General features: G+C 35.0%; 1 protein-coding gene across 1 annotated transcript; it reads left to right on the forward strand.

Moving 5' to 3' along the window:
- Positions 1 to 3688: 3688 nt before the first annotated feature.
- On the forward strand, positions 3689 to 59657 carry LOC136033246 (uncharacterized). The gene is made up of 8 exons (XM_065713965.1): positions 3689 to 3719; positions 9861 to 10846; positions 14179 to 14370; positions 34443 to 34650; positions 43162 to 43297; positions 47389 to 47589; positions 52512 to 52628; positions 56439 to 59657. The coding sequence occupies exons 2-8, from the start codon at positions 9882 to 9884 to the stop codon at positions 58634 to 58636; spliced, it is 4017 nt and encodes a 1338-aa protein (XP_065570037.1). The 5' UTR covers positions 3689 to 3719; positions 9861 to 9881; the 3' UTR covers positions 58637 to 59657.
- The last annotated feature ends 1291 nt before the right edge of the window (positions 59658 to 60948 follow it).

Below are 60948 nucleotides of genomic sequence, written 5' to 3' on the forward strand. Positions count from 1 at the left end.
CCATAAAATAACATAAAGTACCATGCGTAAAATAACAGCGATCCTTTTTTACTCTGGAACTTCCTTGGAAAATGCAAGAAAGGTGTGGATGATTTTTTGTTCCCAGGTGTGACACGAATAATGAATTTTACGTTCCCAATTGTGAGACGAATGATCAATTCTTTATAGCTCTTCCACATTCGAGTGCATCAGCTGAGAGACAGATCTCCTTGCTGAGGTTAATTAAATCACCTGTGAGAAACACAATGGAAGAAGAAACATTCTCTTCATTAATGCATGTAACTCGATATTTCAAAGATCCCTTAGAATGAGAAATTCATCGGGCTCTTGTGATTTCTGCAAAAAAGTAGAAACAGGATGTGCAAGACGAAAATATGACAACAATATAAACTTTGTGAGAGCCTGCCTTAATTGTATATGAATGTAGTTTTTTACCAATGATATTTCTAAATGAATTAATATATAATTGAAAACCATGTTGTTTTACAGCAACGTAAATTCAGGTGAGGAGCCCAGGCTCTCTTATACCTTAAGCAATAGAATGTACAATTACTACCAATAAACAAAACATATATGAGAGAAAAAAGATTATCTTTGAATCTTTTTTTATCAAAGAAGCCATATCAAATTTTATCGAAACTTGGGAAGAATGGAACAAATTTTTTCCATTAAAATATGAAAAATTCATTTTAAAAATTGTCACTGGTGTTCCAGTAATTACACTAGCTCAACTAGAATAAAAATAAAATAGTTTATATATTTTTAGGAAAAAACTAGGATTTTCAATCGATAAGAAAAAACAATATTAAAAAGCATGTTTGTTTTGCAATTGCAGACTTTGTAATTTTTGAGCTAGACTTTTGTTTAAATTGGTTTTCCCTGCTTTAATTTTACGAGTTTTTATCCTTTGACTTTTTTATTGATTGCAAGTTTATGATTGTATGACATTGGCCATTTTAAAAATTTTGCTATTATTTTTCTTTGTAATGACACTAAAGTGCGAATTTGGCCCTTTTGGGCTTACGATAGCCGAACTTACAAACCGTTTCACGGCGTTGCAAGATAATGACCGAGAATTTAAGACCAATCAAGCAATTTCTGAGACCGAGACAAGTGCCATGACCGAACAAGATAATTTTAACCCATCACTAAATATAGAAAAGCGCTGGATCAAGTTCCGAAATCAAGTGAAAGAGGCAGCTACAGAAATTCTCGGAGTAAGGGACAAAAAATCCAAAAGATGGATTTCTCAGAAGACAATAGAACTCTCTGTAAGGAAGAAACAAATGACTGATAAACACTCTGCTTCTTTTAAAGCACTCCGCCAAGAATGTCACAAATCTGCTAAGGCAGACAAACAAACATATTGGTCTAATGTAGCCTGTGAAATGGAAAAAGCTGCTGCACGCAATGATTCACGGAAACTCTACCAGCTCCTAGGAGAATCAACCGGGAAAAAGAAGCAAAGATCTACCCCCACGCTACTTAGTAAGGACAACAAGCTTCTCACGAGCAAAGAAGATCGCATCGAACGATGGCGTGCTCACTTCCAGGAGCTTCTTCACCCATCAGAAAATGACCACAGCCAACCCATTCCATCCCACAGCAGTTCTGAGTCACCATTCGTGTATAAGGATTGCAATATCGCCCCTCCAAGCAGAGAAGAAATTATTCATGCCGTAAAACTATTAAAAAATAATAAAAGCCCTGGCATTGACGAATTACCAGCTGAACTTCTCAAGGCCCTTCCAGAAGCGGCTATCGACGAGCTCCACAACTTACTCACGGATGTCTGGGTCAACGAATACATTCCTGAAGAGTGGAGGACCTCTATAATAATTCCTGTATTTAAGAAAGGGGATCGAGCCGATTGTAAAAATTATAGAGGAATTTCCCTGATACCCATTTCTGCAAAAGTTTTCACAATAATAGTATTAAATAGGTTCAGAAATATTAGAAATGATCGGACGAGGCCAAATCAAGCAGGATTCAGACCTGGTATGGGATGTTGCGATCATATTTTTAGCCTGAGACAGATCCTGGAACACCGCCTTATACACCAGCAGGAAACAATACAAGTCTTTATCGACTTTGTAACGGCTTTTGACTCGGTAAAGAGAATTGCCATCTGGGATGCAATGAGGGATGATGGAGTACCCGAAAAGATAGTCCGTTTAATTAAGGCGTATTACGTGGGAACGAGGGCATTTATAAGAGCTGACGGAGAAATCTCAAAAGAAATATCAATTGACAAAGGAGTGCGACAGGGTTGTGCCTTATCGCCTATTTTATTTAACTTTGTCATTGACCAGATCATGAAGACTCTTGACAAATACAAAGGTGTGACAATCAGTCCAGCACTATCAATAACAGACCTTGATTACGCTGATGATGTGGATATCTTGACTGACTCGATAATAGAAGCACAGCTCATGATAGACGACATTGCTGCTAGATCCCTTGCTACTGGACTAAAGATCAGCCAATCGAAAACAAAATCGATGCGCACCTCTGGGCTAGATGAAACTCCAATCACATTGAATGGCATCCCAATCGAGGACGTCCAGAATTTCAAATATCTAGGCTCCCTAATAAATCCCAAGGGCGAAGCTCTAAGCGAAATACAAAGCCGCATCTCCGTAGCCTGGGCAGCATTCATCCAGCTTCGGAAGTGCCTCTGGCTACGAAATGAAATTTCCCTTCGAACAAAGCTCCAGATATATAACGCTTTGGTCCTCTCTGTGCTTCTTTATGGTTGCGAAACGTGGCCCCTCAGAGCTGGGGAAGCTAATAACCTGAATGTCTTCCACCACAAGTGTCTTCACTGTATTCTTGGCCTGCGTCTCTCTGACCGCGTCTGTAACGATGTCATCAGAAGAAGAAGTGGTGATATACCACTTGTCTCTGATGTTGTCAAAGCGAGACGTCTACGATGGTTCGGGCATACACTGCGCCGACCGGATGACTCGTTCAGCAAACAGTGCTTGAAATGCCAACCCCTTGCGCACTGGAAAAGGAAGCCTGGAGGACAAAAAAAGACATGGTTATCAACAGTTAGAGCCGACCTCGAGCCAATGGGAGGTTTCAAGAAGCACGGGCACCGATGGAATAGACAATGGATCCAGTTGATCGAGCCAATCGCACTTGAAAGAGAGCAATGGAGAGAGGCATGTCGACAAATTCTGGATGCCACGATGGGCCTGGACAAAGCTCGAACGTGACCCAAGTACAAGTAAGTAAGTACGATAGCCGCTTTGTTGAAATAAAATATTATCTTATGTATAGAACATTGTTCGCAATTAAATTGGTTCGCGTATCATCTTGATTATAACGCTCTGGGGTCTACTGTCTATATCTGATACGGAAATATGGTGGGAAATCGGAAGTTTCAAAGGCAGTATATTTGCATAAATGCTAATGTGGAACATATTAGGAACTGTGGTGAATAACTATTTTACGTTCTTCTTGTACGGTTTATTCGATTGAATCATGAATCTACGCGCTATGTCGTGGAAAATCATTAGTTTTAGAGCAAAAATCATTATAGGTCACAAGACAGAAGAAAATCACTAGAACCAGTGATAAATAACTATGGTTGGCAATCCTCATGTTGCCCCATCTTCAAAAATGAAATATCAATATAGTGTCATCTAGCCATAAGGTGTCCGTATTATGGAAAGTCCTAAAAGCTGATAGAAAATTTCCTACTTCTGATAGCGGCAAGTGCTTCTTGATTAAATTTTGAATTTCTTGGTTTTCACTGTATTTTCGTGTAATTTTTCTTTACTTCGCTAATCAAACATTCAAAACTTAATGCATAAATATAGAAAAGATTCCATTACTGTCGAAGGGTCAACATACTAGGCTAATTGATGTTTTTATTAGGCCTAGGGCATTAAACCAGTAGACTGACTGTTGGAACAATGTTCTGTTTATTAATCAACACAAAAACTACAAAAAAACTGACCAATATATGATTTACACATCACCAGAAAGCTCTTCCACTGCTTGTTTTTACACACATTGCAATTGAGGCTATGCTTAAAGCAGCATTGCTAGGCTAATAGCCTATATTAAAGTACTTTTCCACCACCCATAACATTGAATAAGCACATGACATGCAAAAATAGTTTTCCAACACATGTTTTCATTCACATACTCCACTGTGTCAACCTTAAAATTGGAAACATAGGCATAACTGCAATGTAAAGCTTTTTAAAAATAATAAAAGGCTTTAGCACAAAGAGTGAAGTGTAGGAGAGGAGGCCACTCCCTTCATATATGTAATAATTTTGGTTTGTTTTAAGTTTTAATGTTGCTATTTACTTTCAGTTGAACAAACTTGTTTTTTATTTAATTTTTGACTGTTTTTCAACTAATGTATAGAAACCTGGCTCCACCTTGACAGAAAAATCCCCCCCCCCCTTCATTGAAATATCCTCTAGACTGTTTAGTTGCAGTTAAAGTTTACCCTGGACAATTATGCTTACCTTTTCTACACATAAAATTGAGTTGGCAAAGGAAAGGCAAGACATAAAAATAATTTCATATAGCCTACAAGTTCTGGAAAATTTACCCAGTGTAAAGTTTCTCCTGAAAATTTTATCCCCTGGAATTTTTCAGTGACAAATTCTCTCTATGGAAGACCCCCTGCCCCCTCTTCATCTGTAAAATGTATACAATGGAATGTATGTACTATATGTAAACAATGGGCAAAATTATAACTAAAAGACCTTTTGGCCTGTGGGGGTGGGATTATGTTACCTTCAAATGTATAGCTATTGGACCTTTCAACTATGCTAAACAAAATCTTGATTGGACAATTTTAAAAGAAGTATAGGAGGGAGTCTAGTTTCCTTCCTATCTTTTGAGTCACTTAAAAAGGGCACTAGGATGTTTAATTTCTATTCATTTGGGCCCTCTCTCCATATTCTTTGACAACTAGGTCAATACAATTAGCCTACCACTAGAAAAAAAAATACTTGCATCCATGATCATTCTAGAGAAGACAAAATCTTTAACAGTTCATTTGCCCACTACATTGTACAGTCATCACACAGACATACTAATTATTGATAAAAAAAAGAGCTGGTAAAAATGGCCAGCCAGTTGGTAAAATCTCTTGCTCCCCTGTTCCTAAATATCATGGCTAGTAATGCCCCTGAACCTAAGTATAACAGGTTTGCAGGTTAAGAAACAAGGTATCAATAGTTGCAAAACAACATAGAAATGTATGATTAGGGTGGTAAATTGTAGAACATCTAGAATAGAAAGAGAGACATTTTATATTACTAATTTTATGCTCTTTGTTATGGTTAAAGTTGTGTTTATGACAGTTCATCCCCAGCCCCCATGGTGGTCCAATATAAAGCCCTAGGATGTATTGGCAATCAAATAAAAAAGAAGAAGGAGATTCTTAGTTTCCTAATGCACACCATGTTTATACTAATCAGATTATTATGGTCCTTACCTTAAATTATAGTTAGGAGCAGCTGAAGAATTCCTTCTATAAATACTCACATTTCTAACTCTTTTGAAATAGTATATTTTGTCTACTATTCAGCACAAACACTCAGACTAAACTTGATATCTTGAGTCTGCAAAGAGTAACTAGTTTTTGCAACAGATCAATAAATAGAAAGATGAAAGAATAACAATCAATTATATTATTAGGGCTATGTACCTGCCCATCAAGGGAGAGAGGGCTGCATTGTCAGAGTACCAACTATTATGTTAAAAAGTGGCAGAAAATAATTAATCTAATGGTACCATTTTTGTTTTCTGTTATGTGTATAGATTAGGGTTATATAGAGGGGTTGGGTGATGACAAATTGTCACATATGCACCTTTAACTATAAAAAAATCTTAAAATTAGCAATCTAAAAATGTATTCCTTTTGTTCTAGTATGTCTCATTCTGTAGAGTCACTATTCTGCAAATTTACAATTAGGGCCATAAAAAGGGCAATAGCATTTGCAAGTTATTTGTAGTTGTGTATTTGCCTTCTCCCTATGTCAGTAATGTAATCCTGTATGTATGTACCCTAAATGCTATTATTGTTTACTAAACTTAATGCTATGATCTAGCAATGATAAAAGCAAAGAGTTGTCAGCTCCAAATGGTGTCTCTGGTTAAATAAATTAATGCAATTTTCCTGGTAGAAAGTTATGGTTCAAGCATTTATGCATTGAGCTTATATGTGGATTTAGATTGGGCCATCCTATTTATTATCCATAAATAATGTTCTGTTTTTGTTTGAAGACCAAAATATGGATAAATTAATCAAGATACTAAATGATGAATTCTTGATTTTCTTAATTAATTTGCTATCAATAAGAAGAACATCATGCCCTTTTTAATGCTGGTTCCATATATACTAATCACTATCTTGTAAATGCACCCCATCCATTCCCCCTGTGTAGACTTAGGGTAATTACCAACTTTGCTGATTTTTTTTTTCAGATTGGCTTTATTCAGCATAATGAACCAGGGGCTTATGAAAAATAAGCACAAACAATCAACAAAATTAGTAATTTTTTGGAAAAAGACAAGGAATAACTGGTTCCATTAGGGAGGACTAGGGCATATTTGCAAGGGTAGCAAAAGTTCCCTCTGACTTAAGACCAATCAGAAACCTTGATTTGCTCTAAAATTTTGAAAGTTTTATTCACAATTTCCTCTTTGATGACATCAAGATAAAATCAAGCCAAATCAGTTTGGCTTTAGGCTGAATCATAGCACCATGCATTGCTTAATTTATATACTTGACACTGTTTTCAAATATCTTGAGTTAAATAGTTTCAATGCCAAGTGAGTTAAATACTTTCAATGACTGTTTTTGCTGATATTAGCAAAGCCTTTGGCAACTTGGACCATCAGACAGTTATTGATAATGCAAGGGGTTTAGGTATCAGAGATTTTGTTTTATGTGTGGTAGCTAATTTTTTGTCTTGTCATGAGCAATGTGTAGTACTCCCTAACAGAGATTCATCAGGTTCTACTTCAATTTCCTGTGGAGCACCACAAGGGACTAAATTAGGTTCTTCAGCATTTTTAATTGTTTTTAACAATGTTTTACCAAATTTTGACAATGCTTTTAAGTTTGCAGATGATTTGACATTATTTAACCTTTGTCAAACCTCAAAGACTTGGGTTGTTAAACTTGACTCACTCATTAACAACTTAAAGAATGATCTTGACAATGTTAAACTCAACCTAAGCATATCAAAAATCAGTTTAATGTGTTTCTTCTTTTAAAAAAATATACCCCCAATCAATAATTACCTTTGCATACCAAATTTAAATAAAGTTAAACTGCTTGAGTACAGTTGGACAATGACCTTAAGTGGAAGTCCCACACTTTTCACTCATTTAAATCAGGTAGTTTTTTCCTTAAATCTTTCTCCCTTCTCAAACAGTTCTCCATATTAGTCCAGAACCTTAAAATAATTTATTGTTCTTATATAAGACCCTGTCTTGAATATGCTTTGCCTGTCTGGTACCCTGGGTTGACCAATGTCCAATGTTCTAAAATTGAAAGAATTCAAAAAAGAGCAATAAAAATTGTACTGGGGATTTCCTATACTTCTTACAATGAAGGTTTGGCTAGACTTGAACTTGCTACATTGGAATCACAATATCACATCCTTACAATGAACTTTGGCACAAGTGCCTTAGTCCTGACTATCATCAACATCTTTTTCCCCCCTTCAAAGAAAATCCCCCAATCCTTCCTAATACAAGACTTAATCCTTGTAGAGCTCCAAATACCCAACTTGACTTGTGTCCCCAAATGTTGATGATGAGGTACAAAAATTCTTTTGTTTCCTATTTTGTTTTGCATTTTAATAATTGATTTAACTTTGTGGTTAGGTTTATCCCTTAACATCTGTAATATCATTGATATTGTTCTGACGTGCTTGTGCTAGCTTGTGTGCTATTTTCGCCAATAAATATATTCTATTCTATTAATTAGTACATTTTAAATCAGTATTGAAAGATGCATTGGGTGGCATGTTGATCTTTTAGCTGATGAAATAATCAAGAAAAATAAACCTGTAAAATATGTGAAATTGTTTATGGTATTGTGTAATCATGATAAATTAATGTTATTTAAAATATTTGATATTATGTTATATTTGATATTGATATTATATTTCTGAATATATGATATTGTGTCATAAAATTCATATTATGTAAAATTCAACATTTACCTACTAAATTTCTCTGAATAGAAGAGGTTGCACATTGCCTGTCATAAAAGTTCATTGTTAATCATTCCTTGAGCTTGATTATAATATTGGGGTCTTAAATGCACAAAAACTGAGTTATTGTTTAGTCTCTCTACTTATGTACTGGGAATACCTGGGAAACGAGGAATATGTACTGAGAGGAATAATTGGGAATCCCTTTCATTGCTATCCACATTCATGAACTCTTTAAGTAAATTGTTACTATCCACCAGATCTGGAATTCATTTACAATTTTTTATGATCATCTCACAAGTAGTCTAAAAATTTTTTTCGTCTGTATGTTGTAATGTAAACTTTAACAACTTGGTCAGACAAATTCCAGTAAAATAACAACTGTAGAGACAATCAATTTCTATAAGCACTTCATTCAAAACACATTTTCTACAATGAATTACTATTTCCTGAGTGTTCTGTTTATAGCCACATGTCCACCTATGAAGCTGGGGGAGAGGGGATGATAGGGTTTTTGCCCCAGTGCCCATTTCTTATGTAACCAAAATTAATGCCAAATTCAACAAGGTTGATTAACTACATGGCTCTTAAATATGTCTGTGATACCTTAATTAGTAGTAGTAGTAGTAGTAGACAAGTTTAATAGCAAAAACTTGGCAGCTATTGCTGATTTGCGTTTCTTTACAACATATTCAAAATCAAACTGAACTTGTAAATGTAAATTAAACTATAAACATTAACTCTTATTGTAAATAGATGTTTCTTATTTGTATAATATTGGGCTATGGGGCTTTTGAGCATTATGCCACTACAAAAGGCATATTCCTAGGGCATTCCAACATTATTGATCAAACAATCATAATTGATGTACATATAACTTAACTTATCTAACCTAAGGGCATCATTTGCAAGCTAGAATTTAGAGCTAGCTTAGCCTTCTATTTGTATTGGAAATCTATCAGATTTTTTTTTTATGAGGAGACTAGAATTAGCCAGACTAGGAAAACAAATCCTGGCTCTTGGTGGAAATTATTTCTGGCAAGTAGTTCTTACCACTAAATTCAAATTATTAAGCCCATGACTTTAATAAATCTTTTTATTCTAACTTTTTCTTTATTTTGTAATCACAGACTTCAAGAAATTGTCTGTATTTTTGAAACCTTGTATAATCATGGATGACACTTTCAATTCTGATCACAATCTTCAAATAATTTCATTTATCTCTTATTATTCATAATCAGGGTTGTATCCAGGATTTTTTTTGGGGGGAGGGGGCGGGTGTCTCACAAAAAAATTTAAAAATGCATCAAAAAATTAGTTATATTAATTTTTGTTACGTTTTTACTATTTCGACAACCAGTTTTTTTAGATGAGGGGGGGGGGGCTTGTTCACAATAATTTGTACTACACATTTCGCACTTATAAAGCCAGCTTTTCTTTTCATTGGTTGTATGCAACTGGCACTTTTTGCCATGAAGACATGGCTTGTTGCAAATGACCACTTCTGTTTGATACCATGCAAGATTTATTTTTCATTTTCCTCTGATTAGCTTATATCTTTTTTCTAGGAATGTTGAACTATCTTTCCCACTAAATGCTATCCTATTTTGTGCGTGTAAAGAAGTAAATATTATAATAATGTGTTGTTTTTTTAAGGTTTTGATTCATGCAAACACAATGCTTAAAAGATTGACTATAAAGCCAAAACTTGGACCTTCAGTTAAAAAAGTAGGATCTATTTCAAGTAATGGAACATCAGGGAAAAGTACTACAGTTAAAATTGAAAAAGAAGACGTTTCAAAAGACAATGAGAGAAAGGTATTAGAAAACAGTGACGCCCTATCTACTGAAATCAGAGCCACAGTTATTACATGTCCAAGTGCTTTGGAAAATGTAGCTAGTAATGGACAACCTAAACCACAAGGGGGCAATATGGAAGTTAATGTGAACTCAAAAGTCAAACAAGAACGCTTTGAGTACTTTGAAAGGGGTAGTTTCAACCTCTCTGAAACAGGCGAAAGCACAACAAATATTACTAGGAATAAGAATGCAGATGAGCTGGCCACCGAAGCAACAATAGATGTCAAGCAGATTGATACTTTAAACATACTGAGCAAAGCAAACCTAATTAATGACGAGGCTATGCCAGTAGGAGACTCTTCAAAAACAGTTCTGAAAACTTTGGAAGTGAAACCTATAAGTATCTCTCAAAGTAATAGCAAGAACGTATGTAAACCCTCCTTAGCTAAATATGGGCCAAAGAAAATGCTCAATCAACTGTCTCTCAAGCCAAAGTTGCCTAAATATGCAACTGAAAAGCTTAAAGAAATAAGGAAAAAAGAGGAGAAACATAAAAAAGCAGAAAGTAAACAAGATGTAAATGAAGCTCTGGCTGAACTAGCAGCACAAATCAGGTCTGAAGCAGAAATTCTTCCAGAAACTGGTGTTAGACAATTGCCTAGGACAGTAGCAGAAGAAAAAAAATCTTCAGATTTACCCCCAGCAGCTTCTACACTGCAAAGTGTAAGAAAAGATGAATTTGCATTCCATAAACTCAAGGAGAGTAGAGTTGTCAATAGAGGAATAGACTCTCACTCAACCTGTTCTGACTCAATAGATGGATCTGACATAGATGCCAGGAGGTAAGATATGTTTATTCTATATATCCAGTGCTACTACTACTACCAACAAGAACTCACTGCAGCCGCAAGCCGCCTGAGGCCAATACAGCTACACATGCTCCTTCTACATCCCAATCTATTCAAAGCTTCCCTCTATACACCCTCCCAGGAAGTTCCCATTCCCTTTAAATCTTTTTATGACATTCTCCCATCCCAGCCACACATGTTCTGCTTTCTGTTTAGCCCTAGAAAGTTGGCCAAAAAGAACAATCTTTGGCAATCTGTCATTCTTTATGTGCAGAACGTGCCCTAATCATCTCAATCTTTCTCTCATTATAGCCCTAGAAAGCAGGATTGAAGCACACTTTATGTATGGCCTACTCTTTGAAATACAGTTATTCAGCTGGGTACCCAGAACAATTTGTAGCTAATTTCTCTGAATTTTTTCCATGATCTCGCCTTGATCCTTTTGATATTGGTTAATACTATTACTACTAACTACTAACCACAGCACCAAGCCGCCTGAGGCCAACACTGCACACTCCTCCTCCATCCTCTCTATTCAAAGCCTCCCTCTTTACACCCTCCCAGGATGTTCCCATTTACTATAAATCTTTCTTTATTATGTCCTCCCACTTCAACTTTGGATGACCTGCTTTCTGTTTTAGCCCTTTTTGGCTGGCCAAATTGGACAATCTTTGGCAATCTATCATCCTTCATCTACAGAATGTGCCCTAGCCATCTCAACCTTTTTCTCATTATAGCCTAGAAAGCAGGATTGAGGCACACTTTATGTACGGCCTACTCTTTGAAATACAGTTATTCAGCAGGGTACCTAGAACAATTTGTTGACAATTTCTCTGGAAAACATCTTCACCTGCTTTTTGGAGCACCCATGCTTTAGAGCCATATTTGACCACTGTCATCACTGTTGCTTCCAATATTCTAATCTTGGTTTGTAGACATATCTTCCTATTCTTCCTAACTTTTTTAACTGTGAAAAAAACACCCTAGGCCTTGGCTATTCTACTTTTCTTGGCTATTCTTGGTGGGAACATCTTCAATGCTCCCACTGTCTTTACTAATAATGCTACCAAGGTAAGTGAAGCTGTCCACCTGATCAATCTTTTCATTACCCAACTTCACCTTTTCACCTGCACTTATTCCTAGCCTCAGTGACTTAGTCTTTTTAATATTTATTTTCAAACGTATTCTAGCACCTTGAACTTGCAAAACCTCTAAAAGTTCATTCATGCATTGAGTTGACTGATCATTTGAGTTGAAATAAGGGATGAGACACAGGATTCTTCATGGAAGGGAAGTTGACAGCTTAAAAAAATGCCTCCTTTTTTTCCTTTAAAAGGTTTCAATTTCAGAGGAATAATCTTGGTTGGGGGAATTCACCACAATCCCTCCTTTGTACTGGTATGGTTAAGAAGCAGTGTACTAAAAATCTTAAAATTTTGGTTATAAAATGAAACTAAAAAAAACCTTAAGTGTTTAAGTATTTTACCATTTACTTTTGAAGCTGATAAAACTGAGTATTTGAAAGATAATATTTTTGCCCTGATTGTCAATAGTAATTTATGTGTCTTCAGGTTTAACTGCAGGAAAGGTATTACACAGATGAAGCATTTGGGTAGGATAAGATACCACGTAACTGTGGACAAAGCTATACTGTCTCTACGAATCAAAATATAAACCAGAGAATATAAATCGATGCAAAGATAACATAAATTTGATCCTAGAAATAGTTTAAATATCAAGGAGCTTTTGTTTATGGACTTGTTTTTTTTTTAAACATAAAACCCCTATAATCTGACATTGCACAAAATAAGGATTGTTTTTTTTTTTTTTTGCGACAGGACAAAAAAGTGACAAAAAGTGCCAGTCACAAAAAACCAATGGAAAGCAAAGCAAATAATGGAAATAAATTATTGAAAGCTTAGCCAACTTCGCTTTCCAGCTAGCAAAAAAGGCCTATAAAGAGAAGCTTCAGATTCTTTGTTAAGTAGCAAATTCTCTTTTACTTATCTACAAGAATAATATTAAATTGGCATCAGTTGGGAAGATCTATGATTATAAAGTATTTCGTCATCTTAAAACCGTAAAAATAGGGCTGTTTTGAGAATACAAAAAGCGTAACAATTTCCTAAAGGGGTAGTTACGTAAAATGAGTGGGGCTAAGAGGCAAAAAAGAAACAGCCAGAAAGTTACTATTACTAATTTGAAAGCACCATAGCTACTAGATTTAAGAAAATTGACTTGCGTTGTCCTAGGCACGTTTTGGAAATAAATAACTGTAAACTGAATGGGCTAAGTTAATCTGTCGAGAAATATTTAATTATTTGTCGAAATTTTTATTTAAGTTGAAGCCTGTTATTTTATGAAGATGTGTAAGACCAAAGATGGTAAATTTTCTCCTCCCCCGGTTGACTGGTGTGCAGATTTTAGTAAAAATCAGGAAAGCGAACTGAGGTGGTCAATTTGGAGAAACGTAGAAATAAAAAAAAGTCTAGCTTTATACTGTAGGTATTCCACATTAGATGGGTTTGATGCAGAAATTATAAAATTTAGCTCATTTTTTAAAGCACCACAATTTTAGCATGATTCAGATTTTTTAAAGCACCACAATTTAGCTCATTTTTTAAAGCACCACAATTTTAGCATGATTCGGATTTTTTAAAGCACCACAATTTTAGCATGATTCATATTTTTTAAAGCACCACAATTTAGCGCATTTTTTAAAGCACCACAATTTTAGCATGATTCGGATTTTTTAAAGCACCACAATTTTAGCATGATTCTGTAAGGCACATTTAAATATGTGTAATTTAAATTTAAACATTTAATGATATTCATATTTCAATGCACCACAATTTTAGCATGATTCTGTAAGACACGTTTAAATATGTGTAATTTAAATTTAAACATTTAATGATAGTCATATTGTCATTTTTCTATATCAGATTTATTGTGATGCTGCAATTAGTATACAAAAAGCTATTAGGTGATAAATATTCTTGGAAGTGAGTATGCGGTAGGCCCTTTGAACAGATTTTTCTTATTTAATTGTCCCTAGCACTCTTAGATTTTGATTTTTTTTATCTTTTTTTTGAAAAAAGACATTCTGCCTTTAGCGGCCATTAGCTGCCTTCAAAAGCAGATTTATCAACTGAACTCTTCCCTATTTCTTTTCATAAGGCCACAATAGTAGAAAGTTGTATAATTTAGCCCATGATATAGAATCACATCATGATTCGAAATAGTATTCTCAGTGTAGAAGATCTGTTTCTCTCATTTGTTAATTTTGTTTTTGTAAAAAATAGATTGATTTAGTTGTATTTTTGTAGTGTTGCTGAAATGCAAAAGCCTGCTCAGAAAAAGATGATAAAGTTAAAGAGAAGTAAGGCTGCCGAATTTGAATATTTTTACAACATCAGAGACAAATTTGTAGAAAAATTGGCAAAGGAGGGAGAAGAACAAATTGATCCATCGGAGTTGAGCATTTCTGAGCTTTGTTTCTACTCAAAAGAATTCTTTAGGTAAGGAATTTTTTCTACGCCACTTACTGTATTAAAAACAAGAGCCAAGTGCTAATATGGTACTTGTGGCGAGGTCAGAAGAGTCAAGAGCTTGTTCTACAATTAGCCATACTTGATGCCCACAGCTATTCCATTTCAGTTTTCCCTCTAGAAGGTGTTGAAATTTGCCTACATGACAGGTCTATACCTTTTGAAATTTTGACAAAACAATTTTTTACCTTAGTTTTCAGTTATCATTCTCCTTTTCTCTGGCTTTAGTTCTGAAATTGCAATTCTAGGAAATGTATTTGCACATCTTTCAAGCCTTATAAATCGGGATTGACCAAAGTTGTTAAGCTGAAAACAATTTTGTTGTACTTCATTTAAGCAGAAGTGTACTTCATTATATATATTTGTTGTACTTCATTATATATATATATATATATATATATATATATATATATATATATATATATATATATATATATATATATATATATATTTGCAGTGGGGAAACTCAGTTGTGTCAAGATAAATTTGAATCAAAACTGGGATAAACACATGAATTGTAGCTCCCCACCCGTGCCCAGTTCGTGCCCAGTCCCACCAGATGCCAAAAGGTAATTACTGATTCCTATATGGCAATGATTTTTGAAAAAGAGGAAGACGAAATCCAACTTTTTCGCAGGGTATTTGGCTCCTTTTGATTGTCTTGTTGGTTACGGTAATTTTCATGGTATATATAAATGCTCTGAAGTTTTACCTGTTAAGTTGGTAATGACGGTGCCGACAATGATGACTATATTCACTGAGACTAACAATCTTTATGGGCCTGGTTAATATTAAATGAAAAAAAACAAGTTTTTCCAGCTAAGAGTAAAGAGTAACATTAAAACTTAAACCGGACAGATTTTAATACGTATACGAGGGGGTCGCCTCCTCCTCAAAAACTCGCCCTTTACGCTAAACTTTTTTAGTACTCTCAAAAAAGTTTATTGTTCTAATCAAAAGAGCCTTGTGTATCAGGAGTCGTTCTTAAGGAATAAGGACAAAATTCAAGCTTTAGCGTAAAGATCGAGGTATTGAAGTGGGGACAACCCCCCTCATATATGTAATAATTTCTGTTCATTTTTAGTTCTAATGTTACTCCTTACTTTCAGTTGAAAAAGCTTGTTTTTTAGTTTAACACACATAATCAATGGATAGAAAAATCTCCCCTGGAAATGTCTGTATACTTCCCAATAACCAATACTGTATGTAATCAAAGGACAAAGTTCATAACTTGCCGCTCCTTCCCTGGGGACTATAGGGTGTTAAGTCATCCTCAAAGACGTTGTTATTATATTTTTCGACTATGTTGAACAAAATGGCTATCTCAAAATTTTGATCAGGTAACCAGGAAAAAATGAGCGTGGGGGTGGGGCTAACCATAGATATGCAATTTGCCCATTATGCTTAAAAATTAAATGAAAAACACGATGTGTGTATGCTAGTTGCCAATAAGACATCTCTGCAATATCCCAAGGACGACTGAGGATATTAAGTTTAAACTTTCGAGGGTACTTCTATTACTACTTCTGCTGTTAAAATCTCACTAAATGTAACTAAAAGAGTGCCTCAAATAGCGACCTCTCTAGGGGGCTTAATTATCAAGATCAATCAAGAATCTGGGGGTTAACAAGTAAGAAAAGTTGACATTTGCTAATGAATGAGTGAAAGCACCTTTGTTTTTACGAATGCATCGCATCTTGACGGACGAAAAAAAAGTTCAAGAGAAGGACTTCTGATTGTACTGGTAATTTTATCAAATGAGCGAAATTTTATACACAAGGATATTTCTTCGAGGGGTAAACGTCTAAGGAGGGAATCGTCCGGAGGGGGGCATTAGCCAGATAAGTGTGAATGCACAAACAACTACGAAAAATTATTGAAAGCCGAATTCAAAGTATTTTTTTTGGGTAGGGGAGCGGGGATTTAATTCGGCACTATAAATACATAAACAACTTGAAGATTTTTGTTGAAAGTCAAATTCGAAACTGCGTTTTTTTTCTCTGGATTTACTTGTAATAATCATTCTAAGATTTTTAATTACGTTTGAAAAATAGAGCGGGGTATTAGCTGGGACACCAAAAGTATATAAACGTGTCAAATGGATAGTAAGTTTGAAAGAAACCAGGGGCGTACTTTGCTTTGGGGAATGGGGGGGGGGGGGAAACGGCCTCTCCCAGACCTTGGTTTACCTCCCCTAGACCTCAGTTTGACCCTCCCCCAGCTTAAATTTAGTTTCTTCCAAAATCTTGTCAAAACTAAGATAAACCTGCATAACTCAAGCATCAACAGAAGCAGGTCAGTATTTTAGTACATATTTGCCTTTACAGTACTATAAGTTACCTTTATGTAGAACTATAAAGTACCTTTATAGTATGATTAAAGTACTAAATAGTATAATTCAGCTAGAAACTAACCTAGCTAACCCTATCTGAATATGTGAGGGTTTTATTTATCCGGCGACTTGCCCAGGAATGGCTCGCGGATCGCCATTTTGCGTGGCACTCTTCCGTCCACAATTTCAGGTAACAAAGCTTCCGTATAAAATTTATAGAGCTTCGGAAACATTTTGTGCTGCCAGAAATTTTTGTCGCGATTGATTTTTTCAACGTGGATATCTCCTTTGCCGAAGTACACAACGAAAAAACCCAGGCCGAGGTGGCAACGTTCCAGCTGCATCTGAACTTAATACAAATATTTATGGTTCCCCTTTAAATGGATGCTATTTTTATTGTCATTAATTTCAAATTTAAATTTTATCCAAGTTTAAACCTGGCTATTCAATCTATAAGTTTAAGCCAATTTTTTTATGTTGAATTTACGATATAATGAGCACATACAAATAAGAGCTGGAGTTTTGTCAAATCCAACAAAACTCCTTATTTAATATCCTTTTTTGTCCGGTCGGGAACCTCGAAAGTTACGACTATAAACTTATGTGTGCTGGATGACCTTTGTCTCGTAATTCTTAAAGAGATATGGAATATCCACAAACCAGTGGGAACTCCTCAGCTCCTTGTCATCCAGGTTTCTCCCAGATGGTATGATTTTCAGTTCAAGTAGATGCAGCATTTTCAGCTTGTATCTCATTCCTTAGACTTGGTCACGCAGGGGCAGCACGTAAATGGTTCGGTAAGGCTGGTCTTCCCTGGGAAATATATTTCTCTATTTTCTTCAACTTCAACTATTCAAATAGCACTTCAACTATTTTAGAATTCTACTAAGTAACAACTTTGTGATTCAAAAGATAGGAATGATGGTAATAATCAAATAATAGTATCCATTCGAGTCCAATAAATTGAATCCGATTTATGCTCATGGATCGTAATTAAAAGTAATAGACTATCTATGACCTAAGACCTAACTTTGACCGAATCAAACAGTTCGTGGTAACGAACTGTAGTAAGGAGTGACCCGGCTCAAAAGTAACCAAAACTCTAAAAAATGGAATTTTTATACCAATAGCTACGTCAAAAGAATCGCATTTTAATGCTGATTTTAAATATATAAGTTTCATCAAGTTTAGTCTTACCCATCGAAAGTTACGAGCCTTAGAAAATTTGCCTTATTTTAGAAAATAGGGGGAAACACCCCCTAAAAGTCATAGAATCTTAACGAAAATCACACCATCAGATTCAGCGTATCAGAGAACCCTATTGTAGAAGTTCCAAGCTGATATCTACAAAAATGTGGAATTTTGTATTTTTTGCCAGAAGGCAGATCACGGATGCGTGTTTATTTGTTTGTTTATTTTTTTGTTTTTTTCCCCAGGGGTGATTGTATCGACCCTCTTGTCCTAGAATGTTGCAAGACGGCTCATTCTAACGGAAATGAAAAGTTCTAGTGCCCTTTTTAAGTGACCAAAAAAATTGGTGGGCACCTAGGCCCCCTCCCACGCTAATTATTTTTCCAAAGTCAACGGATAAAAATTCTGAGATAGCCGTTGTATTCAGCGTAGTCGAAAAACCTTATAACTATGTCTTTGGGGACGACTTACTCCCCCACAGTCCCCGTGGAAGGGGCTACAAGTTACAAACTTTGACCAGTGCTTAATATAGTAATGGTTATTGGGAAGTGTACAGACGTTTTCAGGGGGATTTTCCGGTTGGGGGAGGGGTTGAGAAAAGGGGGACATGTTGGGGGAACTTTCCATGGAGGAATTTGTCATGGGGGAAGAAAATTTCCATGAAGGGAGCGCAGGATTTTCTAGCATAATTAAAAAAAAGAACAATGATAAAATAAATATGAAAAAGTTTTCAACTGGAAATAAGGAGCAGCATTAAAACTTAAAACAAACAGAAATTATTACGCATATGAGGGGCTTACCTCCTCCTAATACCTCGCTCTTTAAGCTTAAGTATTTTTAGTATTTTCAACTATTTATTCTACGGCTTTTGTGATTCAAAGGTACTGACGTGGGGGTGAACCCCTCATCTATCTATCTTCTATATATATAAAAACTAGCTCTTGGGGTGGCGCTTCGCGCCCCCAAGCCCCCCCCCCCGCGTTCGTAAGTCGTTACGCGCCATTGTAGTTGTGTCCCTGTGTCCCACCTATATATATATATATATATATATATATATATATATATATATATATATATATATATATATATATATATATATATACATGTTTTTAACTACGTAGTCATGCTTGTTTGTCGACTGACGTCATTATAAGGATTGAGCATTATGCCGTCATGAAGTTGTTTGTCGACTCACGTCATGTTTGTCGACTGACGAAATTACAGACCGGGACACAAATGACGACCGGGACACAGAGAATATAAATGACGACTGGGGCACGCAAAGAGAAATTACAGACTGGGATACCGGGGCACAAATAACGACCAGGACACAGGGAATATAAATGACGACCGGGACACAGGGACACAACTACAACGGGGACGCCGGGGGGCACAGGGGGATATATAAATGACGACCGGGACACAGGGAATGTTCGATTAGCAATCACCATCAACAAAGCTCAAGGGCAATCGACTTACGCGCGGGGGGGGGCGAATCGGCCCTCGCGCGACCCAACAGCTAGTATCTATATATATATAAATAAGTTGTTTGTGTACTGATGTCATGTTTGTCGAGTCTACTGACGTCATTATAAGGATTGAGCATTATGCCGCCATAGAGTTGTTTTCGACTCATGTCATGTTTGTCGACTGACGAAATTACAGACCGGGACACCGAGACACAAATGACGACCGGGACACAGGGAATATAATGACGACCAGGACACTCAAAGAGAAATTACAGACTGGGACACAGGGACACAAATAACGACCAGGATAAAGGGAATATAAATGACGACCGGGACACAGGGATACAACTGCAACGGGGACACGGGGGGGGGGGTACAGGGGGGATATATAAATGACGACCGGGACACAGGGAATGTCCGATTAGCAATCACCATCAACAAAGCTCAAGGGCAATCATTAAAATAATGAGGTATAGATCTGAATACGGATTGTTTTTCCCATGGACAATTATATATTGCATGTTCAAGAGTCGGTAAACCTGACAATCTATTTATATGCACAGACAATGGGACAGCGAAGAATGTTGTATATTCGCAAGATATAAGTATATAAGGCTTTGTATATGACGTCAGTATAAGATGACACTACAGACCGGGACACAAATGACGACCGGGACACAGGGATACAACTACAACGGGGACGCCGGGGGGCACAGGAGGGATATATAAATGACGACGGGGACACAAGGAATGTTCGATTGGCAATCACCATCAACAAAGCTCAAGGGCAATCATTAGAATAATGAGGTATAGATCTGAATACGGATTGTTTTTCCCATGGACAATTATATGTTGCTTGTTCAAGAGTCGGTAAACCTGACAATATATTTATATGCACAGACAATGAGACAGCATAGAATGTTGTATATTCGCAAGTTTTACGTAGTTAAAAACATATATATATCTATCTATATTCACAGGTGGGACACAGGGACACAACTACAATGGCGCGTAACGAGTTACGCGCGCAGGGGGGCTTGAGGGGGGGCGCGAAGCGCCACCCCAACAGCTAGTATGTAATAAAAACATGAGAATACAAAAGTTTGTTACGTAAGCTAATTTATAAGTTACGTATATCTTTTGCTAATAAAAACAGTCGTAAAAAATTAGTTTAAATAAAAAATTAGTCGTAAGTGCTAGTTGCCCTTTTAAGTAACCAAAAAATCGGAGGGCAACTAGGCTTCCTCCCCCACTCCTTTTTTTCTCAAAATCATTCTATCATAACTATGAGAAAGCCATTTAGCAAAAATAAAAAATAAATATGCAAATTTCGTTTTAATTATTCCTCTGCGGAGAGCCAAAATCAAAACATGCATTGATTCAATAACGTTCAAAAATTAAATAAAAAAACAAGTTTTTTTAACTGAAAGTAAGGAGCGACATTAAAACTTAAAACGAACCGAAATTACTTCGTATATGAAAGGGGCTGCTTCCTCATCAACGCCCCGCTCTTTACGCTAAAGGTTTTACTGTTTTAAAAGAAGAGTTGAGAGAAAGAGTCAAACTTTAGCCTAAAGAGTGGGGCGTTGATGAGGAAGCAGTCCCTTTCATATACGAAGTAATTTCGGTTCGTTTTAAGTTTTAATGTCGCTCCTTACTTTCAGTTAAAAAAACTTGTTTTTTTTTTTTTTTAATTACTTATATAAGATTCTGAAATGTAGTTACCTTTTCTCGGCTAGTCTGTCAATCAAGGCGGGTAACTGCACAGAAATTCCCAAAGCGGTAAGATCAGTCAAATAATAATTCCTTGGAACAGATTTTCATTATTTTTCAAACAGGCAGACTAAAATAATTTTAGGGACTGACATTTCCTGTACTTAAATTGGGCAATTCTGGTCCGATTAATAGAAAAAAAAAGAATTTATACTTCCTGATGATGTAAGTCTCATCAAAACTGAATATCTCTATATCAGGCCCAAATCGAAAATCCAAATCAGCCTTCAGAAATCTGGATCTGAAGGTTCGGAAACCTGGGTCTGTAAAATCAAAAAGAATTTATGCTTCCTGATGATGTAAGTCTCATCGAAACTGAATATCTCTATATCAGGCACAATTTGAAAATCCATATCAGCATTCAGAAACCTGGGTCTGAAGGTTCGGAAACCTGGGTCTGTAAAATCAAAAAGAATTTAGGCTTCCTGATGATGTAAGTCTCGTTAAAACTGAATATCTCTATATCAGGCCCAGATTGAAAATTCATATCAGCCTTCAGAAACCTGGATCTGAAGGTACTCTCAGGCCCAAATTAAATTTGGGCCTGAGAGAACCTTCAGACCCAAACTAATTTTTTTCTAAGATATCTGGAAATTCGGTGTCAGCTTGTATTTTTGTCTAGTTTATTTAAATGTATTATATAATTTCTGCAAGTTGTATCAAGGCCGCAAACATAATTCTAAATTGTTTGACCACATAAATTAAACACGTTTCTAATGGGCGAGATAGGACAAGTCTTCAATCTTTAGTCTTTAATCATCCCCCGAAGTTTTGTTTTACAGGTCAACTAGAGGAGGTATAAAACTAACGCTGGAAAATAAAAATGAATTTGTATTGTCAGTTAGATCTACATATGCTGATATTGATTCCTTAATATCTTAATAATTGTTGATTTGTTAGTTATAAAAGTGGTGACATTTAATCTTTTTTTCAATAAAGTGCAAATTATGTTCGGGCCTTGAGAACGCATATGGGCTTTGAGCCCCACTTATGTTAATTTTTGCTCATTTTGAGTCTGACTCAGTTGACTCGGTGTTTTATTGTAACTTCTTTTTGTTTTGGGTTTTATTTATTTATTGATGCTGATTTGTGTTAGTTTTACGCTTGGTAGGCTCTTTGCTTTTCTTCGATAATTTTTTGTTTTTTTTTGCGGAAAAAGTTTTTTTTTTGATTAATTGCACTAAGAATCAACGGAGCCCCACTTTTGTTCAAGTATTATTTGGCCTCTCCCCCAATATTTCCTTAAAGTGTTAGCTTTTTCCGCAACTGTCTATTTATACTCTTAGCCATACCTGAGATATTACTGATATGCCTTATTGACAATATGGATGCATATAATGTTTTTGATTCAGTTTAACATCGTCCTCAATACTCTTTGGGTCTAGTCCAGCATCCCCTGAATATTTAGAATTAATAGCCTATAGCTGTTCCTGAGGTATTGCAGACAAAACCCTTAGCCATTCTGGATATATTTTAGATCTGCCTTTTTGTTAAACTGAGTGCAACAATTCTCCCCGTGGAAAATCTCTCCTCAGAAACTCCTCCACCAAAAAAAAAAAATAACTTCATATATTTGCCAATAACAAATACTAAATGCTGAACAATAAGCAAATTGTGTAATATATAGCACTTTATTCATGTTTTTGATTTAGTTTAACATCGTCCTCAATACTCTTTGGGTCTAGTCCAGCATCCCCTGAATATTTAGAATTAATAGCCTATAGCTGTTCCTGAGGTATTGCAGACAAAACCCTTAGCCATTCTGGATATATTTTAGATCTGCCTTTTTGTCAAACTGAGTGTAACAATTCTCCCCGTGGAAAATCTCTCCTCAGAAATTCCTCCACCAAAAAAAAAATAAATAACTTCATATATTTGCCAATAACAAATACTAAATGCTGAACAATAAGCAAATTGTGTAATATATAGCACTTTCTCCATGGACTATGGGGGCCATGTCGTTCCCAAAGGCATAGCTATTGGACCTTTCAACTATGTTGGATCAAATGGCTATCTCAAAATTTTGATTGGATGCCTTTGGGAACAAAATGAGTGTTTGGGGGAGGCTATTTTCCCTCCAGTACTTTTGGCCACTTAAAAAGGACACTAGAGCTTTTGATTTCCGGTCAAATGAGCGCTCTCTCGATCTTCTAGGATCACTGGTTTGATAGGATCACCACTGGAAAAAAATAAACATGCATCCGTGATCTTTCTTCTTACAAAAATACGAAAATCCGCATTTTTTGCATGAGGAGCTAGAAATATCTACAGTAAGGTTCTCTTTTATGCTGAATTTAATGGTGTGGTTTATATTATCCTGGGTTTAACCAAGATGTCTCCAGCATTGTTCCAACAAGAGAAATTCCTTGGTTCCTATCTAATCTAGACTTAAGAAGGTTACTTCTTCATGTTGCTTTAAAGCGGAAGTGCTACTGACAATTATTATTCCAAGAAGTGAACCAATCCACTTTTAGGTCTACACATGTCCAACCCTTGGAATAATGGGGACGACACAGGAATAAAAATTAACTTTTTTCGAAAAGAACGTGATTTTTCAGGCTAATAGTCTGTGACCGGTTACTTCAAACTGAATGAGTTTTATATATTTGGATGAGGATAACAATTAATTCTGTTAATGTATCAATTGGTCTCAAATTCTTTTTATGCCACTTGGTATTAACCAAGTGACATATAGCGATCGCAAATTCTGTCGGTCTGTTTGTCTGTCCCGGCTTTACTAGTTTAGGCTTCTCCAGATAAGCTAGGACGATGAAATTTGGCAAGCGTATCAGGGACCAGACCTGGTTAAATTAGAAATAGTCGTTTCCCCGATTCGACCATCTGGGTTAATTTGACGGTTTGACGATTCGACGGTTAATTCGGAAAAATTAGAAAAAATGAGGTATTTTTAACTTACGAATGGGTGATCGGATCTTAATGAAATTTTATATTTAGAAGGATATCGTGTCTCAGAGCAGTTCTTTTAAATCCCGACCGGATCCGGTGACATGGGGGGGAGTTGGAGGGGGAACCTAAAATCTTTGGAAACGGTTAGAGTAGACGCATCGGGATGAAACTTGGTGGGAAAAATAAGCACAAGTCTTAGATACGTGATTGACATAACTGAAACAGATCCGCTGTCTTTGGAGGAGTTGGGGGGGGGGGTTAATTCGGAAAAATTAGAAAAAATGATGTATTTTTAACTTACGAAGGAGTGATCGGATCATAATGAAAATTCATATTTAGAAGGAGCTCGTAACTCAGATTTTTTTTCTAAATCCCAACTGGATCCAGTGTTACTGGGGGGAGTTGGGGAGGGGGAACCGGAAATCTTGGAAAAGGCTTAGAGTGGAGAGATCACGATGAAACTTGGTGGGAAGAATAAGCACAAGTCCAAGATACGTAGCTGAGATAACCGGACCGAATCCGCTCTGTTTGGGGGATCTGGTGGGGGGGTAATTCGGAAAAATAGAAAAAAGGAGGTATTTTAACTTACGAACGGGTGATCAGACCTCAATGAAATTTGATATTTAGAAGGATCCTGTGCTTCAGAGCTCTTATTTTAAATACCGACCAGATCCGGTGACATTGGGGGGGGGGAGTTGGAAGGGGAAACCGGAAGTCTTGGAAAACGTAAAAATTGAGGTATCTTTATCTTACGAATGGGTGATCGGATCTTAATGAAACTTGATATATAGAAAGATTTTATGTCTCAGATGCTCCATTTTCAGTTCGAATCGGATCCGGGGACATAGGGGGCTGGAGGACGGAAACAGAAATCTTGGAAAGCGGAAATCTTGGGAAACACTTAGAGTGGAGAGGCTGGGATGAAACTTGATGGGAAGAATTAGCGTAAGTTCTAGATACGTGATTGAAATAATTGGAATGGATCCGTTCTCTTTGGGGGAGCGGGGGGGGGGTAATTCAGAATGATTAGAAAAAGTGAGTTATTTTTGACTTAAGAACGGGTGACCGGATCTTAATGAAATTTGATATTTAAAAGGAACTCGTGTCTCAGAGCTCTCATTTTAAATCCCGACCAGATCTGGTGACATCGGGGGGATTCGAAGGGGGAAACTGGAAATCTTGGAAAAGACTTAGAGTGGAGAGATCGGGAAGAAACTTGGGGGGGGGTAGAATAAGCAAATGACGTAACCGGACTGCACCCGCTCTCTTTGGGGGAGTTAGGGGGGCCAGTGCTTTGGCGAGTTTGGTGCTTCTGGACGTGCTAGGGCGGTGAAAATTGGTAGGCGTGTTAGGAACCTGCACAAATTGACTTGATAAAGTTGTTTTTCCCGATTCGACCATCTGGGGGGCTGAAGGGAGAGGAAAAAATTAGGTATTTTTAACTTACGAGTGGGTGATCGGATTTAGCTCTTAGCTCTTCTTTTATTTGGAGTTTTGGTTACTATCAGCCCCAGTCACTCTTTACTTACAGTTCTTTAGATGAAACAGTTTGAATATTGAGTTTAGTTAATGGAGTTAATACTTACTAAAGCAGTTAATTAATTGACAATTTAGACCGACTGTTGTTTTTCTTAAAGTAAAGTCAATATTTTATTACATTTTTTTATTGAAAAAACTATAGTTTATACTCTACAAAATCCTCAACTGTTCACTTGTATCACCTACTTCTTTTTTAGAAAAGTTCTAAATGATCTCTTTGTAGCTTCAATATTAACATCAATTTCCTGCTCACGGCATTTGCTACCAATTCTAGATACTAGATACTTCTATATTCTAGATTCTTCTAGATTCTAGATACTTCCCTAGATTTACTGGTCTTGTAGGTTTTTTGAATCGTGGACGATATTTGACTTTTCTTCGTCTGACCATTGGTTCTTTTCAAAAACAAGGACTCCAGTTTTTGTGTTGTTAACTTTTCCAGTAACTTAATATAAAATTTTTCGTCCGAATTTCCACGAGTTGGTGTTACTGACACTGGCACGATTAGCTGTCTATTAAGAGGAATCACACTTGCTCTTTGCATTAGAGGAAGAAGCTGTAGCATTTTATTTAGGCTTCTTTTTCATCACCGGCTTCTTGAGCAATGCTCGTAATAAGGAGCCACCAGTTGTCTTCTTAATTGGTCGTGGCTTTGTAGGTCCATCCGTATTTAGACTCACTTGTTTTAAACTTGATGATCTATTCAGAGTATCAATCAAGTTATTTCCTGGGGTAAGATCTTGGTGAATATTTTCATTTGATGGCACATAGTGGGGTGATTTGTTTGGAGACTCACTTAAAGTATTATGAAGAATTGATTGCTGACTAAATAATTTTTCCGCCTGTTTTGGCAAGGTCTCAACATTATTTAGTGAAAAAGGCACCTCAACTCCATTTTGCTTAACCTCATTACTACTGAACAATTTAGAGTTATCAACATAAGTATTCATGTCTGGAATTTCATAACATTTTCCAGAAAGATTAGTATGTGTTCCAGAAAACATCTCTATGTTTTCCTCGTAATTACTACGTTTCAGGAGGGGATGCTTAGATAAATATGTTTCTGGTAGGGCTGAAGGCTGCGCCTTGTTGCTCTGTGTATTTGCAATTGGAAAAGAATGCTGATCAGTGGAGACGTTATGGTCTTTCGTGACATTAATGTCACTAACAAATTTTTTTGATAAATTTCTTGAAAGATCAGTTCGTTTTACAGGTAATGATTTTGTATTCTCATCATAGTCATTCCTGGGATCTACAGTCTCCTCATTGAAGTATTTTAAATCACCAATATCGATTCCATCTCGACGATTGTTGTCATTTTTTACGATTTCATCTAGACTTATATCAACGTCAACCATCTGTTTTTTTATTGACTTCTTTGCATCTTCAATAGCCTTCCTCTTCCTAGGCACTTTATTTGTGTCTTTAGCCGATTTCTGCTTCTGTGATCCTTTTTTCTTCCCCACCTCCTTCCTATCACCCTTCTTGGATTCATCCTTGACCTCTTGCCTCTTTCCTTTTGTCTCATTTTTTTGGGAATCGTCGTCATCCTCAGCTTCTTCTTCTGATATCTCAAGAAGTTGGCTATAAGCTTCTTTGTCAAATGTAGCCTTCTTAAGTAGATTTGTGATTAATTCTGGATTTTTCTTATCCTCGACTTTGTATTTGTACAACAGCTCATTTCGGGTGCAGCGCGGAAAAACTTCAGTCATCTTGTCGAAGTTGGTTCCAATTAAGGCCAATGAGATGTAAAATTTGTCGGTTTCTTTTTGGGACCAGTGTGTGCGACGATTCTTACCGTTTGGCTTTCCAAATCGATTTAAACGGGTACTACTTGAATCAACAGCCGTTTGTGACTCCAGAGCACGTCTCTCTGCAGTGGCTTCTTCTGTTTCTCTATAAAAACTTTGCATATCAATTTGAAAGTTCCCTTCTTCATCCAAAGTAATAGCTAGATCTTTTTCTGCTGGTAGTGATGGCTCAGAACTGACATCATTTTGGCATTCTACTGGCACAGTTTCCCTGGTTTCTTCTTGTATTTGATTCGTTTCTGATTCTTTCTCTTTCACTTTTCTTTCTCTTTTTGTCTTTGGTTTTAATCTGCTAAAGTATTGTTCTGAGTAAATAAGCTCTGAAATGCTCAGCTTAGATGGATCAATTTGTTCCTCTCTCTTCTTTGCCAATTTTTCTACAAATGTATCTCTGTCGTTGTAGAAATGCTGAAAATCGGGAATCTTACTTCTTTTTAGCTTTAACATCTTATTTTTAGCAGACTTTTTCATCTTAGTGACACTCCTAGCATCTACGTTGGATCCATCTATTGACGCAGAACAGATTGAGCTAGAATCTACTGAGTCTCCTTCTGGCATAGCCTCATCATTAATTTGTTTTGCTTTGCTTGTTTTGTTCTTTATATCTATTACCCCTTTAGTAGTCAGCTCATCTGTATTCTTATTTGTAGTAATATCTTCTGCGCTTTCACTGATTTCAGAAAAATTCGAACTACCCATTTCCAAGTTCTCAAGGCATTCTTGTCTTACTTTTTTGTTCATATCGATATCTATATTGTCCCTTTGTGATTTGAGCTGTCCATTACTTGGTACGTTTTCCGAAGCAGTTAGACATGTAATCACTGTGGATGTAATTTCAGTAGGTAGGGCAGCATCTCTATTTTCTAATACTTTCCTCTCATTATCTTTTGAAATTTGTTCTTTTTCAGTTGTAACTGTAGCACTCTTCCCTGATGTTCTGTTACCTGGAATAGATCCTGCCTTTTTAAATGAAGGTCCAAGTTTTGGCTTCATTATCAATCTTTTAAGCATTTTGCTTGCACGAATAATCACCTTAATAAAGTAATAGCTTGTCTTCACTGACTGTCGTGTCTCCGGATGTGGCTTGTGTTTTATAGCAAAAATGACGTCATTTTTTGTTTAGTCATCTTCATAAAGTGTATGACGTCATTTCCAATTTATAGCATTTTATCTATTGCATATGGTGACTTCATGTTTATAGTCATTTTTTTCTTCTATGTCACAGGTGGAGTGAGCATCATTCAAAGGTATGACTTCCTAGAATCTCCAAGCCACCAATAGTATTGAAATAGAAAAAATGTTTTCATGTATATTAATTCGGTCAACTTATTGCTTATTCAATCCGTTGGCGAAATCAAATGTTCCGAGGTCACTAGACCTTATTTTTACCAGACCTTATTTTAACCTAAGATTCATATAAACCATAGTTCAGTGGTAGAGCATTTGAATACAGATTGAGAGGTGAGCGGCTGAAACCAGTTTTTCCCCTAATTTTTTTTCCTGTATGGTCTAGTGGCTAGGATTTCCATATTGTCTCTCATACTTACTGCTCTTAAGGTGAATTTTGTCCCAATGACAAATGAGTCATTGTTTCCTCAGGAATAGATAGATATGGTATAATCGGTTTTTAGGAGAGGAGGGATGGTTAAATTTGAAATAATAAAAACATTCGGAGAACAATTTTATCGTACCTTTCCCTTTCTTAATTTTGTTTTACAAATAAATAGCCAAATTATAGAAACACTATAGAGAAATAAGAAACCAACATTAACCATAATACAAAAAATGAGGGGAAGGACCTTTCCTTGGTATGGTTGCCCGCCCAATACCTTGCTCGTGCTTTCACATCTTCAGAATGTAAAAAAAAAAAAACTTAGAAGGAAATACGGAAGACCTTGTCAATTAAAATAAGGTCTGTTGAAAAATGGAATTTTAAGTACTTCCTTATCACCTCTTCTTACCCCACTCAAAGACGCTTACTTATATAAATGGCTAGAAAATAAAAATCTTTGGACATCCGTTATCCTTCATCCGCAAAACTTGGCTAACTTTGGCGAACCTATATCTCTTTATAGCCCAAATAGTGAAATTGAATCAGATTTTTAGTGCAGTTTATTGTTTGATGTTCGGTCACTCTAATGGGTACCCAAAGATATCTGTAGACAATTTCTCCGGAAGCGTTTAAAAAATCCTCCTTTGTTTTCCGAACCATCCACATTTCAGAACCAAACTTGACCATACTATACCAAACCATACCAAAACTTGACCAAACTAATACCTTACAGTATTCTTGTCTTGGGTCATCCTTTTTAACATCGAACAATAAATTTGACACAATGGCCAAAGGATGTGACAAAAGTTGTTTCGTACATTTTCTTTCCTTGAGATTTTGAGAATTTGAAGGGCTGACAGTGGCAGATAATTATAGGAAAATGTCAGTCAATGATTTTATGGAAAAATAAAGTAAGTCCTGATTTGTTGCAGGTTATCCGGCAAGGATTTTTCTAAATACATCATGTGAGCCATGACATATTTTGGCGGCTCCTCTTATAGCGTTCCTTGCCTTTCCCTCCCCCATTATTATCTATTTAGCACCGAAGTAACGAAAAGGCGCTAAAAGGGTGACTGGTTGCCCATTAACTCATTGGCTTCAACATGTAATTATGATGCTAGAATTATGAATTTGGGATAAGATGAGTCCTCCCGACATATTCTATGGACATCTGTTGTGCGCGATACGGTATTTTAAAAGGATGCAAAACAAAATATAGGATCAACACTATAAAACGAATATATATATACAATATATAATAAGTATATAAAATATATAATAATATATATAAAGTATATAAAATATATAATATACATATAAAATAATAATTTTATATATATAATATATATAATAAAATATGAAAGAATAAAAATAAAATCATCGTTATTGTCTCATCTAAAAAAGATAATCCTGATTATTTTGAGAATACAAATACTCAGTGTGCGTCACCTTTGGGAGGACTCGTTAACATAATTGGAGTATTTTGTTTAATATGTCCGATCTTGTTCAGGTGTCATTTAAATTTTCAGTAATTAAATGAACCGGAGGATTAAGAGTTGAAATGTAGACTTTGGTATTTATCAATGGTAAAGAGAGAAACAAAAATCATTTAAATCATTAAAAAAAAGAAGCAACATAACAAGAAAGAGAGAAAAAAAGAAAGATATACAAACAAATCAATAAAACTCACATTTAAATAAAATGTCTCAGTACTTAACTGTAACACAGAACAAAAACACCAAAATCTCTGAATAATTCTCTTCTAGGATCAGATTGACAAATAGAATCTGTCTACAAGAAAATACTATATTTACTTGAAAGAAATTTGCCAAAAACAAAATCAAATCCTCACCCCTGATTAAATTTACAGGTTATAACATCTGAACCATTCAAATATGGTAAAACAGGTAAACGAAACTCGTGCATTATAAGTCAAATGAATTTTACTTAATACATTAAAAAAATTGATATTTTTTTAATATTGATTCTGCTTTGTCCCTCAACATCGTTGAAAATCCAGATCATTTAGTTGTTTTTGATGAGACAACTTTAATATCTGAAGTAAATGGCTTCCTACATTCTTTTAGGAAGGTAGTTGAAATAAAGAAATATCCATAAATGGAGGCCTTGCTTTAAATAAAGATACTGGAGATATTCCAATAAAATCAAATTAAAATAACTTGAAATTAAATGATGAAAATAAATATTTTTTTAGTTTAAATTATAATCATCTGACCATACTTTTAATGAACATTAGTTTAGAAGACAAGCTAAATCAATCACTAAGCAGAGTATTCTTGCCCAATCCGATTGGTGAGTAGTCTTCCATTCTTTCTTGTTTTTTTTTTTTTTTTGTTTGATTCAGTCTTTCTTCTGCCCTGTCACAGCTTAGATATACAATACAGTTAAGAAGACTCCTATCTTGCCCATGAGAAGCTTTTGGTACAGAGCTCTGAACTTGGCGCCTCTTCTAAGCCCGCGTTACGACGCGTAGATCGTACCACACCACCATAGGCGGGAACGCAATTTTGTTTTGTTTCCAACCGGTATATTTTTTACATAGCAATGAATCACAGTTTTACGATTCTATTCACGACGTCAGTCCAATTGCTCCGACTTTTAGATTCAGACAGCCAGTTTCCTGTCTCCAGCCGCTGCGCTTTGTGTCCCAAAAATCAATCGTCTTCAAACTGTATCAAACAGTTCGTGGTAACGAACTGTAGTAAGGAGTGACCCGGCTCAACAGTAACCGAAACTAAAAAAATGGAATTTTGATACCAATAGTTACATCAAAAGAATCGCATTTTAATGGTGATTTTAAATATATAAGTTTCATCAAGATCAGTTATACCCATCAAAAGTTACGAGCCTGAGAAAATTTACCTCATTTTAGAAAATAGGGGGAAACACCCCCTAAAAGTCATACAATCTTAACGAAAATCACACCATCAGATTCAGCGTATCAGAGAACCATGTTGTAGAAGTTTCAAGCTCCTATCTACAAAAATGTTGAATTTCGCATTTTTTTTTTGCCAGAAGACAGACCACGGATGCGTGTTTATTTGTTTTTTTTTGTTTGTTTTTTGTTTGTTTTTTCCCCAGGGGTGATCATATCGACTGAGTGGTCCTAGAATGTCGTGAGAGGGCTCATTCTAACGGAAATTAAAAGTTCTAGTGCCCTTTTTAAGTGACCAAAAAAATTGGATGATACTTAGGCCCCCTCCCACGCTCATTTTTCCCAAAAGTCACCGGATCAAAATTCTGAGATAGCCATTTTATTCATCATAGTCGAAAAACCTAATAACTGTGTCTTTAGGGACGACTTACTCCCCCGCAGTCCCCGTGGAAGGGGCTGCAAGTTACAAACTTTGACCTGTGTTTACATATAGTAATGGTTACTGGGAAGTGTACAGACGTTTTCAGGGGTATTTTTTTGTTTAGGGGGAATATTTGAGGGGGGGGGGTTACGTGGGAGGATATTTACATGGAGAAACTTGTCACGGGGGAAGAGAATTTCAATTAAGGGGGCGTAGGATTTTCTAGCATTATTTGAAAAAAACAATTAAAAAATAAATATGAAAAGTTTTTTCTACTGAGAGTAAGGAGCAGCATTAAAACTTAAAACGAACAAAAATTATTACGCATATGAGGGGCTTACCTCCTCGTTAAACCTCACTCTTTACGCTAAAGTATTTTTTAGCAATTTCAACTATTTATTCTACGGCTTTTGTGATTCAGAGCTCATTCTTATGGAATTGGGACAAAATTTAAGCTTTAGAGTAAAGAGCGAGGTATCGACGAGGGTTGGACCCCCTCATACACGCAATAAAAACATACGAATATAGAAGTTTGTTACGTAAATTAATTCGTAAGTTACGTATATTTTTTACCAATGAAAACGTTTGTAAAAAATGAAAAAGTTCTAGTTTCTTTTTTAAGTAATCAAAAAACTGGAGGGCAACTAGGCCTTCTCCCTCGCTCCTTTTTTCTCAAAAGCTCCTTTTTTTCTCATGTGCGGAGAGCCAAGATCAAAACTTGCATTAATTCAAAAACGTCCAGAAATTAAAAAAAAACAAGTTTTTTAAATGAAAGTAAAAAGCAACATTAAAACTTAAAACGAACAGAAATTACTCCGTATATGAAAGGGGCTTTTCCTCCTCAACGCCTCGCTCTTTACGCTAAAGTTTGACTCTTTCTCTTAACTCTATTTTTAAAACAGTAAGAAACTTTAGCGTAAAGAGCGGGGCGTTGAGGAGGAAAAGCCCCTTTCATATACGGAGTAATTTCTGTTCGTTTTAAGTTTTAATGTTGCTCCTTACTTTCATTTAAAAAAACTTTTTTTTTATTTAATTGTATATCTAAGCTGTGTGCTCTTTTATGAGTTACTTCAGAAGGATAGTTTTCATTTTTTTTTAGCACTTAAGACGGCTGGGTGGAAGTCCCTGACGAAATATCTGCTTCCGTTATTTTTGCCTCTTTTCTGTCCAATGGCTGACATTACCCTCTTTTTTCTCTGCTATATTTTTCTTGTTTGTCGTATGTCAATTCTGCTTGTAACCCTTTCTGTCTTTAACAGCTCACAGGGTACTTATCTGTTATAGCCACCACACTTGAGACGTGAACTTAGCTTAATCCTAATGAAATATAGCTAGGTATGATGAAAATAAAATGCTTTAGTAACAAAATTATGGAAATCACAACAGAAAATTATGGAAATTAGGCCTATGGAAGGCATTATATTAAATGGTTTCTAACCTAACCAAAATACCAACTAAAACATTTAATTAAAATATGCTTCGTAATTTATATATACTCTCACGCTAAGCTGAAAGAAATTTTCGTAAAATATGTCAGTAAAATATGTAAGATAATGGTAAATACGTAAAATACCGGTAAAATAGGTAACATACGTAAACTACGTAAAACAGGTAAAAATACTAATTTTACGGGGGTTGTTAAAATTACGATAAAACACGTAAAATGCCCAATTTTACCGTGACCAATTTTAGCAGTTACAACACTACTTAATTCCCACATTAATCTTTAGTGTGTATACAGCGAGTTGCATTTCTGTTGATGGCGATCGCTGTATATGTGATCGAAATATCCAGACTTTTGTATCTGTGTTCACTGTCTAACAAATGCACTTATCCCCGTTTGTTTGTTTCTTCGTCATAGAGAGGCAGTGTTGTCTTGGCGGAAAAATGAATAATTTAAGGTAATACGTCGAAAGTAAGCAAACAATTTGTTGATAATTATAATCCAATTTAACCCTCAGTTGTAAGGTAGTTTACTTGATAAAAAATCACTGAATACCCACAATACCTATCGATGTGGTTTAAAATTTCGCTTTTACAGCAGAGAAGGACTATTTTTCTGAACAATATCACCCAGAATGTTTTTGAGTATAGTTCTTGAATTTGTGAGTATTTTTATCTTCTTCCTCTATCTTTTCTTTCTCCTTGCAGTAAATTAAAACCGAAGATTGATAAAAGAAATGAAAAGACTATGAAAGAAAAAGAATTAGAAACGAATCAAACTCATGAAGAAACTGCGAAAACCGTGACAATTGAATGTAAAAATGATGCCACTACGGAGCCATCACCACCAGTAGAAAAGGGTCCAATTGTTACTTTTGATGAAGAAGGGAACTTTCAAATTGATATGCAAAGTTTGGTGAGATCTTGGTTTCTTTTTTAGTTTTTTTTTTTTACTTCGTGTTTTCTAGGGATATACCAAATTCTGTCTAGTTTTAAAACAAGTACTTTTTTTATGGCACTTGCCCATCGCCCAAGCGATTCTGTCCATCGGTCCGTCTGTCGGTCCCGGTTTTGCTAGTTCGGGCACTTCAAGATTAGCCAGGACGATGAAAGTCGGCAGGCGTATCAGGTACCGGAGCATATTAAATTAGAAATAGTTGCTTCCCTGATTCGACCATCTGGGGGGAGGGGGTAGTGGAGCGACGGTTAATTCGGAAAAATTAGAAAAATGAGGTATTTTTACTTACAAGCGGGTGATCGGATCTTATTGAAATCCTATTTTTAGAAGGACCTTGTATCTCAGAGCTCTTATTTTAAATCCGGGCCGGATCCGGTGACATTGGGGGGAGTTGGAGGGGGAACCGGAAATCTTGGAAAACGCTTAGAGTGGAGAGATCGGTATGGAACTTGGTGGGAAGAATAATCACAAGACCTAGATACGTGATTGACATAACCGGATCGGATCTGATCTCTTTGGGGGAGTTGGAAGGGATTTCCAGTGCTTTGGCGAGTTTGGTGCTTCTGGACGTGCTGTGACGATGAAAATTGGTAGGCATCTCAGGGACCTGCACAAATTGACTCGATAATAGTCGTTTCCCCCTCTTGACCATCTGAGGCGGAGGCTGTAGGGAGGGAAATCATGAAAATTGGGGTATGTTTACCTTAGAAATGGGTGATTGGATCTGGTAAAGCTTTAGTTTCGTCACAAGCTGTCTAAAGTGGAAACTAAGGACATCCATTTTTTTTTAGCTTTCTAAAATTCCTCTTCAACAAACTAAAAATACATAAAGAGGGCAAGGTTTTGAAGCCGAGGGAAATGTTTGGGTTGTACAATATGAATGAAATTATATTTTAAATACTATTTCCAGTCATGATTAGTAATTTCTGTATAATAATAAGTCGAAAGATAATTAAAAACTTGCGCATCCATTAATGCTAATATCCACTTTCACTTTCGAGTTTAAACTAGCCAGTGAACCAGAGTGATTAGTTAAATATTACATTTATGTTCCGTTGACTTGAAGAAATCCTTTCCGACGGAATGGAGATTATACAGTTTTTCAGTTCGAGATTAAATTTTGTTACTTTATTCCACTTCGCTCTTTCAGTTCCAACAGTTGTTTGGTTAATGATGCATTTGCTTTAGTTGTTGATGATGAAAATGTGTGATACTTTTTTTTCGCAACACGGTTGGATCATTTCGCAATTTCTTCCCATTGGCAAAGAAAGACTCAAAATGGAGAATCAAACAGTTCGTGGCAACGAACTGTAGTAAGGAGCGACCCGGCTCAATAGCAACCAAAACTCTAAAAAATGGGGTTTTGATATCAATAGCTACATCAAAAGAATCGCATTTTAATGCTGGTTTTAAATATATAAGTTTAATCAAGTTTAGTCTTACCCATCAAAAGTTACGAGCCTAAGAAAATTTGCCTTATTTTAAAAGATGGGGAAAACAACTCCTAAAAGTCATAGAATCTTAACGGAAATCACACCATCAGATTCAGCGTATCAGAGAACCCCATTGTAGAAGTTTCAAGCTCCTATCTACAAAAATGTGGAATTTCGTATTTTTTGCCAGAAGACAAATCACGGGTGCGTGTTTATTTGTTTTTTTTTTTTGTTTTTTTCTTCCCAGGGGTCATCGTATCGACCAAGTGGTCCTAGAGTGTCGCAAGAGGGCTCATTCTAACGGAAATGAAAAGTTATAGTGCCCTTTTTAAGTGACCAAAAAATTGGAGGGCATCTAGGCCCCCTCCCACGCTCATTTTTCTTCAAAGTCAACGGATCAAAATTTTGAGATAGCCATTTTGTTCTGCATAGTCAAAAACCATAATAACTATGTCTTTGGGAATGACTTACTCCCCCACAGTCCCTGGGGGAGGGGCTGCAAGTTACAAACTTCGGCCAGTGTTTACATATAATAATGGTTACTGGGAAGTGTACAGCGTTTTCAGGGGATTTTTTTGGTTTTGGGGGTGGGGTTGAGGAGAGGGAGCTATTTGGGAGGATCTTTCCTTGGAGAAATATGTCATGGGGGAACAGAAATTCAATGAAAAGGGCGCAGGATTTTCTAAAATTACTATAAAAAAAAACAATGAAAAAATAAACATGGAAAAGTTTTTTCAATTGAAAGTAAGGAGTAGCATTGAAACTTAAAACGAACAGAGATTATTACGCATATGAAGGGTTCTAAAAATACTTTAGCATAAAGATCGAGGTATTTAGGAGGAGATAAATACCTCGCTCTTTATGCTATAGTATTTTTAGTAATTTCAACTATTTATTCTACGGCCTTTCGGATTCAGGGGTCATTCTTAAAGAATTGGGACAAACTTACGATTTAGTGCTAAGAGCGAGGTGTTAACGAGGGTACAAACCCCCTCATATACATAATAAAAATTTAAGAATATTAAAGTTTGTTACGTAAGCTAATTCTTAAGTTACGTATATTTTTTACTAATAAAAACATTCGTTAAAAATTAAAATTTATAGTTTATTTTTTATGTAACCGAAAAATTGCAGGGCAACTAGGCTTTCCCCACCCCTTATTTGTCAAAATCGTCTGATCAAAACTAAGAGAAAGCCATTTAGCCAAAAAAGGAATTAATATGCAAATTTCATTCACATGCACATGAATGAAACATGTACATATGGCACTTATGATATAAATAAAAAAAAACTAATTTTTTTAGCTGAAAGTAAGGAGCAACATTAAAACTTAAAACGAACAGAAATTACTCCGTATATGAAATGGGTTGTCCCCTCCGCAATCCCTCGGTCTTTAGGCTAAAGTTTGACTTTTTGCCACAATTCTACTTTTTAAAACAATTAAAAGCTTCAGCGTAAAGAGCGAGGGATTGCGGAGGGGACAACCCATTTCATATACGGAGTAATTTCTGTTCGTTTTAAGTTTTAATGTTGCTCCTTACTTTCAGCTAAAAAAATTAGTTTTTTTTTATTTAATTTCTGAACGTTTTTGAATTAATGCATGTTTGGTTTTGTCTCTCCGCACATAAATTATTAAAATGAAATTTGCATATTAATTCCTTTTTTGGCTAAATGGCTTTCTCTTAGTTTTGATCAGACGATTTTGAGAAATAAGGGGTGAGGAAGGAGGCCTAGTTGCCCTGTAATTTTTCGGTTACTTAAAAAGGCAACTAGAACTTTTAATTTTAACGAACGTTTTTATTAGTAAAAAATATGCGTAACTTAAGAATTAACTTACGTAACAAACTTTCATAACCTTATATTTTTATTATGTATACGAGGGGGTTTGTACCCTCGTTAATACCTCACTCTTTACACTAAATCGTAAGTTTTGTCCCAATTCTTTAAGAAAGACCCCTGAATCAAAAGGCCGTAGAATAAATAGTTGAAATTACTAAAAATACTTTAGCATAAAGAGCAAGGTATTTATCTCCTCCTAAATACCTCGCTCTTTATGCTAAAGTATTTTTAGAACCCCTCATATGCGTAATAATCTCTGTTCGTTTTAAGTTTAATTGCTACTTCTTCCTTTCATTTGAAAAAATGTTTTCATGTTTATTTTTCATTGTTTTCTTATAGTAATGCTAGAGAATCCTGCGCCCTTTTCATTGAATTTTTCTTCCCCCATGACAGATTCCTCCAAGGAAAGATCCTCCAACATAGCCCCCTCTCCTCAGCCCCACCCCCAAACAAAATAAAATCCTCCTGAAAACGTCTGTACACTTCCCAATAACCATTACTATATGTAAACACTGGTCAAAGTTTGTAACTTGCAGCCCCTCCCCCAGGGATTGTGGGGGAGTAAGTCATCCCCAAAGACATAGTTATAATGGTTTTCGACTATGCTGAACAAAATGGCTATCTCAAAATTTTGATCCGTTGACTTTGGGAAAAAATGAGCGTGGGAGGGGGCCTAGATGCCCTCCAATTTTTTTGGTCACTTAAAAAGGGCACTAGAACTTTTCATTTCCGTTAGAATGAGCCCTCTTGCGACATTCTAGGACCACTTGGTCGATACGATGACCCCTGGGGAAAAAAAAACAACCAAATAAACACGCACCCGTGATTTGTCTTCTGGCAAAAAATACAAAATTCCACATTTTTGTAGATAGGAGCTTGAAACTTCTACAGTAGGGTTCTCTGATACGCTGAATCTGATGGTGTCATTTTCGGTGTTTTCTCCCTATTTTCCTAAATAAGGCAAATTTTCTCAGGCTCGTAACTTTTGATGGGTAAGACTAAACTTGATGAAAAAAAACTTATATATTTAAACTTATATATTTATACTATATACTTATATATTTATATATATATATATATATAAACTTATATATTAAACTTATATATTTAAAATCAGCATTAAAATGCGATTCTTTTGATGTAGCTATTGATATCAAAATTTAATTTTTTAGAGTTTTGGTTACTATTGAGCCGGGTCGCTCCTTACTACAGTTCGTTACCACGAACTGTTTGATATATATAAATATATATATATATATATATATATATATATATATATATATATATATATATATATATATATATATATATATATATATATATATATATATATATATGTGTATATATATATATATATATATATATATATAAATATATATATATATATATATATATATATATATATATATATATATATATATATATATATATATATATATATATATATATATATATATATACCGCGAGGTTGCACATATAGAATAGAATAGAATATATTTATTCACTACAATAGCCGGAGCTAGCATTAGCATGTCATGACAAAAATAATTTATACCTTCAAAAACACTCACAGGAAAATTTAAACAAACAATATCTTAATCAAACATTAAATATTAGTCGCGTCAATATTATTAAAATGACGGGTAAAATATGGAACAAATGATTTGCGATATCTCTCAGTACTATATGCTGAGCAAGTCAGTAACTGTGGACAATTGTTTTTTATTTGTCGAAGTCTAGTAACTGGTCCTCCAGTTGGGGGGCTCGCAAAGTTGGGTAGTAGACGACAATGAGCTGGGGAATTTAAACAATTTAGTCCAAATCTATATGTTAAGTCATGTCTACGACTATCAAGTGAGTCCAAATTGAGTTGTTTCAGTGCATCTTCGTAAGTTGAGTAGTTTTGTCCAAGTATAATTTTTACAGCTCTTTTTTGTATCGTCTCAAGTCTATCTGTTTGATCTTTTGTCAATCCCGGATGCCAAGCAGGACATGCATACTCAAGAGAAGGTCTAACATAGCTGCAGTATACAGACTTTAAAACCTCAGTTGGTGTACCAAATCTTTTTAGGTTGGAAAATGAATGTAAAAGCGAGGCGCCTTTTTTAGTCAGATAGTCAACTTGCGAATTCCATCTTAAATCATCGTCCAAAAGAATCCCAAGTATTTTAACAGTTTTCTTTGTTGGCAGTATGGAATTATGAGAAGAGTGGTTGTTACCCACTCTTCATATATATGTATATATATATATATATATATATATATATATATATATATATATATATATATATATATATATATATATATATATATATGTATTTATGCATGTATGATTGCTTGTTTAAATGTATAAGATTTTGTTGTGAATTGGCTTTTATTGGAACTTCTTGGGAATTCAGGTAAGACCAGCCAGTCAGAGGTTCATTATCAATTATTTGCTGCATAGAATAGAACTGTACTGAAATTTAACCACGTGGTGAACATTTTATATCTTAGCTAGACTCAACAAGCAAATCAGGTAACTCCTGTAATGAATTGGTCTAATGTTTGCTAAATCTCGGTGTTAAGTAAATCCATTATTAGGTAAATCTAACTGTCAATGAATCACAATTTACTTCGAAATCTTTCGCAATATACAATTTAATTAAAAACATTATTCTTTTAATTTTTGGTTACTATGCGACATGCAATTGTACGTTTTACAATGACTGGTGTAGTTATATGGTGCCGAATCGTTGAATGTCAATGGATCATACTAATATCTTATATCTCTACCAGTTCGATATGGGCCTAATGATTTTTCGCCATATAAGATCTTAAACTGGCGTTTTGGAACTTCGCAAATTAAACTGGATCAAATGAAAGTATGTTCCATGTTAATTGAAAAAAAAAACAACAAAAAAACAAACAAACCTTACTATAGACTAGTTCAAAGCGTGGATCAGATCAAATTAGTATGGATGAAATTGTAGATTGATTCACATTCATTTAAACAAAAAACACATTATATAGACTAGTTTAAAGCTTGAATTAAGCAGGTTGATTAAATAAAAAAGTACTATTGGACTGGGCCGTATCCAGGATTTTTTTGGAGAGTGTTCTAAACAAGGATTTTTTTTTTCAGGGGTGTTTTACACAAGTATTTTTTTTGGCTGGCCGAGGGAAAACACAAAAAACCTGAAAAACACGCATAAAAAATTTGTTCATAGCTATCTTGTTATGTTTTTACGGGTCAGACAAACATTTTTTTTTTTTGGGGGGGTTCAAATCTCCTAACCTCCCTGGATGTGTCCTTGCTACTGGGGCACCGGGGCAGGGAGATAACGTTCTGTAGACGAACAATGTTGAAACCAGAATCATACAAGAAATTTAAATCTATAGTGTTGGAGACATATAGGAGACCCTCGACCCTTCGAAAGCCCCGTCTCCTCTCACAACCTACTTTTTAGAAGGAAAGGGGTAGGGGTAAGTTGCATCGTGTTTCAAACGGAATGATTTGCAATGTCTTTGATTGAATACTTAAATTGGACCCTGGTTCGCCAGTTTTCAGGGTAGTTCTGTAAAGGAAAATATGGAAATTCCCATAATTTCAAAGATCACGTCATAAAGTTGATGATGCGGTTCTCAGAGATGATCATTTCCCTATTGTAACCCCCTTATTACTTTGCTCTTTGCTCTCCTTCATTACATTTACTTTGCTCTCCTTCTGATCAAATGAGCTAATGTTTTAGTCTTGACTAAATGTGAGTGATTTTGACTGAAAACTAGATTGTTCTTAAGGTGATAAAAACGCATTTAGCATGGACGTTAATGACATTTGGGGTGGTTTTATCGTTTATATACTAGATTGTGGATGAAATAGTTTTTCTTGAAGCCAGAAGGCAGTGTGCTTCTGAAATGAAAAAAAAAGTTTTTCATGTTAAAATAAGGATCAACATTTAAACTTAAAATGAACAGAAATATTTTTATATGGGGGGGGGGGGGTTCCAATTATTTAAGAATGGCTCCTGACACACAAGGGCCCGTTTAATTGGAATAGTAAGCTTTTTAAAATTGTTAAGAAATAAAGTTTGTCGTAAAGAGCAAGGTATTGAGCAGGGGCAACCTCCTTCATATACGTAATAATTTTATTCAGTTTGAGTTTTAATGTTGCTACTTATTTTCATTTGAAATTATTTTTTTATTTAATTTGTGATCGTTTTCTAAATAATGCCGGTAAATTCGGCTCCCCCTGGGTGGAAAATTACCGTCACCCACAAAAAATCCTCATTGGAAAATCTTCCCATGCAACTCCTTCTCCCCCCTGGCTCCATACAAATCCCCCCATCTCTCCGAAAAATATCTGTATACTCCCCAATAACCAATACTATGTGTAAGCAATGGGCGAATCTCATAGCTTACAGCCCTTTTCCCCTGGAGTTGAAAGGGGGGGGGGGTTCAAGTCATCCTCAAAGGTATTGTTATTAGATCTGTTGACTCAAAAATTTGGTCCAAAGACTTTGTAGAAAACAGAGGTGTGGGAGAGGGGCTAGCTTCCCTCCAATGTTTTCGGTCACTTAAAAAGACCACTGAAACTTTTGATTCCCGATCAAATGAGCCCTCTCCCGTTCTTTTAGGATCACTGATTCTATACGTTCTCCCTTCAAGAAGAAAAAAAACACGGATTCTTGATTTTTCTTCCGGCAAAAAGTGCAAAATTCTACGTTTTTGTAGATAGGAGCTTGAAACTTCTACAGTAGGTTTTTCTGATATGCTGAATCTGATAGTGTGATTTTCATTAAGATCACTTGATGTTTTTGGGATGTTTCCTCCCTTTTTCAAAAACTGGGCAAATTTTATCAGACTCGTAACTTTTTATGAGTAACATTAAACTTGATCGATTTTGTATATTTTGAATAAGCATCAAAATTAGATTCTTTTGATGTATCTATTGTAAGACTCCTGCTTCTTAGAATGTGCGTTACTATTGAGTCGCATCACTCCTTACTTACCGTTCGTTTATTTAAATTGAGAAATACTGTTTTTGGTATTTTCACAGAATAGAAATAGAAAAACTCCAAATTTTCACCATCAGTACCACCCGCTAAATCCCCCCCCCCCCACCGAACTTTTTCGAATTGACGCCTCTATTAAAAGATTATAAACCGAGAAAGATTGTCATCATTATCATTTAATGTCACAGAGTTCTTTATTTTAGGAAATAGAAACAGAAGAAGCCGCTGCAGAAAGACGGGCTTTAGAGTCACAAACTGCTGTGGATTCAAGAAGTACCAGTTTCAGTCGGTTTGGAAAGCCCAAAGCCAGGAAGCGTCGCATATGTTTCTCCCGAAAGGGTAAACAATAAATAATATAAATAAATATAATATTATCAATAGTATATATATATATATATATATATATATATATATATATATATATATATATATATATATATATATATATATATATATATATATATATATATATATATATATATATATATATATATATATATATATATGTAAAGCTGCTAAGTAGGTATGCTAAAGAGTATCTGTAGGGAGCGGCCTTTCCTGAACCTTACGAAGAAAATTCAGCTCTTTTTAATCGAAAAAACAAAATTCACCATTTCGAATGATACAAGTTTTATTACAACCAGATATATCATTCTCCGCTGCAAAATGACAGAAGTTAATGATTATTCACAGATTTTCGGGAAAGTGGTGTCAGGTTTAAGTCTTTGTCGTTTGTTCGCTTGGCAAACCGTGTAGGGCCAAACGAAAAGCTGGTTTTCCCCGTTTGGGGTGGGAGGATGTCAAGGAAAGATTTAAGCGAAATGGGAACTTCTTGGGAGCGTGTAAAGAGGGAGGCTTTGAGTAGATGTGGATGGAGAAGGATCATGCCTAGCTGTGTTAGCCTCAGGGCCTTGGTGCTGCTGCGATTTCTTAGTAGCTGTAGCGTTGGGATCTTTTATCAAAGCCACACAAGTTATGCCAAGACCGCCTAATCAGTTCTAAATAGTTTGATCACGTAAACTAAAAGAAGCTATAATGTACGAGGTAGGGTGATTTTTCGAAGTATGGAATAGGTCCATGATATGCATTTCCCCATCCCCCTTTTTTTGAAATAAAGCATTGTTTAAAGACGAAATATGTTGGAATTCATATAATAATTTTTATTTGCAATTTAGGCCAGTCTTTTGCAATACCATTCGAAGCTTCTGGTCGTTGTTTTCTTTTCGCTCATTAAATACAGAAAATATACTTTTGTAGTGTTGAAGCTAGTAAAAGTGCCGATATAAGTTTTTTTGATTTATGTGCACGAGGAAAAGCACACAGAACTAAGATATTCTGCATATACGGCATCTTTTTTTTTTCTTCTTCTTTTCCTCAGGTAGCGGGGCACTGGAACATCGTAGAGAGCTTTTTAATGGCTCATTTTAAAGGAAATTGATGCGGTTAAAAACCTTTTGCAGTTGAAAAAAACTATTTTAAAAATAAACTCAATTTTTTACGAAAAACTGGATTTTTCTATATTATAATAAAGAACGAACTCTAAATCATGGTTGCAGCCATAGCTGCAACTAGCAAAAGGCGAAACGAAGCCTAAAGCAACCAAAAGTTGAAAAATGCGTTTGGAAAGAAACTGCCTAATGAGAAAAAATTTCCATCTGGCACTGGTTCAGTAATGGTAACTATTGTTTCGGTTAGTCTTGAAAGTTATAGGTCATAGGCAGCGCAATAGCCCTACCTAAGTAAAAAATGATGTAGGCACAATTTATCATTTTTTGGTCTTACATCAGGGCACTTCATATCGAAGGACTTGTCGTAGAAACTTTGAAAAGGGCTCATTCAATTGGAAATTGAAACGACTAGTGCCTTTTTAATAGTTGAGTGTTTTGAGGGCAACTAACCCCCCTCCCACGCCAACCATTCTTCCAAACACATCCAATCAAAATTTTGAGGTAGCCATTTTGTTCAGCGTAGCTTAAAGTTACGAAAATTATGTCTTTGAGGATGACAACATCCCCCTACAACCCTCAGGACAAGGGTTGTAAGTTATGTCCTGGGGCACATAAGGTTTACATAGAAAGGGTGATTATACAAACTTCGGAAGGGGCTCATTGGATTGGTAATTAGAAGTTTCAGGGCCTCTAGTGATCGGAGGGTGGATAATCCACCACACCTTGTATTTTCCTGAAATTCATCTGATAGACATTCTGAGATGGCCATTTGTTGTAGTTGAAACTTTGAAAAATGCTCATTTGATCGGAAATTGAAGGGGTTTGCGTCCCTTTCAATAGTTGAAAGTGATTGAAGAGCAACAAAACCCCCTCCCACGCCCACCAAATTTCCCAAATACATCTAATCGAAATTTTGAGATAGCCACCATGTATAGTTCAGTGTATTGTTCAGTGTAGTCAAAAGATCCGGAAATTATGTCTTTGAGGACGAGACCCCCGCCCCCCGGAGCCCTCAGGGCAAGGGTTGTAAGTTACGCCCTAGGTGCATAAAATATTTTTTTTTATAGAAAGTGTGGTCGTATAAACTTCGGAGGGAGCTCAATGGATTAATAATCAGATTTTTATAATATGCTTTTTAAGATTCAAAATGATCGGAGAGCGGGTACTCCCCCCCCCACACCTCATATTTTAGCGAAATGTATCTGATATAAATTTTGAGATGGTCACTTGTTGCCGTAGAAACTTCAAAAAATACTCATTCGATTGGAAATTGAAAGTACTTTTTTAATAGTCAAAAGTGATTGGAAGGCAACAAGGCCCCCCCCTCCCACACACCCATCAATTCCCGAAACATAATCAAAATCTTGAGATGGCAATTTCAGCGTAGTTTGAAGGTTTAGAAATTATGTCTTTGAGAATGACAACCCCCAACAACCCTCTTTGCAAGGGTTTTAAGCTGTTCCCCGAGGACCTATAAGGTTTTTATGGAAAAGGCGGTCGTATAAACTCCAGAGGGCTCATTGGGTTGAAAATAAGATTTTCTAGTTCTTTTTTAAAGTCAAAGTGATCGGGGGCAGCCGCCATCCCACCCTTACTTACGTTATATTTTTCATAAATGCATCTAATAAAAATTTTAAGATAGCCATTTGTTTAAAAATCGTCCAAAGATCATAAAATAGGGTCTTTGGGATGGACAGAATCCCCCCGAAGTCCGGGGGTAAGGGTTGTAAGTTATATCCCTGGGGTATATCAGGTTTTATGGAAGGGATGGTTGTGTGAACATTAGAAGAGGCTCATTTAATTTGAATGGATAGTTCTAGTTCACTTTTAAGAGTAAAACATGACGGAGAGCAACTAGCCCCCCTCCTTGGCATCCTCTTTTCTCAAAACAATTTCAATTGAAATTGTGAAATAGCCGTTTTGTTACTAATAGTCCGAAGTCATATAGCAATGTCGTTAGGGTGGACATAATTTCCCAGAGCCCATGGGCAAGGGTTGTAAGCTATGCCCCGGCATGTAAGGTTTTTCGGGAACGGGAGATCGTATAAGTTTTGGATCGGGTGGCTCTTTGGTTCATTGATATAAGCTTGGATCGGATGGCTCATTGATATAAGCTTTGACTCATTGTATTGCAAGTCAGAAGTTTTAGTGTCCTTTTGAAAGAGTCAAAAATGAATGGAGGGCAATCAGCCCCCAAACCTATTATTTTCCAAAATATGTCGTTTATTTGGATCTCTCATCAATTGTAGAACTTGGACAAAGTTGTGGCAAGACTAATCAGTTCTAAATAATCAGAATAATCAGTTCTTTTTGAAAGGGGCAGTCGTTAAAAGAAAAAATATGCTGGAAATTCTGCAATAATTCTTTATTCAAAATTTAGGTTAATCTTTTGTTGTAAACATTCGAAGTTATTGTTTCGAAAGATTGAAATGAGGCGGAAATAAAAGACTTGACATAGTTTTGTGTAGTATTCATTAAGTTCATACATATATGTTAAGTAAATATTTAACAAACACAAATTCAGATTATAAAGCTACTTACCGTTTTTAACTTTTTTTTGCCAAAAATCTAGAAAAACCACTAAAGAAGATAAAAAAAATCCAACGACTTGTTTATTCAAGAAAACCATTAAAACATTCCTTAAGTTCTCCGTTGTCTCTTTTCCGTTATTATAATTAATTTTTTCCATCAATGATTTGATATATAGCGAACCAGCCCCTACCCCTCACCCAACACCCCCCTTAAAGTACATAATAACGTATGCTAGTTGTGCAATCACTAGTCGAAAAAAAAAATACTGAACGAAAAAAATAGCTAACGGAATTTCTGACTAAGCGGAACAAAGTGGAATAGGATGTTTTCTTTTCACTTGAATATCATAGCTTGCTTAATGCTTAAGTAATATTTTCTTGTTTAGGCCTGTATTTTGAATATCTGTTTTATTAGAAATGGAAACTTAAACTTACTGGTGTATCATTCCAGAAACTGCGAAATTTTACACTGCCTTGACTTTAGTTGGAACCAACTTTGACAAGATGACCCAATTTTTTCCGCATTATACTCGAAACGATCTTCTGTACAAATTCAAAAGCGAGGATAAGAAAAATCCAGAATTAATCACAAATCTACTTAAGAAGGTCAAATTTGATATAGAAGTCTATAGCCAACTTCTTGATAGCTCTGGTAAGTCTTTTTTTTTTTTACACTGAATTTTGTTTTAATTCTTATCAATTTCTATGAAATATCTCATAGCCATACCAAATAAGGCTGTATTAAATGAAGTTAGATTATCTTATGTAAAATGAGGGACTAGGAGCACCAGAAAAGAATGAATCGTTTATGACTTGGCTTAGGAGCAGAATAAAAGACCAGGAAACTCAGATTTAGAATCATGCAATAAGGAGATCCCAGTCACTGAGGTTATATGTCCACATTCAAGAGCTTTTTGGTTTTAAGCATTATTGTAAATTAGGTTTAGCGTCCGAGATATTAGGAACGGGGTTTCGAAATGTCTGGAGAATCTAGAAATAAACTAAATCAAAAAATGTATTCTAATTATAAGTTTTAAGTTATTATTTGTCATTTTTATTTGTACTTTATTTATAAATTTATGGACTAGGAAATGATATGATAATTGATTATATAAAATGGTTGGAAAAATTTAGGAATAAAGTCAAGGAAAAAATGTTTCCTGTTAATGGATTCTAAGCTACTATTTGTCATTTTGTTTTCTTCTTCCTCTTTTGTTGTTTAAGGTGTGTGAAGGAGTAAAGTGGATTATTTGGATAGTTTTTTCTTTTCCCTTTGTTGGTCGTTACGTTGACTCCAGTAGTAACTCGGCAAGGAATTAAGTATATATATATATATATATATATATATATATATATATATATATATATATATATATATATATATATATATATATATATATATATAAATATATCTGCATTTTATTAAGTTCTATATATATATATATATATATATATATATATATATATATATATATATATATGTATATCTATATATATAAAAATAAGTTGTCTGTCTGTGGATGTGTGGATGGATCAGGTGACGTCATGGAAAAAACTAAAAAAAGGCAAAAACTACAAAAAAACTAAAAACTAATAAAAAAAAATAAAAAGGCTAAAAAACTAAAAAACTAAAAAAAACTAAAAAAAGGTAAAAAACTAAAAAAAACTAAAAACTAAAAAAAAAACTAAAAAAAAGGAAAAAACTGAAAAATAGAAGAGAAAAAGAAAACTAATAAAATTTTAGGCTAAAAAAGGTAAAAAACTAAAAAAAAACTGAAAAAACTAAAAAAAGGCAAAAACTACAAAAAAACTAAAAACTAATAAAAAAAATAAAAAGGCTAAAAAACTAAAAAAACTAAAAAAAGGTAAAAAACTAAAAAAAACTAAAAACTAAAAAAAACTAAAAAAAAAGGAAAAAACTGAAAAATAGAAGAGTAAAAGAAAACTAATAAAATTAAGAATAAAAATAAAAAAAAAAAAATAAAAAAGATAAAAACTAAAAAAAAGTAAAAAGAAAAAACGAAAAAAAACTAAAAAAGCTAAAAAAAAAAAATAAGTTGTCTGTGTGTGGATCTGTGGATGGATCAGGTGACGTCATGGAAAAAACTAAAAAAAGGCAAAAACTACAAAAAAACTAAAAACTAATAAAAAAAAATAAAAAGGCTTAAAAAACTAAAAAAACTAAAAAAAGGTAAAAAACTAAAAAAACTAAAAAAAAGGAAAAAACTGAAAAATAGAAGAGAAAAAGAAAACTAATAAAATTAAGAATAAAAATAAAAAAAAAATAAAAAAGATAAAAACTAAAAAAAAAGTAAAAAGAAAAAACGAAAAAAAACTAAAAAAGCTAAAAAAAAAGGTAAAAACCAATAAAAAACTAAAAAGAAAAAAAGAAAAAACTAAAAAAAATTTTCATCTAAAAAACTAAAAAAAAACTAAAAAAGGTAAGAACTAAAAAAGAAAAAAATAAATGACGACACTCAAAGAGAAAGCGACCGGGACAAAAGGAATGTTCGATTAGCAATCAACAAAGCACCGGGACACGGAGTATAAATGACGACCAGGACATAAGTAAAAAAAAAAACTAAAAAAACTAAAAAGAAGGTAAAAACTACAAAAAAACTAAAAAGAAAAAAAACCTAAAAACTAATAAAAAACTAAAAAATCTAAAAATCTAAATAAACTAAAAAAGAAAAAAAACAAAAAAGGAAAAAAATAAAGGAGAAAAACAAAACTAAAAAACGAATGTATATACAGACCGGGACACCGGGATACAAATGACGACCGGGACACAGGGAATATAAATGACCATACATAAGCCATAATGATCAGGACATAAGTAAAAAATATAAATGACGACCGGGACACAGGGACACAACTACAACGGGGACGCCGGGGGGCACAGGGGGATATAAATGACGACCGGGACACCGGGACAGGGAATGGTCGATTAGCAATCACCATCAACAAAGCTCAAGGGCAATCATTAGAATCATGAGGTATAGATCTGAATACGGATTGTTTTCCCATGGACCATTATATGTTGCATGTTCAAGAGTCGGTAAACCTGACAATCTATTTATGTGCACAGACAATGGGACAGCAAAGAATGTTGTATATTCGCAAGTTTTACGTAGTTAAAAACATATATATAATATATCTATCTATATTCACAGGTGGGACATAGGGACACAACTACAATGGCGCGTAACTAATATGGCGCGTAACGACTTACGCGCGCGGGGGGGCTTGGGGGGGGCGCGAAGCGCCCCCTCCAACCAGGTATGACGACACTCAAAGAGAAAGCGACCGGGACAAAAGGAATGTTCGATTAGCAATCAACAAAGCACCGGGACACAGGCAGTATAAATGACGACCAGGACATAAGTAAAAAAAAAAACTAAAAAAACTAAAAAGAAGGTAAAAACTACAAAAAAACTAAAAAGAAAAAAAAACTAAAAACTAATAAAAAAACTAAAAAATCTAAAAATCTACTTAAACTAAAAAAGAAAAAAAAGAAAAAAGGAAAAAAATAAAGGAGAAAAACAAAACTAAAAAACGAATGTATATACGGACCGGGACACCGGGATACAAATGACGACCGGGACACAGGGAATATAAATGACCATACATAAGCCATAATGACCAGGACATAAGTAAAAAATATAAATGACGACCGGGACACAGGGACACAACTACAACGGGGACGCCGGGGGGCACAGGGGGATATAAATGACGACCGGGACACCGGGACAGGGAATGTTCGATTAGCAATCACCATCAACAAAGCTCAAGGGTAATCATTAGAATCATGAGGTATAGATCTGAATACGGATTGTTTTCCCATGGACCATTATATGTTGCATGTTCAAGAGTCGGTAAACCTGACAATCTATTTATATGCACAGACAATGGGACAGCAAAGAATGTTATATATTCGCAAGTTTTACGTAGTTAAAAACATATATATAATATATCTATCTATATTCACAGGTGGGACATAGGGACACAACTACAATGGCGCGTAACTAATATGGTGCGTAACGACTTACGCGCGCGGGGGGGCTTGGGGGGGGCGCGAAGCGCCCCCACCAACTAGGTGTTGGGGTGGCGCGAAGCGCCACCCCATCAGCTAGTATATATATATATATATATATATATATATATATATATATTATATATATATATATATATATATATATATATATATATATATATATATATATATATATATATATATATATATATAATATATACATATGTCTGCATTTTATTAAGTTATATTTTCAATAATAATTTCAACTAACTAACGTAACTTATGTTACGTTAGTTAGTCAATTATTATGTCAATTATTAGTCAATTATTATGTTATGTTTCTCGTTTTAGGTTTCATTTATTTGTTGATGGTGATTTGTGATAGTTTTACGTTTGGAAGATTATTTGGCTTTATTTCTGCTCATTGTTGGTTTAACTGAGCTCTTTACTTTCCATTAAAAAAATTTATTTTGCGGGAAAAGTTTTTCTTTGTTTTGTGGAAGGCCATCTCAACTACTTCATTAGTCCTTGGCTTTCTAGGTTATTTCAAATACATATTTAACAATTATTTTACCTTTCACTGAATACTGATCAATCAGATTATTTAGACTAACGGCTGTAACGAACTTCATTTTTAGAAAAAAAATCTTTTCTTCCATCTAAAACATTGGTGATTGTCCTTGAAAAATTAGGCATTTTTTTTTTATGTTTGTGGGGTCTAAAGAGGCATATGGTAGGTTCATTTTCATCCTGACAAAAATAAATCAAACCTTCATTGGGTATGTACCGAAATTGAACTATCATTAACGATAATTAATTATTCGCTGTTATTTACATTTTAAGACAACGGTTAACAAAAGATTGTAGGCAATATTGTGTTAATATAAATGCAGAGTTGAATACAGTGTTAGTTCTTTTGTATATTGTCAGCATTTTAGTGACTAAATTTGTTTTTATACAGCTGAAACTTCAACGAAATGTCGTGGAGTTTTTGGCTGCGAGAGTTTGAGTCTCTTATCAATTGACTAGTTGATCTATAATATCCTACTGACAACTTACTACAGTACACTAGTATACTTTTGACAAAGTTCCTTGTGTTCCTTCTTGGCTATATCTAATAGTGCATTCAAACATTACATCATTTCTTATCCTTTGCGTTTTATGAGATGTAAATGACGTCAGAGGTTCAATAGGGTTACTAGTCAAAATGTCTTCGATTAATTGTCGGACAAGTGACCTCTTACATAAACTAAAAATTCAATCTTTTCTAGAATAGAAAATAAATATTATAAGCAGGAAAAAAAGGGAATAATAATTATGAAATGTGGCACACCTTCAAGGGTTCGTAAATAAGCTAGGTTTACAGTAGAGTAACCGTTACTAAAATTGTATTTCGCTTAGTTGCCAGATAAGTATTTGTTATTATGTTTTACAGTTTACATCTGGGTAACTTAGTATTGAGCGGATAAGTCGGTTAAGGGATGTCCAAATGCATTCTTAAATTTTTTACCCCACTACTTAATACAATACCCTTATTTTAGAAGAAGAAGATGAGGATGTCGACGAGTCTAAAGAAAACAGAACAAGAAAAAAGGGACAAAAAGTAAAGGATGAGACAGAGGAGAAAAAAGGATCACAGAAGCAGAAATCAACTAAAGGTAAGCCGTTATATCTTTTCTATGTAACTATACAACATATACATATGTTTATTGAAATAATCCTTTGTCCCTGAGGATAGGGGATCGAGGCCTGGTGTCGCTGGTTTTTTGGTTTGGAATGGGGGCAGTGGAGTCGACCCAGGTCCAGATGGGTATCTGGATAAATCTAGGGAAGGTAAACAGGAAGTGTATGCGAAAGCACAAGATGGCTAGGGCCAGCCCCCCATGGCACTTCTTGGCTGGAGAGCCGTGAAAAGGAGATCCCGGTAAGGGCTGTAAAGTCCGATACCGTATTCTTTGCCTTTATCTAAATAACTTTAATTTCTGTGAAGTTTAGTTTACAGTTGTTATGTAGCTATTACTTGAAGAATAGAGAGCTTCGACAATTCATTCATCCGATGATTTACCCATAGCAGCTGACAACTAATTGGCATTATTCCAAAAATCAGTTCATTGTATTAGCACCTGTCCAATGCAATAAAGCGCTTAAGTGAATACAAACAAGTTAAATGAGCGTCACGCTTGACTTGCGTATGCACGATGCATTTGATATATCCGCATAAACATCATATGCAATCTTCATATACTTTCAGTATTAATGAATTAATAATAGATGAAGTTGCTTTTAACTATTCTGTTTCAACTTTTGATCTAAAAATAATTTATGGACCTTATGCTGGAATCGCTTCTTGATTCTCAAGTTCGTGGCTTAACTGGTTTTGTACATTTGGACAAAAGAGCAGCTCCTGATGAAATAATATCCACAAAACAACTAATCAAATTAGTTCAGACTTTTATTCAATTGCCGCATCTGGGTTCAGGTCACGTGACACAGTACGTGTTAAAAACAAAGTGAGGTATCCAAAATTTTCCTAAAAATCAACGGTCTTAGCTTTCTGTTAGTCAAGTTGCTCTTTGTCTCATGCTCTTTATCATGAATATTACCTGAGAGGGTAGGCCTTTACGCCTGAAAGGTGCACTTCAAGAGATCAAGGATTTTTGTAATGAGAACGATTATGTAAACGATAACTTTCAACCACTCATTGTATTAATCTATGATGATTATTATGCATGTGTCAGTGGGTTACGTGTCTTCTGTTCAAGGCCTATTTAGATTGGGCGGATTATATCTGGAAATGTGATCGTGTGAATGAGAACGTGTTGAGTCTGGTGTGAGTTTGTTGTCCTGTGAATGTGAAAACTAAAATCTCTTGCCACTTTTTTTATAACAGTCTATATATCAAAAGAGTTCGATTTTCATTGTGATGCCAAACTTGTAAAATTATTAAGTTTAAAGTTGCCCACCAAGAGCTATTATCATAAGAAAATAGACATAAATTAAAAAAAAAAGGTAAAACTGCTCTAAAAAGGGTGATTTTGATATTTGATATAAATTATGCTGTTAGTTTGAGCATGTCAAATAAACTTACACCCCAGGTTTCCAGGTCCTATATATCTAAAAAAACACGAAATTTCTTACTTTCATCATTCAGGTCGGTCAAAAATTCGTGTTTATTTGTGTGTTCCCTTTTTTCTGTGTGTGTAAGAGAGATTGAACCGATGGTTAATTTAGTTCTACTGTCCTTTTAAAGTAACCAAAGAGGATCTGCCTTAGACAAGTGCTGATTTCTATCATTTGTGCCAAAAATGCAACAATTATGGCCGAACTACGACCGAAAGGGAATCATGTGAAGACTCTTAGATACCAATCTAAATTTTAAATTTTAATTTTAATTTTTAATTTTAAAAAGTTCCGGTTTGGAACTTTTAAAAGCTATATGTATACTCTCCGAGTTTCAGAGGCCTTATTGTCAGTTGTTGACAGTCGTATATTGGTGCTGAAGAGTAGATAACTACCCTCTTGTTGTAGAAATAATTCCAATTTAATTTGAAAGATCAAATTCATATACTTACCTGTTCAAAGGTGATGGAGAGGGGGACAATTGTCAAGTGCAACATTTGTCCCATGACCCCTCCCTCTTCCTTAAAAAATTAGACATCACGACCTGAAAAGTCATTTTTGGTATTTCTTCCCCTCACCCCCCCCCCAAAAAAAAAAAAATGTCTAGAAGGATCACTTTTGTGCAAAAGTTAAACTTCAAAGGAAAGACCTGGAATTGAGGGAAGAGGTAGGTAGGTTTCTTCATCCTCAAGACAACACAGAATATGATATACAAAACTAAGTGGTGGTAAATTCGCAGAATATATTTTTTCACTTTAAAATATGAAAAAAAACGTTGCTGAAACCTAAATTAAGAAGAAAAAAATATCCCATTAAACCCTCCACTCAATACTGTAAAGTTTGCTCAGTATACCGCGAGTGTTATTAACGCCCATAATATACAGAACTTTTTTTTAAAATCTAAAGGGCTTAGTGGGAGGGAAGGCCTCTCTCATATATAGGATCACCCCCCCCCCCTTTTAGTGTCTAGCTTAGTAAATGATAAGAATAAGTACGAAGGTATAATATAACGCAGAATAAGAAAGAGAAAAAATGAAGAATATGAAGAATTATATCTAAATCATGGTTCGTTTTCTATTTGTGAAATTCTTATTGAATAATATCCACCAAGAAAGCATGTTAAATGCCCCTTGTCATGTTTTTTTCGTCACGTGTATTGATGAACAAACATCCGTTCGAAATTCCTTTTTTTAAGATTCCTTTTCAACTTGCTCTAACCTTTCGGCGCTATCATATGCTGAAGCTTCTTCTCCGAATTTTATTGAGAAAAACTGGCGACGACCACAAAAAAATGGTTGTCTTTTCTCGTATCAAAAAGATTGATTAAGCATGTCTTTTGGTTAAATAGAAAGTTTCAAAATTGAATCACTAGATTGTGACAGGATATAATTTACATGGGATATACTTTTTTTTTCACAAGTCTTGAACATTCAGTGAACGCTTAAACAATCGTCTTGTTAGTCAGGGGCAGATCCAAAGGGAGGGGGGAGGACTTTTCGAATATTTTTCTGGTATCCTAATGTCGTTTTTTTTACTCTTTTTTAAACAAATCTAACAATCTAGTTAATTATTGGCACCCTTGTCACACTCCCTTCCCCCTGTCAAAAAAAAAAAAAAAATGGGTAATGGTTGACTTTGCCGAAGAAAAATCGACTACGAAAATTGTGTATTTGAATTTTACTTCTCGCTAGTTACAATCTGTTTAACATATAAAATTTTTTCCACGGAAGTGTCAAATACAGTTTTGATGAAAAATAATATTTCAATTAAAATTACCAGTTTACTATTAATTGTTTTAATTTGTAATAATAATTATTTAATTTTAAAATTCAATAAAAATTTCAATAAAAATTACCAGTTTACTATTAGAATTGTTTTAATTTGTAATAATAATTATTTAATTGTCATGGGTCTAATTATTGGAATTATTTAATTAAAGTCTGGCCTCACGTGCGTGGCAACTGTCTATGTCTTAGAAAAAACGAAAGTTATTTTCTAAATAGGCTGAGAACGTGCCAACTATGTGGATTTTTTCGGTTAGGTCGGACTACGACGCTTTCATTTTAGAGGTGATGAACTTGTGCATTGAAAATAAAATTTGTTTAGTTGTGATGTTGATTAACTGCTACTGCGGACTCTTAGGTCAGTCTCTACTAGCTAGATATTGTAGCAATAGGCAATTTTATTTGCAAAGGCTTCGTGGTGCTTAGGATATGACTTCTCCCTTAAATATTTTGTTTCATATATATATATATATATATATATATATAATATATATATATATGTGTGTGTGTGTGGGTCTGTATATGTATGTATGTATGCATATATATAACAGATTTTTTTTTTAGACAAAAATAAAGCTCCTAAGAAGAGGAAGGCTACTGAGCATGTAAAGAAGTCGGTCAAAAAACCAAGGACTCGTCACCCATCAGTAAATACAACTGTGAGCTCAAGCACTTTGTTCGACTATAGTGTAGATGTCGATATGGGTCTAGATGAAATTATAGATGAAATCGTGAAAAACGACAACACTTGTCAAGATAGAATCGATATCAGTGATTTACAAGACTTCAATGAGGATACTCTAGATCAACATAGCAATTATGATGAGAATGCAGAATCATTCTCTGAAACACATATGGATCTTTCAAGAAGTTTATCTGTTAAATCTATTAGTGGCCTTGATGTCACGAAAGACTGTAATGTCTCCAGTGATCAACATTCTATTCCAATTGCAGATACACAGAATGATAATACACTCCCTTCAGCCCTACCCGAAACTGATTTATTTAATCATCCACTCCAGAAACATGGTAATGACGAGGAAAACGCAGAATCATTTTCTGGAACACCTCTTAATCTTTCTGGAAGAAGTTCTGCAGAATTTTCTGGTGGATTCGATATTTCTAAAGATTATAATATTTCCTACACTGAATTATCTGTTCCAATCACAAATTCATCTAGACCAACTAATAATGTACCCGTTTCACCCCGACCAGAAGAGGATCGATCAGCCGAGAGTATGCCTCCGCTTCTTAAGCTTGTGGTGTCTAATGATCTTGTTGTTACTGAAAAAGAAAAAGAACTTCTTGGTAATATATTTGAGGATAATGATGTGAAGTTCACTATCTCAAAATTTCCTGAAATTCCGGAGACAAATGCTTATGTTGATAACTCTAAATTGCTCACTGGTGACGAGGTTGAGCGAAATGGATTTGAGGTGCCTATTTCATTAAATAATGTTGAAACCTTACCAAAACTGGCAGATAAGTTATCTAGTCAGGAATCAGTTATTGAAAATACGTTTAGTGATTCTCCAAACAAATCACCCTACTATGTGCCATTAAATGAAATCATTCATCAAGATCTTTCCCTAGAAAATAATTTGAATGATACTCTGGATAGATCCTCAAGATTGAAACAAATAAGTTTAACTACTGATAGACCAAAACCACAACCAATTAAGAAGACAACTGGTCGCTCCTTATTACGATCATTATCCATGAAGCCGACGATGAAAAAGAAGTTTAACTCAAATATTACATCTTCTTCCTCTAATGTAAAGAGCGGGTGCGATTCCTCTTTAAGTCCGTTCAAAATTGACAATAAAGACATTGCCTTGTGCAGACTAAACAGCAATTCGGAAGAGAGTGGTGAAGACAGCCAGCACTGCTCTTTTTCTGAGAAACAAAAGGTAACATGTCCAAGCGTAGTGCATAAGCTCAGTACTAAGGATCCTTGTCTAAATAAAGTGAATAAGAGTCCTGAAAGGTCTTCTAATGCAGTAAATACAGAGATTCGCTCTTGTGCAAGTTTGACTGTACTTCAATCGACTGGAGTTATGCAAAACACTCAACAGTTTCGCGAAGTGCTTGCGATTCCTCCACCACTTAGTGATTCATGCCAAAGACCAAGTGAATTTACACGTTCTGCAACAAAGACGAAAAAACTTGCCAGTTTCCGAAACTTGATTGCGAACGAAACTCCCTTTGCGAAAAACAACTCAGTTTTTAATAGTCAACAGTGTGATTCTTTATCTTTGTCAGAGAGTGTACTGAATTCGCTGAAACTCGGTAGTTTGAACAAAGCACAGTACAGTCTAAACGATTTGAAGAAAAACCAATGTTCTGTTAATTCTCAGACATCAGATCACACAACAAAACGTGATCGTGATAGTGTGCCAAGTGGTACATCAGTGAAATTGGAGTGTCCGGCTGAGTCGTCATTGAATAATCTGTGCAATTTAGATTTGACAAAAGTGAAGTCGGAAAATCATAGATCGAAATCCAATAGTGATGTATTTGTTCAGTCTTGTATAGATTCAAACGCATTTAATGAGCTTTGTCGTCAAGTAGAGGCTAGACAAGCTGACCAAAAAACTTCTTTAGGATCAGGTGCTTCCAGCACAACACGTGATGAAAGTACAACTAGTCAATTTCAAAGTGAGAAAATATTGCGACTAGAAAATATACCACCTGGTAGTCTAGTGATAGTGCCAGACGCACATTCTGACCTTGGCTCTATAAAAGTGTTCCGAAAATGTTAATATTTTCTTCTTGATACGATTTGCGTTTGATTATATTACATATCAAGATGCAAGTCTTGTGAATTAAAAGATTATATTATGAAAGATTACATTATTTGTTTCTGAATACAAGCTTGGGGATTTAGGCCCTTCTTGAAATTTGGAAGATTCTTCTCTTAAAAACAAGTCATTTGTTTGTGAGTTACTAATTTGTCTATGCTTGTTTGTTTTCTAGGATTCCCCAAAATATAAATCAACCTATGCTGCTACCTGACTGTGGTTGCACTAATTCCTTTTACCAGCCTTTACTATTTTGCTTTCAGTCCTGGCCCTTGCATATTCACAAGAAATGTAATGTTAATATTTGCCATTTTTTATTTACATATTCTATATATATATATATATATATATATATATATATATATATCTTTATTTATAGTGGAAATATTTACTCCATTTTTTTCTCTGTTCCATTTTGATTGAAAAGAATAGCTTCCATGCGTTTTCGGGTTTTTTTTGGACAAATTTTGCGTACTTTTCTTTTAAAATTGCCGTTTTCGAAAATTATCAAAATAAGTAAAATAATTTATTAATTTTGTATTAAGGTGTATTAATGCTTACTAGGAATTGCCTGAGAGGTTATTTGACGCCATAGTAATTGCCTTGCCATGTACCGCATGTAAAACCTATGAAGAAAAGTGAAGCTAAAACAATAGATGTTCGGTTAGGGTACTTGCAGCCAATTCTCCTTTTCCCAGCTCTGATTATCAAAATTAAAGGATTCAGCAATTATCTTTTTTTAAGTGTCAATTCTGATTGTGTCTTCTTATTTTGTAGAAATCACTACTTTTTAGTATCAGCTTTAGTAAATCAAATAGATACAACATCCGTTTAGAAGTCTACCTACTAATGGATTATTCCATAACTTTTCGATTTGGCCTTCGTTTTCAAGAAGAATTACAAATCCTTTTGAATTGCAACTGCGAAGTATTATAAACTTTTACTGATATTGGATTTGAATTAAATTGAATGTTATATTTAACTGTTTCTTGAAGAATCAATTCAAGTTTCTCGAAGAAAGCTGTCAAATTTTAATTTTAATGTAAGCTAATATTAATTAAAAATCTTAGAGTACAGTGAATTGTGATTCTTCTGAAAGATAAGCATAGATTTTAACGACATTATTTGTGAGCAGGTTTATTTATAGCATTTAAGTTATTTTAAAAGATAATCATGAAAAAGCTCAAATTCAGAAACTGAGTGGATCCTGCTTCTTTTCTTTCTTTCTTTTTTTTTGTCTTCGACTGTTAGCATTACTTATATTTAGTCTATGGCCGATGCTGCCCAGCAAACAATTTGAAACGACAGCATGCACCAATTTAACGTTTAGTTCAGCACAACACAAGTTTTTTTTTTCCTTGAAAAAAAGTTCCTGAAGTTATATAGCCAAGGAAATTCGAAAGTATTTATGTCTGTCAGACATTACTTTATATTTTTAGTTTATATTTTAGATATTACTTCTAGTGGTTGTTTTCCCTAATATTTTCTGATAATTCCAGGCGATTCCCTAAAAAAAAAATGTTTTTTTTGGTTGTTAATTTTTTTCCTATATCTTGTGGTCCTTGCGTGCATTTTGTAAATTGAAACGCAAAATGATAACTAACTTACAAATTCAATTTTCTAAAATGCTGGAAATAACGTTTGTGGTTCGAACGAAAATCCAAATAAAGACTTGACTTTAACCCTGTGTTACCTCCTGTACAATTGTTTTGCAAAATATCACATTAGGACAGCCAGAGACGCATATAACGCGATACTCATTATGGGGGGGGGGCAAACTAGACGAGGTTCGTATCTGTGGTAATATATTCAGTTTGAATGTATTTTCTCTTTTCTGGGAATTTATTTGTCTCTTGTGGCCAATAGTGATGTTTACATCCTTTTTTATCCATGTTCCTTGATTTGTAGAGACCATAAGTTGGGTTCTTCAATCTTCCTTCATGTAGGTTGAGGGAATCAAGTTATTTTTTTTTATACGAAATAAGGTATTGCGTGTAATTGTGGTGATTATGCAAATTTCGTTCTGTGACTAACAGCTTTACTAAGATAACACATGCCCATAATAGCGTGGCCTTGACGACCTATACACTTAAATGAAAAACCCGTAATGCGTATTCTTTAAGCTTTTATTAAAAGCCGTTAAGATATTAGTTTTGAGAAGCTCGAAAATTGATTTGGATCCGAAACTTATAACCAGGGTTGTCACCCCCTAGTGACTTGCCACTAGCTTTTCTTCACTAATAGTTTCCTGATATTCCCATACGATTTCCAAA

This window comes from Artemia franciscana, chromosome 11 (assembly GCF_032884065.1).
Source record: "Artemia franciscana chromosome 11, ASM3288406v1, whole genome shotgun sequence".
NCBI lineage: Eukaryota > Metazoa > Arthropoda > Branchiopoda > Anostraca > Artemiidae > Artemia > Artemia franciscana.

Bases quoted from the DNA above. Each gene is read 5' to 3' on its own strand.
- LOC136033246 (XM_065713965.1), top strand. From the start codon at position 9,882: ATGCTTAAAAGATTGACTATAAAGCCAAAACTTGGACCTTCAGTTAAA. The intron at 14,371-34,442 runs GTAAGGAATTTT...TTCTCCTTGCAG, and splicing joins TACTCAAAAGAATTCTTTAG to TAAATTAAAACCGAAGATTG. The intron at 47,590-52,511 runs GTAAGTCTTTTT...CCCTTATTTTAG, and splicing joins CCAACTTCTTGATAGCTCTG to AAGAAGAAGATGAGGATGTC.